The sequence below is a fragment of the Peromyscus californicus genome, unplaced genomic scaffold (assembly GCF_007827085.1).
Source record: "Peromyscus californicus insignis strain IS unplaced genomic scaffold, ASM782708v3 Scaffold_19__1_contigs__length_69161282, whole genome shotgun sequence".
Classification (NCBI taxonomy): domain Eukaryota; kingdom Metazoa; phylum Chordata; class Mammalia; order Rodentia; family Cricetidae; genus Peromyscus; species Peromyscus californicus.
In genome coordinates this window covers 37,747,834-37,819,439 of record NW_026294491.1, presented here as the reverse complement: position 1 = coordinate 37,819,439, position 71,606 = coordinate 37,747,834, and the positions used below count along the sequence as shown (strand labels likewise).

The window sequence follows — 71,606 nt, the reverse complement described above, 5'->3', positions numbered from 1 at the left end:
ACTTTCATAGCGCTGCTGGAGAAAATTATGGTCCAAAGTTCTGCTTGGTGGCAGACCTGGCATGCTATATTATGGAAGTGCCAGGCAAGATGTGCCAGTTAGTGCAATAATAGCATGAGCCGTTATGGATACAACCAACTTTATGATTAGCTTAAGGCCTGCTCAGGAGACAGGAATTTACATCTGGTACTGTGAGCTCAGACAGAAATGCACCACAGTTGGGGAAAGTCACAGGCCCTAACAACTGCAATGTTTGTCACATGAATGTGATATGCCTTCCGAATATCTGTCTTTGCACTTAGGGTCTTACGGCTGTCCGCTTCCCTTGGATGTCTTCCTGTTTCCCTTTTCCCTTTTTTTTTTACTTGTGTTTTGCAGAAGGAATACCACCAAGACTATAGACACGGAGAGAGGGTCAAGACGATATGAGGGCTTGGTGCTCCGCTGAAGTTCGAGAATCGCCAGTTATCTGTCACCCCTCCAAGGCTCAGGGAACACTGCTGAAGGGAGTGTGTGCATGTGTGTGGAAAGACTCTAAGAGCTGAAGGAAGAGGTAGTGTTACAGAACACAATAAATAAATACTCCAAGCAAGAGAGGAGCCATTTTTATCAGGTCAGCTGTACCTGCTTGCAAGAAACCTTTGGAGCAGGCCTGCTGAGGTTCCCTCAGAGGAGGCGGTGGGAGGGTCACGGGACCCTCACCTGAGAGTTCTTCCTCCCGTACCTCCCAGCCATTCACAGGCAGTTCTGCCCTAACTGAACATGGTCTCAGGGCCTTGAGAGGTGCTGGCGTATCCAGGCTGGGGAAGGCTCACGGCAGAGCGAAGATTGCTGTGAGTTTCCCTTGCTCCCACTCTAGCCTCTCACTCATACCCATCAATAAAGTCTCTGGTTCCCCAGGGTGAATGAACTTCAGTAGACTCCTTGTCTGGGTTCTCACTGGGGCCTTCTAAAGACGCACTGTTTACGTCTACCCAAGGAAAGAATTCTGGAAACGTGCCCCATCCCACAGCCCGTCATCCTCTTACTCCATGAATGTGCTTCCTCACTCACTGCCTAAACTGTCTACAGTGTCTCCTCACGCCCTCATCAGCATCCATCTGCAGCAGTCCATCAACATCCAGCCAGTGTTCCTGTCAGCATGGTCCCTCCTAGGCCACCTGGGCCCATCATTCTTCCAGAGTACAGCTGGGACTCTGGCCTCCTGGCCCAGCTCTCCAATCAGCCCTTATCTATCTTCTATAGGATGTACCACCTCTACCTGGCCACAGCTACCCCTCTAGTGGACACAAGCTTCTCTTACAACAGTGGCTGGTACTCACCTCCCAGGAGCCGCGCATCTGCCCTTCTATTCAGGCCTCCCCATCTCAGGCCCAGGACTGCTCCTTTATTCCCCAGGGGCCTACCTGACTCCTGCCCATGTAGGGCTGGCTCTCCCCTCACGCCCTATATCAGCTCCCTCAGAGTCTGATTTGGCTGTGGAGTCCCCAGGCATGCCAGCCTAGCATGAATAAGAAATGGCCCCAGCTCTCCTCAGAGCAGGGATCAGGTCCATCCAATCTAGGTGATTCTAATTCTTCAGTCACCTTCGGGGGTAGCTGAAGATGACTTTGAACTTCTGATCCTCCTGCCTCCACCCCTCCCAAGTGCTGTGATCACATGCTTGTGATCTTAATCATTTCTTTCTCCTATAATGTCTAAACAGCTGCTGAATGAGGACGGGAGGCTTACGAGGGACATTTTGTTGGCATCTCACAGAAGGGGGGTTGTCTTGCCACACACACAGCACTAAACAACCGAAATGGGGGTGGGGGGCAAAAAGGTACAGAAACCCTCAAAGAGGCTGCTCTGACCAGCAACCAGCTCTCCTGTGACCGAGGAATTCACGGAGGGGGACCAGTTACCTCTGCTTTCGGTCCGATGAAAAGGTCCCCCTCCAGGGCTCCGGCCATGACCCGCATGTGCTTGGGCCGTCCGACACTGCAAGGACACAGAAGATCAGTGAGCTGGGCAGGGGCATGGCTGAACCTGCTGCGCCCAGGAAAACTGTAGCCCAACCGCGAAGCTCTAGACGGTGTGGCCAGTCTAAGTACTGCAAAGTGGCTCAGGGCAAAGGTCAGACCCTAGGCTTTTGGGGAGGGGACCAGCAGCATTGGTTTTAGAAGCACAAGCCGTTTGGGGCCTGAAGGAATGGGTCTCTCTCCAGGGAGGGCTGAGTGTGAACGACAGGACCCCTGCATGGCCTGGCTCTATCGAGCAAGGGATGAGCCTTCTGTAGCCACCCTCTCGTCTGCTAATAGGTGGAGGACAACCCTAGAACCGTGAAATGGCCACTGTCCTTCCCCACTGCCATGGCTTCCAGAACAGAGATTCAGTTCTTGGCAAGCATGTATCGGATGAGCCGCCATTCCAAATCGTGACCCACATTCCCCACGTACCACCAACAGCCTTCCCTGACACCCACCCAGAGTTCTAGATGGAAAGCTGAAGCCCTTCCATGCACCCTCAGCACGCCCAGGCTGGCCTTGTCCCTAGACAGGCCTGTAGTTCTTAGAGCCACTCCAGGGGACTTCAGGGTCCACCTCTGATCTGTAGGCCATCGACACATCCTTCAAGCTCTGAGAGGCTCCTGAGAGAAACTTCCCAGTGGGCAGGCAGGGCCCAGGCACTCCAGGGTCTCTAGGACAGTACCACTCTGGTATTCCTGCCACCCCCAGCACCACCTGGGGTGTGTGGAGAGGGCTAGGCAGAACATTTCCTACATGCTAAACATAAATAAGCCCTGATGAAAACATTTTTAGGGGCTGCGGGGGTATAGCTGAGAATGTATGCTTAGCTTTCGGGAGGCTAGGGGTTCAAGCCGCTGCACCCAAACCCGTAATAACCAGAAAAACCTTTCCAGGGAGGCAGGGGTGGCTGTGTATCCTCCCCCCCCCCCCCCCCCCCCGACTCTCTGTGGGAGTTTAGCTCTTTCCCTGGAGAGAGGTCCCTTTTATTCCTGCCATAGCCTTCACCACACCCCATCCCCAGGGCAATGCCGGCTGCTTCTCCTCCTCTCTGGCTCAGCCAGAAACAAAGGTAAGAGGCTCTGAAGAGGAAACCGAGCACTGAACTCTCCCAGAGCTCAGGTTAACCCCACCAATCTGGTGTTTCCTCTTACAGGTGGAGGGGAGCCGCCCTCAAAGAGAGCTGTGACCACAGGGCCCATGTTCTTCCCAAAAGCAAGTAAGGGCGGTCAGGGGAGGCGGCTGCCCCAGCAACACTTACTAGTTTGGGAAACAGTACTTAGGAATCTGGTCTCCTGCAAAACCAGCCTTGATCACCCCGGAACCCTGCAAGGAAAAGCAATGTTTAGCTCCTGCCATCGGCTCCAGATGCCGTCAGTGTCCCCAAGTGGAGAGAGCGGGCAGCCCCACCAAAGCTGGGCAGGGAGGAAACCAGAGACCCCACTTAGAGGACGAGATCGTTCACAGGCACTAGTAGCTCAAAACTGGGAGTGATGCTGCATTTCCTGCCCTGGAGATTTGTATTTGGCTGGGTCTGGAAACTCAAAGGGGAAATGAGAGGGGCTGTTAGGGGCATCTAGCAGGTGGAAGTCAGGGTTGCTGCTCAATATTCTACAGTGCACAGGTTAACCCCGTTACCAACAATCACCCGCACCAGAAGGGGATCAGTGAGGAGAGAGAGACCCTTACATACAGCCTCCTCTGTGCATGCTATGGCTAGTTCCTGTGGGAGGGACACAGCTCCACTCCAAAGATAGCTAGAAGCTACCCCTCAGTGTCATCCAGGAGTCCCTTTTTTCACCAGCAGAAACACACCACATATTGGGCCCACCGGGGAGACCACTTGGTGGGTGGAAAGATTGGTGCCTTTCTCAAGTACCTTTCCTGGGGAGTAAGAGAGACTGGCCCTGTCCCTGCTCCAGCCTGGATGCCGGACCTAGGATTTCAACAAGAACCCGGCAAGCCTTCCACTCAGTAAAAGAATCACTTTCTCATACATACCCTTTGCCCACCAATCTCCATCACAACCCTCTAGGCATGCAGAGCAGAAACAAACACGTCCAAGTTATAGGAAAGGGTCTCCAAGGCCCACAGGAGCCAAGTGGGTGTCTCTAAGCACATAAGATTGCTGGCCACCAAGAAGGGAAGTAGCCTGATGTACACTGCAGCTTGCCAGAGCACTGTTCAGACAAGCACATTCCCAAACCCAGAACTAGCCTCCACGATAAACATCTTGTTATGATCTAAGGGAGTCCACATGGGTGCTCCAAAAAAAGGCAGCCACAAAGGGACTCCATCAGGGGGTCACGTGGGAAGGAGTCAGCTCCCAGAAAGAGCAGAAGTGTGTCACTGTCAAAAACTCCAAGGCCTACACACCAGAGGTATCATCTAGGCACAGCCACAGAGAACCCCAGCTATGGCAAGGGTTCTGAGGCTAGGCATCTCCCAGGGCAGCTGAAGGCAAGCAGAACCCAGGCGCTGAAAGACAAAGCCTCGGGAAGCGGGACCTCTTTCCTTTCAGGCTTGCAAACAACTACCCCAAACTGCTGCACTTTTTCCTGGGAAAAGTGGTCCTGCACTCTCCATTTACAGAGAGGGGGCGTCAAAGCCGCAAAGAGGCTGCCAAGTGGTGGTGGGTACTTGGCTGGTAGAAATTAACGTGCAGTGTTTGCCTCCAGGTGCAGCCCCTTGGGAAGTGTTGTAAAGACCACCAGGCCCTCCAAAAGATGAGGCCAGCAGTGTGCAAAGGTCAAATGTCAGCCGACCTACTTCAGGCGTCCAGAGCTGACCATAATAAGCAAAGGACCGGGGGGTCGAAACTTGCCCAGCGCTTCCACCCAAGACAGACGCGTCCACCGGCCTAGGGCATCAAGGACCGCCTGGCTATGTCCAACTGTCCGGCACATCCCGGGCTCCGAGGGAAGTGGTCCCGAGGCCCACACCTGGCCCCCGAGGGTGCAGCGAGTGGGCACTGGCCCCACCAGCGCCGGCCACTGCGCGGAGCCGCGTGCGACCCCTGGGCGGGACACAGCCCTCCCCCAACCCCGCGGTCCCGACTCACATTGTCGATGACCACGGGCTGGTTGGTGATGATGTCGTAGGACTCCATGGCCGGGCCGAGCCGGCCCTGCCCAGCAGGCGGGCTGCAGGAGGACCGGCGGGCTACAGGGCGCGCGGGAGGACCCGGACGGCCGCGACTCGAGATGGGGCGCCGCGCCCCTCCCCCAGTGCGCTGCCTACGCGAACCCGACCCCGCGGCCAATCACAGCTGCGGACTGGCCTGATTGACGGTGAGCGCCGGGGCGGACTGCTGACGGGAGGGGGCGGGGCCTCTTGGCGCGGGCTAGCCAATTGAGGCTGCCCGGAAGGACAGACGGGCGTTGCCAAGGTAGGCTGCGCGGCGTCCGTGCGATGATGTCATGGCTGGGTTCTTAAAGGGGACGCAGGAATTGGAAAGAAGGTGGTGGGTCCGTTGCAGTTGGAAAGTCTCACCTACGGGAAATACGTCTTTAATGCGACATCCGTGAGCACTCCTTCTCGTAGGGAGACAGATCTGAATATTTCAACGGAAGAGTCAAATTAGATTTATTCATTTTTTGATTTTTAGAGATGATAGGGTCTCTGTGAAGCCCAGGCTGGCCTCGCACTTGGGATCCTCCTGCCTCACAAGGGCTGGAATTACAGGCACGCGCTGCCATACGTAGCAACAGATAGTTTTGAAGTTAATAAAATTTAAACCTTAGGTGAATGGTTTCTCTTGTATTTTATTCTGGAAGTATTATACATTTAACTTACATTGGGCCTGTGCTTAATTTTGAGTTTTTGTACATGTATCAGGAAAGCGTTGGAACTCCTATTTTTGCACCAGCCATCAAATTATTCCAGTATTATTGTTGAAAATAATATGCTTTCTGGTGATGAGATGAGATGGCTCAGCAGGTAAAGGTATTTAGCACTAAGGCTGATGACCTGAGGTTTGATCCCGGAGACCCAAATGGTAGAAGAGAACCAGCTTTTCTTCCACAACTTGACCTCTGATTGCTACAGGTGCATCTTGGAATATGCATGTACAACCACAGGCACATACTCGAAAACAAAATAAATGTTAAAAAAGAATAGGGCGAGAGAAGCTGGGTGTGGTGGCGCATGTCTTTAATTCTAACAATAGAAAGGCAGAAGCAGGCCAGTCTCTTGAGTTCCAGAGGTCAGCAGAAGCTACATAGTGAGATCCTGTTTCCAAAAACTTATGTATAATTTATATGTTAATATATTTATATTATGTATAATATTTTATAATATATATAAAATCTTCATTGAATTGCCTTGGTGCTTTTGTCAATAAGTGGTATTTTCTGTGGACCTTCTGTTTCATTGATCCATCAGTCCATAGCACATAGTCTTGTGGTGACAGTGTTTTGTTACTGGGACAACATCTGAGAAAATCATCTTAGGAGAGGCCCTATCTCTTGTGTTGGTAGAGTTCACTGATGAAGTTACCTCGATTTTGAGTTCTCTTTGTGGGAAGATTATAAGCCACACATTAAATTTCTTTAAAAGAGATACAGACTAGTTCCAGTGGTGGAGGCTTCCTCCTCCCATTCTCCTCTTCCTTCTTCTCTTTCCGTTTGGGGTGCTGCACATGGAACCTGTAACGAGGCGAGTTCTCTACCACTGAGCAACACTTACAGTCTTGCTATATCTTCTTGATTTGAGCTTTGTTACTTTCTATCTGTCGTAGAATCTGTCCACTTTCAGTAAATTTAACTGGCAAAAAATTGTCCATAATGTACCCATGTTTTTTGTTTTTTTTTCAGGGTCTGTAGAGATGTTTCCTCTCTTGTTCTTGACACCCATAATGCATCCCTTTGTCTTTTCCCCTGATCAGGCTGGCTAGAGCAGTGGTTTTCAAGCGACCCCTTGGGGGTCAATGACCTTTTCACAGGGGTCACCTAAGACCATTGGAAAACACAGATATTTACGTTATGGTTCATAACAATAGCAAAATTATAGTTATGAAGTAGCAATGAAAATAATTTTATGGTTGGAGGTCACCACGACATGAGGAACTGTATTAAAGGGTCGAAGCATTAGGAAGTCTGAGAATCACTGGGCCAGAGGCTTTACTATTGTAATGATTTTTTCCCTCAAAACAACAGCTTTGGATTTCATTGACTTTTTTTTCTCGAGTGTTTGCATTTTTAATGGACAGTAGCATTGACTACAAAGAAGAACATGCTGTAAAAGGTTTGCCGACTCCCACTCTATGCCCAGGTGACTTGTGTAAACACAGTTGGTTTTGGTTTCTTTAACCTAGGTACAATGGTGTTTGCCTGCAGTCGTCTCAGCTGTGGAGGGGGCTGAGGCAACAGGATCACTTTGAGCCCAGGAATTTGTGGTCAAACTAAACCAAGCCAAACACACACATCCCAAAGAAAAAGTAGACGCTTCCTCCTGGTGCCTGGATCCCAGGCAAGTCTGCCTGGAAATGAGAGAAATCCGTTTGAGAAGACAAAGGTAACTGGAAAGATACACGAACACTCATGTCCAGCAGCACAACAGTCCTCAAGCTCCTCCTTGGGTGATACAAGGAGCTAAGAGAGAAGCAGGTGAAGAGGGAGAGGTGGGGAAGGTTTGGGGGATAGGACTGGCTGGGACTCCATAATGGCCAAGCATAATGGACTTCAGCGGTTCCACATGCCACCAGCAGAAAGATGAAGTTATGCAGGCCTGGCTTGCACCTGGGGAGGTTGGGGAAGATGTCAGATTTCAGGATGTGTGTGAAAACATAACCGAGAAGATTTTCTTAGAGCTTGGCTTGGGGTAGGGATGGAGTGAGATAGGAAGTGAGGCATGTAGGATGAAATCTTGGATGTTGGCCAGAGCAATGGGGGAAGGTGTTGTTTTTAACTGAGGCTCTTTTGTTCTAGTTTATCATTAAAGACTCGGGAGCCAGATGCTGGGGTGAAAACCTGCTAGCTCAGAGAGGCAGAGAAAGCACCCAGCTGCTTCCTCCTTCATTGTTATCCCAGAAAGAACAGTTTTTCCTACACCATCTCAAACAAAAACTCCTCCAACTGGATGTTGTCCCGTGTCTTCTCTCCCCCCCTTCTACTTCCTGTGCACCTATCTCTCTGTCCTCCTTCCTGACTACCTCCACTGTCTATGACTTTTTCCTGTCAACTGGTTGCTTGCTCTGCCTCGTGGCCCATGGTTGATTTTATTAAATCCTGTTTACAATATTCAAGCAGAAAGCTCTTGGATTAAAGGTGTGTACTAGAGCTGAGCCATATCACAGCTAGAAGCAGGTTCCTCCAGTAAACAATGCAGTCTTGGGGTTCACAGCATGATCAACAGGAAGGGTAGATTTGCTTCGGATAGGGAAAATAGGAAGTTGCAGAAATGATGATCAAAGGCTGCAGCTGTGGGGCAGGGAGCTATGTATCTAGACTTTTCAGCCAGTCCACCTCCTCTTGTTTTGGTTCTAACAGGCCACAGAATTGGGCCAACAAGATGTTTTGGTGGTGTAATGGTGCTTGCTGCCAAGCCTGATGGCCAGAGTTCAGGCCAATAAAACCCTGGGCTCTCTACATGGGGGAGTGTAAGAAATGACTCCTGCAAGTTGACCTCTGGCCTCTGTAGCCAGAAGTTTCTCTGGTCCTGAGTTCATCTGGTCCTGCCTGGCCCTGCAGTCCCTCTGCCACTTATAAAATAATCACTCAGAGGCTTAATATTATTTACAAACTGTATGGCCTCTGGTAGGCCTCTTGCTAGCTAGCTCTTATATCTAAAATAACCCATTTTGATTAATCTATGTTTTGCCACATATTCCACGGCTTTACTGGTCTGCTGGCATGTTGTTCTTTGGATGGCAGGCTGGCGTCTCTCCCGCCTCTGCCTTTCTTCTTCCTGTCCCTCTCTTGGATTTCCTGCTTGGCTATAACCTAACTCACCATAGGCCAGAGCAGCTTCTTTATTAACCAATCATAGCAACACATATTCACAGCATACAGAAAGGCCATCCCACAACAGGCTTCCACATATGTACTGTGACATGCAACACACACACACACACACACACACACACACACACACACACACACACACCAAATAAACAAATACATGTAAACAAAACAAAGCACAGGATTGTGTAAAATCTTAAGGCAAATGACAGTCTCAGCCATGCTCAGCCCCTGCCTGCGCTGCAGTCCCACCCAAATTCATTCCCAGGTCTTTCTCACCCAGAAGTGTTTGTTCTGTCTACCTGGACCCATTTTCAACATTTCTAATATAGGGTAAAGAATTATTTTTTGTAACTTACCCAAACTGGGGGGGATGGCTCAGAGGGTGAATAGTTTGCTACACAAGCTTGAAGATCAGAGTTCTGATCCCTTAGGATTCATGTAAAAGCCCAACAGGCATGCTGCAGGCCCAGCATGTAATTAGGAGGCAGAGTAGGAGATCCCTTAAGGCAAGCTGGCTAGCAAGATTAGCCAGAATCCACCAACTCTAGGTTCAGTAAGAGACCTTGTCTCTATAAATAAAATGGAGAATGGTCAAAGAAGACATCCAGCATCAACTTTGGGCTTCCACACTCATGATGTTCACAAATTCACCCACACATGTGAGCATGCCCACAAATATGCACACACACACACACACACACACACACACACACACACACACACACACACACATTTATAATAATCTTTAATTTAAAATCTCCAATATATAATTGAATTATTTTTAAATAATCACTGAAACTATTCAAACAGAAACAATGAAACAGGACATATATTACTTACTATGAAGAATCAGTCAGCTATGCATGGGGACGCACACCTTTAAGCCCAGCATTTAGGAGGCAGAGGCAGATGGATCTCTGAAGTAGAGGCCAGCCTGGTCTACAGAGTAAGATCCATGACAGCCAGGGCTACACAGAGAAACCCTGTCCACACATGGTCCCAGGATGGAGTCATGCAATGGGAATTCTGAGTGCTTGTGAGAAAACTCCAAGAAAATAAGACAAGAGTCTTGTGACCTCGGTTTCTTTAAAAACACAGAATTGTTGTTGGGATGTGCTTTCATGCCCCTCCCAGGTGTAGCAGTTAGGAGTGAGTTTGCTTCAGGTTATTCGTTACCACTGGCTATTGTTATTTGTTTAAATACCTCTATGGAGAAACATGTTTTTGCCATCTGTGGCTTGCCCTTGTGATTGGACACTTGACTCATGTGACTCTTCTTGACCCTCAGAGTATAAATTGTCTGATGCTCTGAATAAAGTTGGCTACTGCATGAGACTTTAGTCTGCCTCATTTTTAGGTTCCACTCTCCCAAGTCCTACCGCCAATTAGAGCAATTAGAGTGGTAAACAAAACCCTGTCTTGAAAAACAAAACAAAACAAAAGATCAAGGTAGTCTGTATTTTATAAAAATTTACTTCAGGGGCTGGAGAGATGGCTCAATGGTTAAGAGCACTGGCTACTCTTCCAGAGGACCTGGGTTCAATTCCCAGCACCCACATGGCAGCTCACAACTGTCTGTAACTCCAATTCCAGGGTATCCAATACTCTCACACAGACATACATGTGGAAAAAACACCAATGTACATCAAATACAAATAAATAAATTTTAAAAATTTGATTCATATGAAGTCTGGAGGTATGATGAGCACTTGCTGCATAACCACTTGTAACTCCAGCTTCAAGGGATCCCACATCTTCAGGGTCTCCAAGGGCATCCAGACATACTTCGCTTTCACTCACATAGATACACATTAAAAAATTACTTCCAGGAAGTGTCAGCCCACTCTGCCACTGCCTGGACGGCCAAGACCCAGAGTCTGGGTAGCCCAGAGACCTAGGATAGAACCAGCATGACTGGCAAATAAATAAATAGTAAATAAATAAGTGAATGGAATGACTCCTAATGATATTCTGCTGTTCTCATAGACCAGAGCCTAGCCCAGATGTCATCAGAGAGGCTTCATCCAGCAACTAACAGGAGCAAATGCAGAGATCCACAGCCAAACATTAGGCAGAGCTCAGGGAACTCCACGGAAAAGGGGGAGGAAGGATTGTAGGAGCCAGAGGGCATGAGAGCACAGCCCACAGAATCAACTAAACGGGGCTCATGGGGCCTCACAGAGACTGAACCAACAATCAGGGAGCCTGTGTACGTCTGACCCAGGTCTTCTGCATATATGTTATGGTTGTGCAGTTCAGTCTTCTTGTGGGACTCCTAACTGTGGGAGCGGAGCCTATCTTTGACTCCTTTGCCTTCTCTTGGGACCCTTTCCTCTTACTGAGATGATTCATCCAGATGTGACATGAGGGTTTATGCCATGTTTGGTTGATATCCCTGGGAGGCCTGCCCTTTTCTGAAGGTAAATGAAGGAGTGAATTTGGCAGAGACGAGAGGTGGGGGGAGGGGCTGGGAGGAGTGAAGGGAGGGGAAACTTCAGTCAGGATGTAATATTTGATCGAAGAATAAATTTTAAAAAACTTCATATGATAAAAGAAAAACTTTTAGAGAAAAACTAGCAAATGCTTGTGGAATGTAGTATTTAATATGTATATATTAAAATTATTTAACATGCATATTATTTAAAATAAGCATTTTTGCATTAAAATTTTTATTTATACTTAAATGTTGAGTATTTAAAAACTGCATACACATATATATTAGAAATAGATATTTTTTCCTTTTTTTTTTTTGAGTCAGGGTTTCCCTGGCTGCCCTGGAACTCATTTTGTAGACCAGGCTGGCCTTGAACTCACGGAGATCCACCTGCCTCTGCCTCCCAAGTGCTGGGATTAAAGGTGTGCTTCCCCATGCCTGGCTTGGAAATAGATTTTTAAACAGTAATTTCTTTTAAACTATTTATTTTTTGAGCATTTCGTATGTATTTCGTATTTACACCATTCCCTTCCCTCTCCTCCTCAAACCCTGCCACTTTCCTCCCACTCCGGAAATTCATGGCCTCTTATTCTTTCACTATCGTTGGCGTGTGTGTGTGTGTGTGTGTGTGTGTGTGTGTGTGTGTGTGCGCGCGTGTGTGTGTGTGCAAATTTGTGAGTACAACCTGCTGAGATCATTTAGTGTTGCTCATACATGTTTAGGGCTGACCTCTTTGGATTGGGTAACCTACCAGGGCTTGACCCTGGAGAAGACTGGTTCTCTTTCTTTCAGTTACCATTGATTGCTTGTAGCTTTTCTAGAGTAGGTCTTGTTAAACACTAATTTCTAATTTAAATTCAAACTATTATTCTGTAATTATGCCTCATATTGACAAAGATTGCTCTATTATTGTAAACATTGCTTGTATTCAAAATTATTCTCTGTGTGTATCTTTGTGTGTGTCCTTGTGTGTGTATTTTTGTGTGGGTGTGCATGCATGCCATGTTGTACATGTGAAGGTCAGAGGTCAACCTGAGGTAGTAGGTCCTCTTATCCACCATGCAGGTCCTGTGGATTAAACTCAGGTCATCAGGCTTGGTGGCAGGTGCTCTCACCTGAGGAACCATTTGCTGTCCCCTAGACTGCTTTTTTTCTTTTCTTTTTTTTGAGACAGGGTTTATGTAGTCCTGGAACTTGCTATGTAGACCAGGCTGGCCTCAAACTCACAGAAATTTGCCTGCCTCTACCTCCCAAGTACCCTAAACTTCTTTTTTTGAGGTGAGAGTTCATACAAATAATGATATTCTAGCTATAGACTACAACAAAATATGCTGTGTTTTTACTATGATATTTCACATATTGTGAGATGTTAAGTATGAAGTAAAACACAAGCCAATGGGGTAGACATTTAGACCATCTTGGGCTGCTGTGTTTTTCCTTGTAGAGGCCAGCATTAGAAGTAAAAGAGATGTTGCCCAAGTTAGCAGTTATTTTTCCTTTTACTCATTTGAAGTTGGATATTTTCTGTCTTCTATCTTTGCTAAGGGTGTGAGGTGTGTGTGTGTGTTTGTGTATATGTGTTTGTTGTGTGTGTGTTTGTGTGTATGTGTGTGTGTTTGTGTGTGTATGTGTGTTTGTGTGTGTATTTGTGTGTGTGTATGTATGTTTGTGTGTGTGTTCTAGTTCTTGTTTTCTTGAAGCTATTTTAGAGAAATAAGCTCTCTCTGATGTGATGGGTTGAATTGTGTCCACATTTAGATGCTGAAATCCTAACCTTGGGGCCTTAGAATATGAGTGTATTTGGATTTAGAGTCTTTACAGAGGTAAGAAGTCAAAACGAGGCTACAAGGGTGGACTGTAGTCCAGTGTGGCAGAAGATGTCCTACTAAGAGGCCACTGGACCCAGATGTGTATGGAGGGAAAATGATGTTGCAGACACGGGGAGCAGATGGCTGCCTTCAGGCCAAGTCCTGGAAGAGATCTTCTCCCCTTGTCCTGCAGAAAGACCCAGTGTTGTCAACACCTTGATCTCAGACTCTGGTCTCCAGAGCAGGGAATACATTTGTTGTTTACATCACTCATTTTGTGGTACTTTGCTATAGTGGCTGTAGCAAGCTAATACATCAAGGTTAGCAAGAGTTCTGTGTCTATTATATGTCATGTATGCATGTGGTGTATGCACATGTGTCTCTGACTCTCCTTCTTGTTCCTTTGAGGCAGGGTCTCTCACTGAACCTGGAGCTCTCATTTTCAGTTAGGTTTGGCTACAAGCCCCAGCAACCCTGTCTCTGTCTGTCTTAGTGCTATGGTTACAGGTATGCTCAGGACCATGTTTAGCTTTTATGTGGGTGCTGGGATCTGAACTCCAATCCAAATGGATACATAAGCTTGCACAAGTTCTCTTAACTGCTAAGCCATGTCTCCAGCTCTCCCCACCTCTCTCTCTCTCTCTCTCTCTCTCTCTCTCTCTCTCTCTCTCTCTCTCTCGTCTTCAGAAGATCTCCTCCATCCTAGCCATTTCACACTGTTTATCCCCTGGCCATAGTCACTGCACATACAGGGATGGCTACATAATTTGTGAGACTAGCACTAAAGGAAAAAAATACTAGAAAATAGCCCAGCGCTTCTAAAACTTAATAGAGGACATAGTGGCCTATGAGAAATGGAATAACTGCATCAAAACATTTATGCTCTTCTTTTCTTTTCTTTCTTTCTCTTTTTCTTTTTTTTTTTGAGGCAGGGTTTCTCTATGTGGCCCTAGCTGTCCTGGAACGCACTCTGTAGACCAGGCTGGCCTCGAACTCACAGAGATTCACCTGTCTCTGCCTCCTGAGTACTGGGGTTAAAGGTGTGCGCCACCATGCCTGGCACATTTATGTGCTATTTTTAAATTATGTGCTTTATTATCTTTTGGGTGCTATACTTTTATTGTACAGGGTAGGCCAGTTACCACTGTGACAAAATACTGTATGCAGCCAACTTAAGAAGAGATGTTTACTGTGACTCCTAGTTTTGCAGACTCCAGTCCATGGACCCAGTGCTTTTAGGCATGTGGTAAAACAGAACATCATGGTGGGCAGTAAGAGTACTTGATAGTACAAGCTGCTCCCCTTATGATGGCCAAGAAGCAGAATGGGTCAGGGTCCCAATATCCCCTTGTCTTAGTCACTATTCTGTTGTTGTGAAGAGACACCATGACTATGGCAATTCTTATAAAAGAAAACATTTAATTAGGGCTGGCTTACAGTTTCAGAGGTTCAGCCCATTATCATCATGGGGTGGAGCATGGTGGCACACAGGCAGACATGGTGCTGGGGAAGTAGCTGAGAGTTCTTTATCCAGATCCACAGGCAGCAGGAAGAGAGAGACACTGGGCCTGGCATGGGCTTTGAAACCTCAAAGCTGCAATGACATACTTCCTTCAACAAGGCCACACCCATTCCAACAAGGCCACACCTCCTAATCCTTCTCAAGTCATGCCATCCCCGATGACTAAGCATTCAAATGTATGTGAACCCCATCCCTGTTTATCCCACCTCTGGTGATTTTTCAGCTAAGTCTCGTCTTCTAAAAGTTTGACCATCTCCAACAGTACCATGGACTGGTGACCAGATCTTTAACATGTGGCCCTTCCAGGTTCAACCTTTAGTGAATGTGATACCTTTGTGTTTTCTTGATGCTGAGGATCCAACTCAGGGCCTCATATATGCCAAGCAAGCTCGTTACCACCAAGGTACATCCTGCCTGTTAATGTGATGTATTATCAGTACAGTATTCCTGGTGGCTCTAGCTGCTTTCTGTTGGCTTTAGAGGCCACAGTGGAGTTTGTCCTGTGTATCCTGAGTCCTGTTGATACATTCCCATCTTCAGGTCACAGGGCATGCAGGACTGAGGAAGGCCTCAGAGAACCAAGCAAAGAACAGAGAGACTATCTGAGGGCCACTAGCATCCCACTTGGTCCCTGACTACAGACACACTCCTTTCCCTGTGTTCTGTATGACCTCACAGAACACAGATTCCACACCATGCTGGAACTCAAGGCTGTTGGGTCTTCGAGAAATCTAGGAGAATGGTTCTTCCCTGATGGTGTGCTGGCTGTGGCAAAGATGAGCGACACTGTGTTCTTCTCCTTTGTTCTCTACCTGGGCAGCCAGTGGGGCGGAGAGCCTCACTCTATCCCTGTGACTGAAGGTATCATCACAAGTATATTGTCATGGCAACTGGAGGGATGGAAGACTCACAGGGAGCCTCAGCTAGGCCAGCTGGTGGGCCCCTCCTGCTGGGATGGCGAGCCCTCCTCCTGTCCTGCTTTCTCTCCTTTCCTCAGTTCACCATGAGGCTGGATTCCTTGGGAGAAGGGCATAGCATAAGGGAAGTTGTTCTTTTTGGTTTATCTACCTGTTGATGTATCCTCGAATTCTAGCGCTTCATAAGAGGGTTTCATAATTAGAAATGTCAACTCTTTATTATAAAATATTTTCCAACATCTCAGAAGTAGAAAGACCAATAGAAAGAACAGTTATGCACAAATCATCTCAATCTTATCCACACATACATATTTTAAAAATTAGTATATACTGAGCTGGATGTGGTGGCACATGCCTTTAATTCCAGCACTCTAGAGGCGAAGGCGAGAAGATCTCTGTGAGTCTGAGGCCACCCTGTTCTATATAGTGAGCTCCAGGACAGCCAGTACTACATAGAGAAACGGTGTCTCAAAAAAACCAACCCAACAAATAAATTAGTATATATGAATTATGCAAACAGGTTCATTATATTTTCATACTTGTGTTTGTTTATATTCACCTGTTACCTTCTCTTGTTCCCATCCCACTCTCACCAATTCCCTTCCTCATCCCAATTAGTCCCTCTTGTAATTTCATCTCTTTAAAACAATAGCCCAGCGGATTTCACTAGGGTGCTTACAGAGGGTGGGCGAGGAGTTGTCTGGAGAAGTGCCTTACTAGTGGCTACACCACTGAAGAAAATGTCCACCCCTACCCCATAATCATTAACTGCGGATAAATCCTCAGGGAGTGGGTGAGACATTGTGAGCTCGTTCCCCCTCCATGACAGGATGTTGGCTGGCCTAATGTGGAGATTTTATGCCGATAATTATGGCCGTTGTGAGGGCAAGAGAGTGAGGCCACGTCATACCTGGAAGTCAGTGTTCCACACATTCGACACCTTCCTCCAGCTCTTACATTCTTTTCTCCCCTTCTGCAAAGTTCCCCGAGGCTTGGAAGGGATGATGTAGATGCCCCATGTATGGGTGAGAATTCAAAACTCACTATTCTCATCACGTTGACCGACTATGAGTCTCTGCAGTTACCCCTGCTCACTGCAGAAAGAAGCTTCTCTGATGCCGACAGCAGTGTTGTTCTATAGACATTAACACAGTTACCTGACAGGCCCATCCGGACTGTTGAGCAGAGCTATAGCAGTAGATTCTACACTGGAGCCCATGACCTCCCCAGCCGTGGGCTTTTGACCAGGCTTAAGGTACCAGACATGAATTCTCTTCCCTAGAGCGGGCCTCAGATCTGATTAGAATCTGCTTGGTTGCCCGCATAGCAGACCTGCCACTGTTGTGCCAGTGAGTATAATTCTGAGTGGCTAATTGGTAGTGTAGCACGCAGCATCCTCATCTGAGCAAGACTTGATGACAGGAGCTGTGGAGCTGGCTCACCGATGAAGAGGACCCCAGTTTGATTCCCAGCACCCACATGGTAGCTCGTAAGAAAATCCGTATCTTCAGTTCCAGGGGCTCTGACACTCGCACATGGTATACTTGCATACACGCAGGCAAAACATTCATACACACAAAAGAAATAAATAGAAAACAACAAGGACAGTTTCTCCCCAGCTACACTTGGAGGGCTACTGGCAGAGGGCACACTTCTGGTCTAGCCCAGCTTGATGTCTCTAGGTCTTGCTACCAGAACATGTGCTGTCTTCAGTAATAGGATCTTACCATTAATGGTGAGCAACCAGCAGTAATGACAGTTTTCTATAATGTTATGGCAGCCCACTCTTGGCACTGAGACTTTCCATGAAGAGCCCATGCCTTCCGGAATAGCTTTATACATCCATACAAGGTACCTCCAAACTGTTTGAAATTTTTTATTTTCAAAAGTAGCTTACCAAAGGCCAGCAAGATGGCTCAGTGGGTAAGGGTGTTTGCTAACAAGCTTGATGATGTAAGTTTGATCCCCAGGACCCAGGTGGTGGACAGAGAGAAAGGACTCCTGCAAATTGTCCTCCTACCTCCATGTGTACATCATAACATACATATACACAAAAAAATTAAAATTAAAAAAAATTAAAAAAACTAAGCTTAGCAAATGTCATTTTTTTTTTCCGAGACAGGTTTTCTCTGTGTAATTTTGGTGCCTGTCCTGGATCTCACTAGATCCGCCTGGCTCTGCCTCCCGAGTGCTGGGATTAAAGGCGTGCGCCACCACCGCCCAGCTCCTTCTTGACTTTTTGAGACAGAGTCTCCCTATATAACCCTGGCTATCCTAGAACTTGCTGTGTTGATCAGGTAGGCCTCAGACTCAGAGACTTGCTTACTACTGCCTGTCCAGTGCTGGACCTAAGGGTATGTGCCACCATGCCCAGCCAACATAGCCAATTTTTTGATGGGGTTATTCCTTCTCTTGTTTAGGTTTTTTTTTTTTTGTTTCTTTGTATATTCTATACATTAATCCTGTACCACATGCATAGCAGGCAAAGAACTTCTTCCATCTACAGACTGTCTTTTTCTCTCAACTCTTTCCTTTGCTATACAGAAGGTTTTTGATTTCTTGAGGTCTCATTTGTTGACTGGTGGCTTTATCCTGTGAGGGACTGGAGTCCTGGTCAGAAAGTCCTTCCCTGGGCCTCATCTTGCAGTTCCTCCAGCAGCTTCAGATCTTTAAGATTTTCGATTCACTTGGAATTGATTTTTGTTGAGAGTGGGATTTACAAATGTAGTTTAATTTTTCATTCTACACGTGGCTATCTGGTTTCCTAGCAGCATTTGTCTAGGAGGCTGTCTTTTCTCTAACATATATTTTTGGCACCTTTGTCAAAAATTATGTGGTGGTGCTTGTGTGGTCCTTTACCTGGTCCTTCTGTCCACTGGTTAAGTGAGCACTTGTGCAGCACTGCCATGCTGTTTTTATTACCGTAGCTCTGTAAGATAACTTGAAATCAGTTGTGGTGATGCCTCCCGTACTTTTGTTTTGTTCAGGTTTGCTTTGGGTGTCTGGGGGCTTTTGTGTTTCCATAAGATATTTTAGATTTTTTTTCTAGTTCTCTGAAGAACGACGTTGGAATTTCGATTGAGATTTCATCAGACCCTTAGATGGCTTTTGGTTAAGACGGCCATTTTTACAATATTAATCCTCCTGATCCATGAGAATGGGAAACCTTTCCATCTTTTAGTATCGTCCTCAGCTTCCTCGATGTTTTCACGTCTTCATTACAGAAGTCTTTGGCTTCCTTGGTTAGGTTTTGTCCGTGGTAATTTTTTTTAGCCTATTATAAATGGTGTTGCCCTGTATTTCTCAGTATGTTTGTCATCAACAGATGCGAAGACTACCGGGTTTTGTTTGTTAATTATGTACCCTGGCACTTCTGAAAGTGTTTATCAGTTGTAAGAGTATCTTGATGAAGTCTTTAGGGTCTCTTATGTATCATAGCATCCGCAAATAAAGATAACTGAACTTCTTCCTTTCCTATTTGCATTCAATTTTTTCTTCTGAAAGTACTTCTTTAACCTGTTTCTCTCGTCTTATGGCTCTAGCTAAGATGTCTAGTACTCTACGGAGTGAGAGTGAAGAAAAGTGGCACTCTTGTCTTGTTCCTGATCTTCATGAAAATGCTTTGAGTCTTTCTCCATTTAATGTGATGCTGGCTATGGCTAGAGGTTTGTCATGTGTAGACTTGATTGTGTGAGGACATCTTTCATTCTTAGTCTCGTCAGGGTTTTATGAAAAGAAGTTGGATCTTGTCAAAGATCTTTTCTGCATCTATTGATATAGTCATGTGATCTTTGTCCTCAAGTCCATTTATGTTATTGGAGAAGGATATGTGGTTAGTTCTTTCTTAAAGGTCCTGTAGAATTATACAACAAATTCATTCAGGCCTAGATTTTTTTTTTTTTTCGTTTTTCGAGACAGGGTCTCTCTGTGTAGCTTTGCGCCTTTCCTGGGACTCGCTTGGTAGCCCAGGCTGGCCTCGAACTCACAGAGATCCACCTGGCTCTGCCTCCCGAGTGCTGGGATTAAAGGCGTGCACCACCACCGCCCGGCTAGATTTTTTTTTTTTAAATGAAGGCTTCAGTCCAGTTGCTTGTTGTTGATCTCTTTAAAAGCATTTGCCCCATTTGTTTTAATTTATTAACTTTTGTAGGTCATATGCCTCTAGAACAGTTCTTCTTAACCTTCCTAATGCTGTGACCCTTTAATACAGTTCTTCATATTGTGGTGACCCCCAACCATAAAGTTATTTTCATTGCTACTTTATAACTGTAATTTTGCTACTGTTATGAATTGTAATGTAAATATCTGTGTTTTCCAACAGTCATAGAGGACACTTGTAAAAGGGTCACCACCCCCCCCCCCCCCATTGAGAATTGCTTTTCTAGAAAGCTAGTCCTTCCTTTTAGATTTTCCAGTTTAGCAGAATACAAGTTTTTAAACATGTCCTCATGATTTTCTGAACTTCATTGTTATCTTTTGTAATGTCTCCCTTTTCACTTTCATTGTATTACTTTAGGTTCGTTTTTCTTTCATTTAGTTTCACAAAGGGTTTGTCAATCATGTTTATCTTTTCAGAAAAAGAAAGTCTTGGTTTCATTGATTCTTCGTATTTTTTTTTTCATTTCTTCTTCATCAGCTTTTGTCCTGATTTTAATTATTTCTTCAGATCTACTGATTTGAGGGTTGACTCGTTCTTATTTCTCCAAGGCCGAAGGTTTATTTGAGATCTTTCTGATTGACGTAGCCACTTATTCCTGTGAACCTCACTCTTGGGACTGCTTTCACTGTCTCTCATAGGTGTTGGTGTTGCGGTGGTTTGAATGAGATTGGCCCCCACAGGTTCATAAATCTGAATGCTTGATTCCCAGCTGGTAGACTGTTGGGAAGGATTAGAGGGTGTGACCTGACTGGAGTAGGTGTACCCTTGTTGGAGGAGGTATGTTCCTGGGGGTATGTTTTGAGGTTTCAAAAGCCCACACCAGGTGCAGTCTCTCTGTCTCTCTCTGCCTGATGTCTGCAGATCAGGATGTAGTTCTCAGCTACTATTCCAGCACCATTCCTGCCTGTGTGCCACCATGCTTCTCACTGCGATGATAATGGTCTAACCCTCTAAAAGTATAAGCAAGCCCCCAATTAAGTGCTTCCTTTTTTATAAGAGTTGTCTTGGTCATGCTGTCTCTTCATAGCAATAGATCAGTGACTAAGACAGGTGTCTTGTGTTTTCATTTTCATTTAGTTATAGGATTAAAAGATTCTTGATTTATTCAGTGCTCTATCATTCAGTGACTATTATTCAACAGTGTGTTGTTTAATCTCCACACATTTGTAAGTTTTCTGTACTCTTTCTAGTTACTTTTTAATCTTTATTCCACTGAGATCTTATTTACTACAAGAAATTATTTAAATTTTCCTTTATTAAGAGTTGCTTTGTGTCCTAAAATATCATCTGTTTTAAAGTTCCATGGGCTCCTGAGAACATGTATTCTGCAGTGTTTGGATTGAATGCTCTGTAGGTATTTGCTAGGTCCATTTGACTATAAAGTTATTTAACTCCAGTGTTTCTCTATGTTTTTGTCAGTATGACCTGTTTATTGGTCTTGGTAGGGTATTGAGGTCAACCACTATTGCCATGATGTTGTTAATATATGACTTTATATCTTATAATTTATAGTAAGAGTTTTATAATTTTTTAAAAATTCTTTGTCTGGTGTTTCATTTAAGTCCCTCTCAGTGGTATTACTCTAGGCCTGGTAGTTTTTAGGTTTTTCATATTGTATTTTTGCATTGAGACTTACCCAGCAGGAGTTAGGTCACTGGTTGAATTTATTTATTTTATTTAGGTCTCTTTTCTTCTCTCTCTTTTTTTTTTTTTTGGTTTTTCGAGACAGGGTTTCTCTGTGTAGCTTTGCTCCTGTCCTGGAACTCACTCTGTAGCCCAGGCTGGCCTCAAACTCACAGAGATTCGCCTGGCTTCTCCCGAGTGCTGGGATTAAAGGCGTGCGCCACCACCGCCCGGCTCTTTTCTTCTCTCAATGGAAGTGTTTTCAGTGTTCTGGAAGGACTAGGTTGTAGGAGGATTGAAGTATCATTTTCCTCTCTTAGACCAATATTCAGGGCTCCAGGCTTTGTCCTCAGTTCTCCTGCTTCATTATCCAGTGATAGATCCACTATAAAAATAGAGTAATAATGGACTAGAAAACATTACCCCTATATGTCAATCATTTTAGGGAGTCAAGAGACACTAATAGTACTGTGTGTACTAATATTCATTATTGTGGGTGTGAGTTGATGAAAAGGAAAAAATAGTGTAAGACTAGTGATTAATAGTGGGATGATAAAAAGAGAATAAGAAAATAAATATGAAGGATAATGGCAGGGGAAAAGTGAGTGTAGATAGGAGAGTTTTGTATTTACTTATTTTTAATTGTGTGTGTGTCTGAGTGCATGCGCTTGAGTACAATGTCCATGGAGGCGTCAGATCCCTTGAAGCTGGACTTAGAGGCAGTTGTCAGCTGCCTGACGTGGGTACTGGGATTTGAACTCAAATCTTCTGGAAGAGCAGCACACGCTCTTAACCACGAAGCATCTCTCCAACCCGGATGAGGGAGTTTGGGCTAAAGGTGGACTGAAAAGAGAGGTATAGATGTACCATCACATAGCATAGAACAGGACGGTCTCTCTGGAGGCTGATCGGAGACTATACACACCAGACTATAGATGGTCTTTGGAAGGAAACAGGAAAAGTAAGGGAGAGAGGGGGGCAGGAAGAAGGAACACTAGAACAGAGCAGGATCAAGCTGGCCTGTTCCACTCACACTGGGTATTAAGTAAAGAACAGACACAGAGGGAGAGAGAGATAAAAAGGATATGACCTGATTGCTGGACTCCATCTAGTGACTCTTTTGTTTCCCTGACATTTAGAAGCTGCTGGGAACTTCTCCATGATGGCCATCCTATTCTGCCTGTGATGGCCAATCTTGGTTGTCAGTTTGACACATCTGGGAAGAGGGAACGTGTTGACTGAGGAATTACCTTCATCAGACAGGCCTGTGGGCCTGTGGAAGAGGGAATGTGTCGACTGAGGAATTACCTTCATCAGACAGGCCTGTGGGCATGTCTGTGGGGTACTTTCTTGGTTAGTAATTATCGAAAGAGTGCCCAGGACACTGGGCTGTGTCACCCCTGAGCTGGTAGTCCTGGGTTTTAAAAATCTAGGTGAGGAACACAGGGGAGGCAAACCAGGAAGCAGCTTGCCTCCGTGGCTTCGGTTCCTGACTTCAGGTTCCTGCCCCAAATTCCCTTAAGGATGGACAGTAAACTGTAAGATGAAATAAGCCCTGTCTCTCCCCAAGCTGCGTTTCTTCGTTGCATTTATCAGCAACAGAAAGCCAGCTAGGAGGTGCCTCCACTTTTGAGGGTTTTTGGAGTGAGCTGCTGGCATGCCATACTGTGTGAGCAGTGAGGTGGGTCCCTGGTGTTCTTTGAGGTGATTTGGTCTTGGCCCCACTGGGTGCTGTGTGAGAGACGTTGAACGTTCCTGGTGCAGGCATGTGGGGAGTGGAGGTGTGACGTTGCCTGGTGGCTCCCTTCCATCTTAGCTGGCTTGCTACTCTGCCTCAGCTTCTACTGACCTTGCAAGACTGATGTGTGTGTGTGAAAAGCGCTTCTCTACAATGTTCTCTCTGCTTCTCGGGCAGCGTGTGTCCACTCACTTCATTGTTCGTTCTTGTGTTCTGAGACAGGGTGGCATGGGCTGACCTTGAACTTGTGATCCTCCTTCCTTGGCCTCTTAAATGCTAGGATTACAAGTGTGTGTGCCACCCCACCCACTCACACACACACAGAAGTTTTCAAATGACAACCTAAGGGGGATATCATCAACAATAAGAGTTACCTGTTGACTCGGATCACTTGAGCAACATAGTAATACCTTATCTCAAAAAAAAAAAAAAAAAAAGAAAGAAAGAAAAAAACGAAAGAGAGAAAGAAAGAAAGAAAGAAAACTACCCCTTAAAAGCAGTATAGTCCTGTGGTGTTTAGTGTATAAACAGAGTAGTAAATGACAATTACCTATTTTTACAACATTTTTATTACCCCTAAAAATGACTTTGTGGTCATTAGTAATTATGATACTTCCTGTAAGTAGAGTTACATGACATGTGGGCTTTGTGCCTGCCATCTTTCCCTTAACACATTTCCAGGTCCCTTCATGTACCATGTGCTTCTCTGCTATTTCTCTTCTTTTCTTTTTTTAAAAAATTTTTTTTTTTTTAGTGTATATGAGTGACCTGTCTTCAGGGACACCAGAAGAGGGCATCAGATCCCATTATAGGTGGTTGATGAGCCACCATGTGGTTGCTGGGAATTGAACTCAGGACCTCTGGAAGAGCAGTCAGTGCTTTTCCCTGCTGAGCCATCTCTCCAGCCCTCTGCTCTTTCTTATGATTGAAGGATATTCTGCTGCCTTTGTTTATCTGTTTGTCAGCTGGTGGACATTTGGGCTGCTCTCATCTTTTGACTTGCATGAATAACATTGTTATGGACACAGATTTTCAAAACCAATGTCCTTCCTTGGTTTTCGTGGTCTTGCATCATTTGGAAACAACCTTGCTGTTTGCTAGACCAATTGGCTGACCACATCCCATGGGCTCCTCTCAGGATGAAGCTATTGGGTCTGTGAGAACATAGACAATCGAGCTTTGGTGGACGAAGCTCTGGTCTTGGTCCCCAACAGCTAAGTACACCAGTTACCAGAAGAGTATCACCTGCCAAGGGAGACAAATGCAGCATTGTTTACACAGCTCAGGGGAGGCATTGGTCTCTTTCGTTTATTTATTTGTGTGTGTGTGTGTCCATGGGACATGTGTACCCTGGACATGTGGAGGTCAGAGGACAGGTTGCAGGAGTAGGTTCTCTCATCTTACTCTGCGGAGTCTGGAGATTGAACTCGGGTTGTTAAGCTCGACAGCGGCACCATTGTCTGGTCAGCTGCCTTGCTGACACCCTCGGAGGCATTGTTTTAAGCGGTCCGACTTTCAGCCACAATGACAGCCGGGAAAGAGGACAAAGGACATACTCTTTTCGGGATATGCAAAAGTCCAATGGGTGAGATGGTCCAGCGGGTAAAGCGCTTGCCCTGCAAGCCTGCTGATGTGAGTTCGATCCCCGGAACCCACAGGAAGATGGGAGGAGAGAACCGACTTCACAGGGTTGTCTTCTGACCTCTGCATGCACACGCCACGGCACACGTGCCCACACGTCATCCACAGACACAATCGTGAAGTGTTTAAAAAAAAGTGTAAAGATATCCACAAGGCTCCTGTGATCAGTTCCTGATTGGCCTTGCGCAAGCGCTTCATGATTCTCCTGCCTCTCGGAGAAACAAAAGCCCTGGTTCTCTTACTTTCTAGAAAGCCATCACACCTAGAAAGCCGCCATACCTAGAAAGAGTTTCCGTGTGAAGACCTGGCCACCATCCAGGCGGAGTGGGATGTGTCTGTAGCCTAGTTTCTTGGGAGACTGGAGTAAGAGAACGGCTTGAATTCAGGAATTAGGTCAGCCAACAAAACAAAACAAAACCAAGAAAAAACCCCAAAACAAAAACAACAACCCATTGACCATTTTCCCAGTTGGAAGCCTCGTGTGTGCAAACACACTTGCTTCGTCTACAGACCCAGGTCTGTTGGCACACCATGCTCAAGGGGTCCTGTCACTAGCTTTGTGCTGGAGCTTCAGATTCTTAGGGACATTTCATGAAGGCTCTGTGACAGAATCGCTGGTGCTGTGTTCTGCTGACCGCTTGCTTTGAAAGGGGATGGGTTTCCTGCTGGGTTTGCACACTCCGAAAGAAAAAGTTAGCCTTGACCTTGAATCAAGGAAATCCATCCAGACACTGCTCTATCACACACTCCATGAGGGAAACCCTTAGCTCAGTGCTGGAGCACGAGGAGCATAAGGCCCCGAGTGTGCACCTCAGCAACCCCTTTCAAAAAAAAGAGCCTGAAGCCGGGCAGTGGTGGCGCACGCCTTTAATCCCAGCACTCACGAGGCAGAGACAGGTGGATCTCTGTAAGTTTGAGGCCAGCCTGGTCTACAAAGTGAGTTCAAGGACAGCTAGGGCTGTTTGTTACACAGAGAAACCCCCATCTCAAAAAAAAAAAAAAAAAAAAAAAAAAAAAAAAAAAAAAAAAAAGAGCCTGATGGGCTTGGGAAGTCGCTCAGCTGTTTGCCTAGCATGGCCAAAGCCATGACTCTGGGTTTAACCCTCAGCACTGTGCAAGCCAGGCATGGTGGCTCACATATGAGGTCCCAACATTTGGGAGGTGGAGATGGGAAGATCAGAATGTTGTACGTTTAAGGCCAGCCCGGGATACATGACACCAACCCCACCTCAAAACCCAGAACCCAAGCAACCAACCCTGTGGTGGCTTAGATCTCCACAGGTTGCTGAACTCCTCTGGCAGTTCATTCTCCTCCCCGAGGCAGCCCCAAGTGCCAGGGGGGAGTCTAAATCTCAGCCCACAGAGGTTTGCAGGAGATGGTTGACCCGAGCTCCTTGCATTTACATCTTTAACTTTCTCAGTTGTTCAGGACAACGTTAGAAACAGCGCACGGCTGTAATCTAAGCACTTGAGAGAGACAGACAGGAGGATCTGGACTTCAAGGCCAACCTGGGCTGTAGAGGGAATCTGCTGGGCAAACTCTGTCTTAAAAAAATAGAAAGATGAATAAAGGAAGAGACTAGGAAATTTTATCAGCCAAGACTACATAGTGAGACCCTGACTTAAAACCAAAACAGCCCACCCCTACATCCTCCCACTCCTGTGTCACAGCGAACACACACACACACACACACACACACACACACATACACACACACACACACACACACACCAACTTGTGCTTAATAAAAGGGCTTCGAAGGGTTAGCCTTGGCACCCTGAGCATCCTCCCATGAAGACGAGGGCACAGGGAAATAACGTTTTTGCCTACTTCTCCCAAACTGACCAAAGTGATTTGATTCCTTATCCACATCGTTTTAGCTGGGAAACTTTTATTTGAAAACCCTTCCGGTTAAAACAACCCAACAAACAGAAAAACCAAAATAACAAACACTCTGAAATGTGCTCTCCTGCTTCAGCTTCCCTCGGAGCTGAGCCCTGGGCATAAGCACTGTTAAGAGCCATTGGTGATAGCTGCACAGAAGAGAGTAACACTGAGTGAGCCGGACGCTGATGGTGATTCATACAAGATAACACTGACCCTCTCTGCAGCGGAGAGTTGTGCATTGTGGGAACTTCTTCCTTTCTACCCACTCCCCAGCCATCTTGGTAGCTGCTCTTGGTTTGGGGTTCCTAGGTGGGAGGATGGAGGCCACAAAGAAGATGAAGTCTCTGGATCGGGTCCAAGGATAGGGTACATGCAGGCTCTGAAGATGCTCAGACAGGGTGAAGGAAAATGCTGAATTGGGAAATCCTTTAGTGTGCACACTGGCTGTCGTTGATCCCAGTGATTCTGGTATTATTATAATAGTGGCATGCTAGAATAGACACAAGACCCAGGAAGAGGAAACCATGTGACAGTTTGCTTTAATAAATTGACCAGAGCCTGCTGAAAAAGCAAAACCAAATAAAAAGCTAATGGTGAGGGGTGCAGAGGGTAGGACACACTGGCAAACTTTACCCATCACCCTCTTCTCAGCCTCCTGTGGGTGACACCTATCCCAGCAGCCCTCAGGTAAGAACATCACCCTTTAGAGCAGTGATTCTCAACCTTCCTAGTGCTGTGACCCTTTGATACAGTTCCTTAGGTTGTGATGACCCACAACCATAAAATTATTTTCATTGCTATTTTGTAACTGTAACTTTGCTACTGCTCTGAATCATAATGTAAATATCTGTGTTTTCTGATGGTCTGAGGTGACCCCTGTGAAAGGGTCATTTGACACCCCCAAAGAGGTCTCGACTCAGGTTGAGAATGGCTGCGTTGGAGCCTACTGCCCAGTCAACAGAGCTTAGTCCACGCACTTTCCTGCAAAATACTTCTCTCAGGATGTGTAAGGGCTGCGGCATGGCATGCATAGGGCTCCAGGTCCAATCCTCAGCATCCCCAAAACAAACCTTGCAAAGGAGTATTGACTTAAAGACAATGTAGTGGTCCCCTATGGACTTGTGGTTTTGCTTTCCATGATTTCTGTTACATGTCTGAAAATACGAAATGGAAAATTCCAGAAACAGTTCATAATTGGCCCACTTGGGCCATCTTGGTGGGGGGGGCTGCTTGTTCTCTTAATAGTGGCCCCAAAGCCCATGTAGTGTTGCAGTCGATTTAAATTCACCAGAGAAAAGAAATGAAGCACTTCTTTTAAGCGATAAGACAAGTATTTTTGAGTATAGGAAGAAAGGAATTGAATGTTGCCGTTGATAAGATGTACAGTTGGGATGAACTGAACTCGGGCCAGGTGCTCTACCACTGGACTTTAGTCTCAGCCCCCGAGTGACTCTTCTCTCCATGCAGTCGTGAAGGAGGCAAACCAAATCAGTGCCTGTTTGGTATTACACCACAGACGGCAAGAGTTATGGCTACCATACATGATAAGTAACAGTCAAAATGGAAAAGACAGTATAAGTACATATAAGAGAAAACATACATGGGCTTTGGTACTGTCCACAGCTTCAGGTAGCCACTGGAGCCTTGGAATGTATCCTGCATGGTGGTGGTGGTGGTGGTGGTGGTGGTGGTGGTGGTGGTGGTGGTGGTGGTGTGATACATATAGATGGAAGTGATTTATTCACAGAGATCCAACTGCCTCTGCCTCCCAAGTGTTGGGATTAAAGGCGTGCGCCACCACCGTCCGGCTTATTTATTTATTTTTGAGACAAGTGTCGTATCATTCAAGCTGGCCTTGAGCTTCTCTGTAGGCAAGGTTGGCCAAGAACTCCTGGTCTCCCCCGATTCACCCCTAAGTACTAGGATCACAGGTGTGCGCCCTCATGCCTGCCTGACCGGGGAAAGATTTAATCACAGCCCATCTTTTTTTTCCCCCGCAGGTGTGAAGAATTTCTCCTCAAGTTCAAAGCATCTTGATGAAGATTTGGCTAAACTATTTGGTAAGTTGTCCTGTGGCTCCCAGGGCTGGATTTGAAGAAGTCACGTGCTGGTCCCTGGTTACTGTTCCTGGTGGTTTGGGCAGGAGAGAAGGCGAGCATTCTTCCACGTGGCTAAGAATCAGTTCCTCTAAGTGTCCAGGGGCCAAAAACGAAAGCAAATGGGGTGATCAACCAAACCTTGGGAACGTCTCTGCTTTTCGGATGGGGGCAGGGGGTGGAATCAGGCCCGCCATCTGGAAGTTCACTGAGGCGTGACCCACCTTAGCCCTCGGCATCGCGCCTGTCAGGATGATTTCTGCTTAGCAGAGAGTATGAGACCCCAGGCTGAGCTGGGAACCACCAGAGGGACGTTAAAGGGCACTTCTCCATGCCATCAGTATCAGATTCAGTGGAGGGGTATTTTTACAGCGCTAGGAGCCAAATCCAGAGCCTCATGCTTGTAGGCAGGTGCCTTACCACCGAGCCCCAGTCCTGTACAGTGTAGGTATCTGTTGTTTTTGTTTGGAGACAGGGTCTCATCATTGTTTAGCCCTGACCTGCCTCCCAGAGATCCATCTGTCCCTGCCCCCCAGTTGCTGGGACTAAAGGTATGGACCACCAGACCCAGCCAGTCGAGTTTTAAAGCCTTCTAGGAGACTCCAGGCTGAGAATTGCTGATGTACTACCAGCCCAGGGAGCAGAGGCTCAGGAGACTGTTCTGAACCACCGTGGTCTGCTGAGGGAGCAGAGGGGTGACAGAGACAGCCACCTTCTGCAGAGCAGAGAGTCTTGGTATGTTCTGTGGGTAGCCCTTCCTGGCAGGGCTCACTTCTTCCTCCTGAGGTCTGCCCAGCCTTGGCCTGGTGGTCTGCCTGCTTGCGCCCAGGTTTTTATTTTTGTTTTCCCTCCTCAGCTCAACTCTGGTTTTGCTGCTCTTTGTGAACATATCAGTATGTCTGGTCGTGTCTGGTCTACCCTCATACATGTCTAGGCGGCCCAGTGACACCATCCAAGAGTGCTTTCTTTCTCCTCTGTCTAAGTAGCTCAGTTTAGAGCCGGTTGCGTTGAGATCATCGGGACCTTCCCTGGCGATCGTGTCTCTTGGCCACAGGATGACTTCTGCAATTCTAGACATCACATCCAGACATCCTCCTTTCCAGGCAGGGGGAAGAAGAGATAGGGAAGTGCAAGCTCAGCATTTTTAAATTTTCTGTCCAAGCTGGGCAATGGAGGCACACCCCTTTAAACTCAGTACTCAGGAAGCAGAGATAGGCTGATCTCTGTGAGTTTGAGGCCAACCTGGTCTCCATAAGTGAGTTCTAGGACAACCAAGGGTGTATAGTGAGACCCTTTCTCAACCACCCTCCAAAATAAACAAACAAATAAATAAATAAAATATAAATAAATAAAATTTTCTATCTAGAGAAGCAATACTCTTCCTGGGTCAGTTGTCTTTTGGGGACCTCTGTGTGTTGTGCGGCCTTGACCTATCTGCCAGGGAGGGTGGGAAGGGAAGTTTCTTTGGGGGTGTTGCCTTTGAGGCTTCAACCACAGACTAGATGCAGGAGGAGGTGAGGGCATCTTGAGATGGAAAAGCATCGAGGCTATGACAGAGAACCCGGTCTTCCATCCTGTGTGAATGACACCTTTGTTTCCTGCGTGTCTCACCTTTTTTTCCCATTCTTACTCACATATTCCACAGAGCAGAGCACCGACCATGTCTCCAGCTGCTCTGGGGTTGATGCTAAATGAGCTGGTGGTGAGGTATTTGGCCCTGGGCACAAGCTTCACAATGACCCTGTGTTCAGTGCCCTACAGATACCCATTTCCATAAAAGCTCTCTGAGTTAGATCCTCCCACCCTACTGCCGAGGGCACCAAAGATCTAAGAGCTAGAGTTATTTGCCCAAGATCATGTTCTGGCAGGCATCAAACTGGGAATCGGGTCTGTGCCTGTTGGCCCCCACATTACAGCAGGCGTCCTAGCGTTAAATAAAGGAACAGGAGAATGGTATAATTGTTGGTTCATGGAGTCAGCTGGCATGTGTTTGCCCTCAGGAATGAGGCTCATTAGGAGAAAGGGGTTCCAGACATGAGAGAGTCTCGCCACAAGAGAGCGTCAGGAAGGAACCGTACAGCAGGTTAAAACCAGCACTTTAGGAGAAACTCCGCCTTACAACCTCCAGGGGCTTTAGGAAGAAGGTTCCTTAGTTATTTTTTAGTTGCTGTGATAAAAAACGGTGACCAAAAACTACTTAGGGAAAAAAAGGGTTTCTTTTGGCTTTTGGCTTCTGAGGAATCGAGTCGCTATAGGCAGAGAGGGCATAGGAGCAGGAAGCTGGCTGACCGCACTTGCGTCCACAAACAGGAAGGAGGGCATACACAGGCACACACACACACACACACACACACACACACACACACACACACACACACACACAGACAGACACACACAGACACGATTGACCAAAAAGTGGGGTGAGGCAATAAACTCTCAAAACCTGTCCCTAGTCATGTACTTCCTTTAGCAAGGCTCTACCTCCTAAAGCAGTGTTTCTCAACCTGCGACCCCTTTGGTAACTCTATCTCCAAAGATATTTACGTTATGATTCATGATGTAGCAAAAGTACGGTTATGAAATAGCAGTGAAAATAATTTTACAGTTGGGGGTCACCAGAACATGAGGAACTGTATTAAAGGGTTGCAGCATTAGGAAGGCTGAGAACCACTGTTTCTACAATCTTCCCAAAAAGGACCAAACTGAGGACCAAATGTTCAGACACACAAACCTATAGGAGGCGATGCTCACTTAAACCACAGCAGAGGGATAGCTTAAGAGAAAAAATGTCACCATGACAGGATGGTGGGGAGGCCCAGAGAAGAGAGTCTTTAGAGAAATCCCTTCAATAAAGAAATCTTGTTTTTATATCATTTCAGTGTGTGTGCGCATGTGTGGTAGGAAGTTCTAGCCATGTGATTTAGTCTTGGTAGAGCCTACATAACAGGAAATATGGAGGAGCCAGGTACTGAGTTGAACCATTCATTAGGAGCTGTAGAAACTATAGCACATCATGAGACAGGATAGCTTATTAACTTTTCATCCCAGGGTAGATCTGAGGAAGGTGGGGCTTGAGGGGATCGGCAGGGGGTGGCCTCTTTCTTCAGGTTGTGGGATCTGGCCCCTCAGAGTCACTAGCATCTTAAATGAGCTTGACCTAACACCAGGAGAGGCAATAAGGTCTCAAATGAAGAAATGATGTGTGTCTTGTGGAGATAAGAAACAGTTTTTGCTTGTACATGGTGTAGAATATTATTTTAAGATGTGTTACATTTGTTTATGCTGTGGAACAATTGTTTCATGATGCAAAGATGTGTTTCATTCTTTTATGTTGCATTTGTTTAACTCTGTGAAGCTGTGTTACTGTGCCTGTCTAAAACACCTGATGACCTAATAAAGCGCTGAACAGCCATTAGTGAGGCAGGAGAAAGGGTAGGTGGGGCTGGCAGGCAGAGAGGATAAATGGGAGGAGAAGAAGAAAGAGCAAGAGAACAAGGAGAGGAGGATGTTAGGGGCCAGCCACTCAGGCACACAGTCAGCCATGGAGTAAGATATACAGAAGAAAAGAAAACAACCCAGAGGCAAAAGGTAGGTGGGATAATTTAAGAAAAGCTGGCAAGAAACAAGCTGTAGATGTATCCAACCTTCCCATCAAACAATAAACACAGAACCAATGCAAAGAAGAAAGCCAAGAGGTCAGAGCCAAGAGCCAAAACCTTACCCTTCCTCCTGCAGTGGTCCTACCTCTCCGAACCAGAGCTACCCCTCTGTTAAAGTCTTTATATAGAGTTCCTGTCCTGCCTTCTCATTGGTTGTAAACCCAACCACATGACCGCCTCCTCACAGCCTGTCTGTATAGGCCTCCAGGTTTTCCATGATTGGTATTAAGATTAAAGGCATGTGTATCCAATAATGGCTGTATCCCTGAACACACAGAGACTTACCCAGCTCTGCCTACTAAGTGCTGGAATTACAAGCGTACGCTACCACTGCCCTGCTTTCCTATGGCTTGCTAATAGCTCTGACCCCCGGGCAACTTTATTTATTAACATACAAATAACATTTTAATACAAATAAAATATCACCATATTTCCCCTTTTCTATTTTAATAAAAAGGAAAAAAAAGAAAAAGCTTATAACTAATATAAGAAAAACTATATACAAAAGGACAATAACTATATACAATATATACAAGTAATAAATACCTAAACAATGTCTAGTCCATTTGTATTTGACAAATTCAGAGAAAATAATTTCATTATCTATCCTATTTTTGTAAGTCCAAAATGTATCCTAATTAATCTTCAACTATAACTAACTAACCTTCAACTATAACTAACTAATCTTCAACTCCCTCAGAGACCCAAGAAGGAAATAATATTAGCTAACAAAAATAAAAACAGGAAGTGCACATAAGCAACCTCCAAAAAATTTGTGAGTTGACAGAAACAGCCAGCTGTCTGGACAGTCACTTGAGGTTTCTCCGAAGTGCTGGGGCATCATCTTCAGCCTATAGGCCCAGCATATCCGACAGACTCATTTGTGAAGCAGGATGTACACAAGGTCAACAGTTCAACCTCACATTGAGTGAGAGTAGTCCATGTACCAGAAACACCTGAATTCCACCAGTGTCATGTCATGATTCAGGATTTCAAATTCTGGAAATTGATGATGGTTTTCCAACTCAGCTGTCCATTCTTCCTGGCTGTGTATATATATGGCTTCATCTCAGCATCCCATTCTTCTCCATATCCCTCCATCAAATGCCAGTCTACTATTGAGAGGCGTGAGCTTAGTTACTCTTCAAGAATAACTGTTTCAGCTGCTGTTCCATTGCACATCAGAGGCCATCGGCCCACTGCCTGTTCAGCTGCCTTCGAAGAAAAGGGCACTGTACCTTTTTCGAATTGTGAAGGCCACTTCAGGGATGGTGCCATATTGTCCTGGCCTCTGAAGATGCCTTTTGATAAAGCCATAACCACACTTGTTTTGGCAAGAATCAGTAATCCTTTGTTTTATGTCCTGTTTGTCCATTTTGTCCTGTTGATTCGAGGATACTTTGTTGTCCAGTGGCTAACTTTTGCCACAATGAAAGTTAACTCCATATGCAGGTTCTTCAATGCCCATATTTTCTCTGAAGTAGATTGGTACTGCCAGGAGCCGACATGTCTCATAGTCATAACAAAAAAGAAAAATTTTCTAAGTTATTAAAACATTTTAAATGCCATATTCTGTAGATCTCTGAAGGGTTTGAAGATAACCTGTCTATCTAAAATATATCTACTCAATCTTGAAAACATACCTATTATAATATCTAACTACTATACCTATTATAATATCTAACTACTAACTTTCATTTCTTTATATCCTAATAGTTGGTAATAACATTCAAGGATCAGAAAATTGCATTACATTGTTAGATGAATGGTACAATTAGAAAAATATATATAACATTTTCTAACAATATCAATTTCAATATATATAATTTGTATACAATATAAAACAATCCAATCCAATGTAAAGTATTTACATTTTTCTTTTCTTTCTTTCTTTTTTTTTTTTAATAAGAACCTTAAATCTAATCTCCTTTGCTTAGCCTTTTTCCTAACCCTTGACAACAACTTGTAACCAACCCCCCTAATCAATGAAAATTATCCCAGACCCAAAACCCATTAAAAGACCAAAAAAACCAACCGCCCCACACCACCTCTTTGGGAATGTGGGCGTCGTATTCTTGAAATTGCTTCCTGCTGGGTATGGGCGAAGGTATCTTTATCCTGAAAGAAAAATTTTAGGTTAATTGTCAAATTCTAGGAAAGGAAAATATATCCTTCGTTATCCAGTCTGTGTATAATGCCAAAATTCAGGGTTTATCTCAAATCCTTATTCAAGTAGTCTTTGAGACTGGATCATCTCAGCTAGCTCTTCTCAAAATTGCTCTGAGCACTTTGTAGTTCAAAGCTGATCTGTAGATGATGTTTGTCAGCTTAGTGATGTTATTATTGTCCACGTGGAATTGTTGTTGTTGTGGGGCCCCATCTTCTTCCTGGAGACTTCAGTTGATGTTAGGCCTAACCGTGATTTCCTGCAAAAAACTGATAAGAGACTCGAACACAAAGACTATATATGCGACTTTTTAGAATTAGTTAGTACTCTATATGACCATTTATATCTTAACAAAGTTTAAAATGTATATATATCTATATATATTGATCTTGTAAATTTTGATATAAAATTCATACTTTAAGAAAAGTTTAAAGAATCAGAATAGAATCAAAGAGTTGAGATTCGTAATAGAATAGTCCCTTAATTAATTTGGCTTTTCTCCTGTCCCATAGCAGAAGATGGCTCTTTTCCTCTGGCATGATACAGGGAGTTTGCATTTTCCTTTTAACAACATGCTTGAGTTTAAAGAAGGAGAGAGCCATTCTCCAACTCCAAAGTCAGCTTTAAATTTTAATTGAACTGGGACTATTAGAAGTTAAATAGTGTTAAATCTTTAAAGAAAAGCAGAAACAAACATTTAGGAAGACATAAAATTTTTTTAGATAACATACCCATACGCCATTTCACTCTGTTTCTTAGGATAGATGATTTGTTCCTTTTCTTCAGTTGTCTCATTTGTCCAGTGTTCTTCAAATTCGTTAACCTTCATTCTCCTAAAAGACAAAACAAAAACCTTTCCCCAAGGTTTTTTGGGGATGTTCCTTTTTGACAAGTTATCTGATTAAATGAAAAGGCATGTGTTACTGGTGTAAGTTAGTTTAAATTGGATGTTTACGATAGTTGATGAACTATCACCTCCTCTAATTAAGAGGTCTCTCTTGTTCAAATCGAACCTTTATCAATTTTGATGGTACCCACAGCTTATCTTCTCCTGTAGAAATAAAAGCAAAACCTCGTCCCCAATGTAACACATACCCTGGTTTCCATTCTGAGGTCAGCACATCCTTAAAGTATATAGGTTGATTTAATTCTGTAGTTTTTTCTATTATCCAATGTCTCTCTGCAGCTGTTGTTCCTTTCTCATTGGCATTGAGAAAATTCAAAGTTAATAGAGCATTATGTAGTCTATTTCTGGGGGTTTTTGTTACTCCTTTTTGTTTATTTAGCATATCCTTTAGAGTTCTGTTTGATCTTTCTATAACTGCTTGACCTGTAGGATTATGTGGTATACCTGTAACATGGTTTATATTATAATAAGCAAAAAACTGTTTCATTTTAACAGAGACATATGATGGAGCATTATCAGTTTTGATTTGTGCAGGTATACCCATAATGGCCATAACTTCTAGCAAATGAGTGATTACAGAATCAGCTTTTTCAGAACTCAAAGCAGTTGCCCATTGAAATCCTGAATAAGTATCGATAGTGTGGTGTACATATTTCAGTTTTCCAAATTCTGCAAAGTGAAACACGTCCATCTGCCAGATTTCATTCCTCTGAGTACCCTTTGGGTTACATCCTGCTGGTAATGGTGTTTGATTGTAGAAGGAACAAGTAGGACATTTCTTTACTATTTCTTTGGCTTGTTGCCAGGTTATGGAAAAATCCTTTTTTAAACCTTTACTATTTACATGATGTTTTTTATGAAATTCTGAGGCCTCCAGCACATTTCCTATCAATAATTTATCAATCTCATCATTGCCTTGTGCTAGAGGGCCTGGCAGACCAGTATGGGATCGGATGTGAGTTATATATAAAGGATGACTCCGTTTTCTGATTGTATCTTGTAATTGAATAAATAATGAAGTTAATTCTGAAGCATCGTGGATAAATTCTGCAGTCTCAATATGTAATACTACTCTTTCAGCATACTGAGAGTCAATTACTATATTGAGAGGTTCTGAAAAATCCATTAATACCAACAGAATAGCATACAATTCTGATTTTTGAACTGAATTATAAGGACTTTGAACCACTTTACTTAAATTTTCTGATTTATAACCTGCCTTTCCTTGTTTGTTGGCATCTGTATAAAATGTACGAACTCCAGATATGGGTTTTTTCCTCACAATTTGAGGCAAGATCCAATCAGCTCTCTTTATAAGATCAATTCTATTGCTTTTGGGATATTTGCTGTTAATTTCTCCCAAAAAATTACTACAAGCTTTTTGCCAAGCTTCATTTTCTATCCATAATTTTTCAATGTCCTCCTTAGTTAAAGGTACGACAATTTCTGCTGGGTCTATTCCTGCTAATTGACGAAGTCTCAATTTTCCTTTCCAAATCAAGTCAGAGATTTTTTCCACATAAGTTTTTAATTTTTTATTTGGTTTATTTGGTAAAAATATCCATTCCAATATAATATCTTCCCTTTGCATTAATATTCCTGTTGGGGAATGCCTAGAAGGTAAAATAACCAAAATGCAATCCAGCTTTGGATCAATACGATCTACGTGCCCTTCATGTACTTTCTTTTCTACCAAGGCCAATTCTTTCTCAGCTTCAGGTGATAATTCTCTTGGACTATTTAAGTCCTTATCACCTTCTAAGGTTTTAAACAAATTATTCAGTTCATCATTTTTTACCCCAACAATAGTTCTTAGATGAGAAATGTCTCCAAATAATCTTTGAAAGTCATTAAGAGTCTGTAGTCGATCTCTCCTAATTTGCACTTTTTGAGGTCTAATTTTTTGAAGTTCTATTTTATATCCTAAATAATTAATAGAATCTCCTCTTTGTACCTTTTCTAAAGCAATTTGTAATCCCCAGCAAGGCAAAATTTTCTTTACTTTTTCAAACATTCTTTCTAAAGTATCTGCATTTGAATCAGCTAATAAAATGTCATCCATATAATGATAAATTATAGATTTAGGAAATTTTTTACGTACCACTTCTAATGGCTGTTTTACAAAATATTGGCACAAAGTTGGGCTATTCAACATTCCCTGTGGGAGAACCCTCCATTGAAATCTTTTAACCGGTTGAGAATTATTATAAGTAGGCACTGTGAAAGCAAATCTTTCTGTCTTTTTCTTGTAAGGGTATTGAAAAGAAACAGTCTTTTAAATCAATAACTATGAGAGGCCAGCCTTTTGGTAACAGAGTAGGTAAAGGAATTCCAGATTGTAAAGAGCCCATTGGCTGAATTACTTTGTTAATTGCTCTAAGGTCTGTTACCATTCTCCATTTACCAGATTTTTTTTTTATAACAAATACAGGAGAATTCCAAGGGCTGGTTGATTCTTCAATATGATGAGCATTTAACTGTTCTTCCACCAGCTCTTGTAAAGCCTGGAGTTTCTCTGTTGTTAAAGGCCATTGCTGAACCCATACAGGCTTGTCTGTTGACCATTTTAAAGGTAGAGCTGTTAATGTTTTTGGAAGATTATCAGTTGTTGTGCCCTGTTCTTGTATGACATGGATGGCTGGTGAGCACTCATTAGAATAATATCTTTTAATATTTCTCTCAGAAACATGTACTAATTTATGATTTGTTTCTGAGATTGGAGGGATATTAATCTGAGTATTCCACTGTTGTAACAAGTCTCGACCCCACAGGTTCATAGCTATGTTAGCCATATATGGTTTTAATTTTCCTTTCTGTCCTTCTGGACCTATACATTCAAGCCATCTTACACTTTGTTTCACTCTAGATAATGTCCCAATTCCTAAGAGTTGAATGTTTACCTCCTGAAGAGGCCAAGTTGGATGCCAAAATTCTGGTGCAATTATGGTAATGTCAGCACCTGTGTCTACCAGACCAGACAACAAAACACCATTTATTTTTATTGTTAGTTTTGGTCTTTGTTCATTAATAGAAGTTTGCCAAAAAATTTTCTTTATGTTTTTTCCTGTATTTCCTATTTTCTCTGTTTCATCATCTCGACTAACATGATTTATTCCAATAGACATTTGGTTATTTAGTTGCTTTGAGTAGGGGTTTCCTCTACAACTGCAGGAAAGGTTTGAACTGGATTTACTGTGGGGGCCTGCCTGAGGCCCCTCTGGGAGTTTCCCGAAGCTCGAGGCAGAGGGTTACCCTGTCTGTCCCTTGTTGATCTACATTCGTTGGTCCAGTGTTTTCCCTTACCACACCTTCTGCATACTCCAGAAGGAAGGGGCATTCTGTTGCCAGTATTCCTTGAAGAAACATTATTTCTAGGAATGACCTGTTTACAATCCCTTTTCAAATGTCCTTGCTTTCCACATCCAAAACATCTAACATTGCTCAAACCTTTTGAAATTGCTTTTCCTACCCACATATCATCATGGTCATAAGCCTCGACATTAACTGTATCTCTAATCCAATCTTCCAAAGGTGCAGATCTTGCCTTTAACGGCCTAATTATTCTTTTGCACGCTGCATTTGCATTCTCAAAGGCTAAAGATTCAATTATTATCTGACTAGCCTGTGAATTCGGGACCATTTTTTGTACTGCTGAAGTCAATCTTTGTAAGAAGTCTGTGAAAGATTCTTTGGGGCCCTGTATAACCTTTGTAAATGACTCAGTTTTTTTTCCTGGTTCTTCAACTCTGTCCCATGCATTCAAAGCTGCCGTTTTACATAGAAGTAGGGTTTGGACATCATATGAACATTGTGTTTGTACTGAAGCATATTGGCCTTCGCCAATAAGCTGATCCTGGCAGACTTGTATTCCGCTATCCCTCCATTGTCTTTCTATATTTTTAGCCTCATTACTGAACCACATTTTCCACTGGAGATTTTGTCCGGGTTCAAGAACAGCCTGTGCCAATTCCCGCCAGTCCTTTGGTATAATCCTATTACAAGTTGACCAGGTGTTTAACATTTGCTTTACATATGGGGAGTGCATGCCATAAGATGCTATTGCCTCCTTAAATCTTCGTAAGTCTAACATTTCAACTGGAACCCAAGTATTTTGTTCATTCTCTTCATCAGGTAGCTGCTGTACGGCTACTGGATAAATTAAGGGTGATTGTGTGAAAACTGGCTTTCTTTCTGTAACCTTACGATCCAATTTTGAAACAACTTCACTATTTATTTCTTCTGTCTGAATTTGAATTTCTCTATAATTCATTTTTACCGGTTTAACAAGTTTTTCTAAGACTGTTATCCTGGCACTTAAGTTGACGATCTTTTTAAATAGTAAAATGAGGATAAGAAAAGTAATAAACTGAATAATTCGATCAATATTAATCTTTTCATATAGTTGTTCCATTGTCAGAGTGCCTAAAATTTCAAACAAAGCCCAATTTTCTTCCAATGTACACATAAAGCCCATTTTTTTTTTTTAATGTAGAAAAAAATTCTCTTTTAAATAGATATGTTAATTGACTTACCAAGTCTGGGTAGAACAGTAGAATCCCAGGGAATTTCACAGCCACCTGGTGTTCGAGGTGTGAATCCAGCGAGAGAGAGAGAGAGAGAGAGAGAGAGAGAGAGAGAGAGAGAGAAAGAGAAAGTGTAGCCGCTTGAGCCGAGTCAAGCCTTGGCTTTACAGGCAGGGGCCCTGTTCAGCGGGGCAGGTCTGAGTTGTTTGTAGCAGTTCCAGCTGCGGGTCAGTCAGGCCTGGGCCCAAGCTAGGCAGCCGGGCCGCCCAGGCTGGAAACCGGACCTGCCGCCAAGCCAAGCCAATCGGTTTTTAATGAATTCTTGTCACGTTGGGCGCCAAATGTAGATGTATCCAACCTTCCCATCAAACAATAAACACAGAACCAATGCAAAGAAGAAAGCCAAGAGGTCAGAGCCAAGAGCCAAAACCTTACCCTTCCTCCTGCAGTGGTCCTACCTCTCCGAACCAGAGCTACCCCTCTGTTAAAGTCTTTATATAGAGTTCCTGTCCTGCCTTCTCATTGGTTGTAAACCCAACCACATGACCGCCTCCTCACAGCCTGTCTGTATAGGCCTCCAGGTTTTCCATGATTGGTATTAAGATTAAAGGCATGTGTATCCAATAATGGCTGTATCCCTGAACACACAGAGACTTACCCAGCTCTGCCTACTAAGTGCTGGAATTACAAGCGTACGCTACCACTGCCCTGCTTTCCTATGGCTTGCTAATAGCTCTGACCCCCGGGCAACTTTATTTATTAACATACAAATAACATTTTAATACAAATAAAATATCACCATAACAAGCCAAGCTAAGGCTGGGCATTTATAAGTAAGAATAAGCCTCTGTGCACATTTATTTGGGAACTGGGTGGTGGACCCCCCCAAAGACCAAAGAGCAAAACAACCACCAACAACATGGGGCTACTTAGGAACAGTCTCAGAGGTAGGTCAGAATGACACCAGGAACTAGAAGGAAAACAGACGTGGGGCAGAGCGGTGGGTGGCGCTCTCTGCCTGGGATATCTGGTGTGATCATGATTTTGTGTTGTGATGGCATCTTAGAGTTGAGCATCCTGCGTCCACTGAGCTTGAGTCATTCGCTCACACATCCATGGCTTGCTTCTCCTCAGATGACATCATGCTGCAGGTGTTCACCAGCAATCTAGATGATGTATCAAAAGAGGCGAGAACAGCTGGGAGACTGATCACCTGGAGAGACGTGAATGAAAGCAAGTACCTCTCAATGGACTCAAACTGTTGTGTTTTCATAGGCTGTGTTTTATTGGGTGTGCTGTGACTTGAGCATCCTAGGACCCAGCTGTCGGTGGGGGCACTACCAAGCTGAGATGTGAAGAAAGAAAAATCAGAAGCCCTTACTGTGGTTTTCATTATCTATGGGGGTCTGTGCTTTAAAGTGTGCCTGTGCCTGCTTATCATCATCATCATCATCATCATCATCATCATCATCATCATGATCCCTGTTGTGTAGGGTCAGGCAGGTCCTATCTCTGTAGATACTGTGCCAAGGATGGGAATCCAATTTTCAGTGGGATTCACTGTCCCTGGTAACACAAGCTAGGCGTAATGTTGTAATTTCTTTTCCTCCACACTTTATAGCTTACTGCCCAGGAGTGCCCAAGTTACTGATCTGGAGTGCCAAGCCTTCTCACATTCCCTCATCACCGCATTCCTGCCTCAGCCTTTGTGAACTATTTGCCCAGAGCAGCACAGCTCTCAAATGCTAAAGCTAAGCGAAAACAGCTGGCCACATACACAGAAGAAAGCAATATAAAAACTCCATGCCCATCAGCCCTAAATCATGTGGCTAACAGAGAAGGCCCTCTCCATTAAGAGGGAGATTGGAAATGGGTCATTACTTATCAAAATAAAGCCAGAAACGTGTGCTGTGTTGAAATCGCACTATAAGGAAAGCAGTTTTGTAACTAACGACCCTGCCAATGGCATTTCTCAATGGCCACTCAATAAAAGCACCAATGTGAATACTTGGGCTGCATAATCCTGCTAGCTTGCTCTGCAGCAGGTTTTATTATGTTCCCTTAGTTGATACAATGTGACATGTTTTCAGCAAAGTGCTTAAGGATTAGATGTATTTGGTCCTAACGATTCTCCCGGGTCTCATTAATAGAGAACGGTGCCTTTTTCATTCATTGGCTCAAAGCGGCCCCGCTTGATGTCATTTGGCACCCACCACCCAGGCCCTTCTACCAATTTTCTTCTACGGTTAGAGCCGGCATGTACACACAAATCACTCAGTGGCTGTGCATATGGTCTGTCAGGAAACTGTGGGGAATGACCTCTGCTGGGCTCTCTGGTGGAACTTCAGACTCCTCTGTTGAAAATGTTTCTACACACATTTGTTTGTTTTGTGTGTGTGTGTGCATGAATTGGCTATGGCCTGCCTGTGGAATTCAGGGGACAACTTTCAGGAGCTGGAGCTCTCCTCCTTCCGTGTAGGTCCCGGAGATCGAACTCATCCGACTTGCCCAAAAGTGCTTTGATCTGCTGAGCCGCCTTGTAGGCTCAGACTTTACATACTCATAGATACTTCATAGATGCCCTGTGCCACTTAGACAAAGAGAGCACAGGTTGACTGTGATGGTTACTTCTCAACTTTGCAGAATCTAGAATCAGCTAAGAGATGGGCCTCTGGGCATCCCTGGGAGGGATTATCTTGAATGTATTCATTGATGGTGGGTGGGACCATTCCCTGGGCTGAGGATGCTGGACTGTAGAAGGTGGAGAGAGTGAGCAACACCAAGCATGCATTCATCTCTGTTTGCTTGCTAAGTATGAATGTGATGTCACCAGCCAGCATTCTGCTCCTGCCTCTGTGTCTTCTGCATCATAATAGACTGCATCCTTTGGGAGGCACAAGCCAGTGTAAATATCACTTCTCCCTTAAGTTGCCTTTGCCGATGTAAATTTTCCACAGCAACAAGAAAGTGACTAAGACACCAGGAACACAACTGTTCCTCTCGAAGCACCTTGCAGAGGAGTGGGGCTGTAGAGAGACTAGGTGTAGATTTGAGGGAAGATTTCAGTGCAGCTAAAGTTTGTTTTCCTGCAGCTCACCTCCACCTGAACGGCTTCAACAATTCTGAGTTTGCGTCAAGTTCACATACGCAAGAGGACCATTTGGCTAAGATATTTGGTAAGTCACCTCCTCCTGTGAAAACTTTAGGTTGTATTTGAAGAGGTCTCCTGCTTGCCCTTGGCTGTCTCTTAGGTAACTCGTTCCGGCTGCTTCAAAGGGAAGGGAAGCATGTTGGTTGCCTTGTGGTAGAATCGGTTCCTCTGTCAGAGTCCCAGGAAAACCAATGGAAAGCGGGATGCAAACATTGGGAAAGGACTCTGCTTCTCAGAGAGGGTGCCAGCCTGGGCTACAGAGCGAGCTCCAGGACAGGCTGCAAAGCTAACAGAGAAACCCTGTCTCCTAGTGATACATTGCTATAAACATAGACCAACGAATCACTCAACCTTCACCAGAGAAGCTTGCTTCTATTTTTTAATTTTTTTATTTTGTTTTTTTTTTCGAGACAGGGTTTCATTTTAAAAAAGTGGTTAGTTACTCTCATAACATTTGTGCCAATATTACATCAGAGGTCTGTCTTGCAGGCAGGTCCTTGTTGTAGCTTGCAGGCTTCATAGATAGATGAGATTGATGATTACTTTTCTGCTCTGGCAGGGTCTATAGTACCTTCCAACACCGTGAATGTTAGCCAGTAGGGGTGAAGCTTCTAGTTGACCAATAGCTGGATTTCTCTGTGTCCAATGACATAAGTATGTGGTGTCTAAAGCAATAGGGTCTTACCACCAGGTTGAGGAGGGTAACCAACAGCATCGCCAATAGCCTGTAATGTGTAGTTGGAGTATTGTTACCCTTACTATACGGTATGGACTTAGCATATAATGGAGAGATGTCTTAAGCAGTTGTTTGGGAAGGGACTTGTCAAATTCCTATAGTGCTTGAAGAAGCAGGTAGGTTTTGGGGTTATGTTTAATCTGATTGCTGCTTTAGATTACTGAAGGGCTGGGACAACCTGAGTGTACTGTACTGTAATGCTCTACGGCTGTAGAGGCTTCCTAACTACTCTGCTGAGGGATTAAAGAGGTGGGCTTGGAGAGATGTCTGGCTTAGCATGAGAAGTAGGTACTGCTCTTTCAGAGGACCTGAGTTTGATTCCCAGCATCCATATCAGGCAGCTCATGACCATCTGTAACTCCAGCTCCATGAGGATCCACATCTTCTGGCCTCTGTGGGCACCTGCACTCATGCATGCATATGCGTGTGTGCACACACTTGTATACACATACACACACACACACACACACACACACACACACACACACACACACACCCCAAATCTTTAATCCCAGCACTCGGGAGGTAGAGCCAGGCGGATCTCTCTGAGTTTGAGGCCAGCCTGGGCTACAGAGTGAGATCCAGGACAGGCACCAAACCTACATAGAGAAACCCTGTCTCGGAAGAGACAGAGACAGAGAGAGAGAGAGAGAGAGAGAGAGAGAGAGAGAGACTATATAGCTGTATAGGGTGGGCAAAATGGCTCAGCAGTTCAAAGTGCATGCAACGTGGGTGTGGTGACCTGTTTTCAGTCCTGGAACCCGTGTAAAAGTAGGAGATCTGACTCCACAGAGCTAACCTCTGACCTCCACACTTGTGCTGTCTACAGGTGTGCCTGCAGTCACACACACACACACACACCCTACACATAAATAATAAATAAGACCTTTTTCTTCTCTGGGAAGATAGGAACTTAAGGACATCTTGCTCAGGCACTGGCTGACCTCAGAGATTGTAAAACAGGCACAGGACCCATCACCCACACTTAGGAACACACGTTACGATAGTTTGCAAATGGACGGTCTTAGCCCTTGTAAGCAGGCAGGGACCAGCAGTCCCTGGGAAGTGGGGGAGATTGCGTTTCAAGAGTTACAGCTCCTCAAATGTTCACTTTCAACATCAAATTACAAAGCACACGAAGAAACAGGCAGGCGTGGTCCATTCATAGGAAAAGGGAATTGGATGCAAGCACTCCCTGAGGAGGCCTGCACACGGAAAGAGTTGTTAGCCTGGAGCTGGCTGCAATAGGCTGAATGAATGAGGGAAACCACCCAGAAAGGAGAAAACTAGAAAAGCGGTGTATGAATGGAGTGAGAATATCCATAAGGAGGAAATGGAAACTGCTACTTCATGTCTGTAACCCCATCTTGGGGGGCTGAAACAGAGGTTGGTGGATGGAGGGGGGCACAGGGTGTGCCTGTGTTAAAGTTCCAGCACTAGGCCGTTAAAATAAGGCCCTGTCTCAAAACACCAGAGGTGAGGGTGGGGTGGGGAGGAGAGAGAAAGAGAGAGGGCCTGAGGGAAATTGTGAAGTTAAAAAATATCAGAAGAGAAAACTCTTTAGAAGGGTTCACCAGCAGTTCTGAATAGACAGAAATTGGGTCAACGAACTTGAAGATAAGATACTGAGATAAGATCCAGTCTGGAGAGTAGAAAGACAAACAGTGATAAGAAAATGCAACGTAAGGACATGACGGGATACCATCAAGCATGTCGAGTTACAAAGCAGATCTCAGAAAGAGATAGAGGGCAGCTGGGCCAACTGGGTACGGCGGTACGTGCCTTTAATCCTAGCGCTCAGGAGGCAGGGGCAGGTGCATCTTACTGAACTGCCCAAATCTGATGAAAGACCTGAAGAATGGCACATAAGCAGCTGAGCAGGTGCCAACCAGGATAACATGAAGGTGATCCGTGTTGAAATGCATTGGGGTCCATTTGCCAATCCAAAGATGCCCTTGGTGTAGAGAAAGTGCCCAGGAGCTGGAGAAATGGGGTTCAGGTCCCAGCACCCACATGACCACGCACAACTGTCTGCAACTGCAGCTCCAAGGGCTCTGGTGCCCTCTTCTGGTCTTTGAGGGTTCCTGCACATATGTGACGCACATCATTTCAGTCAGGTACAACATATAGTAGCAACAACAACAATAATAAAATCAACTTCAAAAAACAGCTCCTGGGAGAGCAAGCTGGGAAGTGTCCCTCTGCTGAGGGCTGCTAGTCAGACACATTCTAATTCTAGACAGTGCCTGCTTGTAAGGGCCAGGGTTTCTTGCAACATATGATAACCCTTTATTTCGGGAGCTGTCCAATGTCAGGGTCTGTGAGCTGACTTCCCTTGTACACGTGATATCAGAACCTTCAGTTAGTTCATATACACCAAGTCCCCCGACTGAATTCGAGGCCTGACTGGCCGGTGGCTGTGACCAGGTGAGTGCGTAGGTATAGCTAGCCCTGGAGTTTCCGCAGCACTGTCTTGGAACCCAAAAATCTTTCCTCTTCCAGTGTCCCTGCAGCAAGCCCCCCCTGTGTGTAAGAGCCTAGTGCGGACATGTGAAGATGAGCCCCTGCCTCCAGGCAGGGAAGATGCCATCCCCCCCAGACAGCTGCTGACTGATCAAGCATTGTGCCACACTGGCCTTGACAGTGGTGGGCAACCCTCGGCTTGTTGGTTTCTCTATGAGCAATATGTATTTGTTGCTGTTTGTTTGTTTTTGGTTTTGAGACGGGGTCTCACTATGGAGCCCTGACTGGCCTGGAGCTCACTGTGTAGACCAGGATGACCTCAGATTTCCGGACATGCGCCTATGTCTGATTTCTAAGTGCTGGGATTAAAGACACTGCTACACCCGGCATTCTGAATAATATTTAGGGGACTCATGGGGCACTGGATGCTTCTGAAAGGACATGGTGAGGACTTGCTGGTGTCATGGTGAATCTGATGGCTCATCCCTGGTGTTCACCCTGTGCCATCAAGAGATGACACCAGGGCAAGTACTGCATGTTTTCTCTCGTATGTGAATGTTTTAAGCTTTAAAAATGTGTGTTTCAGTTCAAATAACCACAGAGGTTATGGACCTAGTAAGGAGTCAGGGGGAGGAGGGGATCTTCCAAGGAAGGGAAAGTGTAGTATTATAGAGAGAAAGGAGAAACTAGAGGAGGAGAATTAAATGGGGAGGGGGGTGGGAGGGCAGGGTAAAGGGGGGAAAAGGAGGAGGAGAATTAATGCTAAAGCCTTTTTAAAAGCCATGTGGAAACCCTCTACTGTAGAAGCTTTTAAAAATATATACATATGATGTTTGAATATTTTGTGTTCTGACAAATAAAGCTTGCCTGGAGATCAGAGGGCAGAGCTAGTTACTAGTTAACCATAGAGGCCAGGCAGTGGTGGTGCATGCCTTTAATCCCAGCACTTTGGGGGAGGAAGCAGGAAGATCAGGAGTTCAAGGCCACCCTTGGGCTATACAAGATTGAACCAGTCTAAAAGAGAAACAGAGCTGGGCAGTGGTGGTGCATGCCTTTAATCTCAGCACATGGGAGGCTCATGCCTTTGGGAGGCTCATGCCTTTGGGAGGCTCGTGCCTTTAATCCCAGCATCGAGAGGTGGAGACAAGAATGTAAGATGGATGGAGACAGGATCTCGGCCCCATTCAGTTTGAGGATTCAGAGACAGGCTCCCCCATTCGATCTAAGGATTTGTAGAGGTAAGAACTCTCTGGTGGCTGCTGCTCTGCTCTGCTCTGCTCTTTCAGCTTTCACCCTCGATATCTGACACCAGGTTTTTATTGTTAAGACTAATTAGGATATATATATATATATATATATATATATATATATATATATATATATGTAATTTAAATGGAATTACCATATAAAGGGGGAGACAGTGCTTCAACTAGACATGTCCTCAAGTAAAAACTCCAGTGTCAGGAATGGGTTACATATTTTTGAGTTGTTGGCTAAAGAGGTCCCATAGATAACCCCTCAAACATTGCAGGCCATTTCCAAGGCTATTGGTTACTCTCTATAGCATGTTGGTAAGGCCCTTTTCTGAAGATACAGCTTACTGATGTCATCAAACATGGAGAAACTGCCCAACTAGAAGTTGTACCCCCACAGACTAGTGTTCGTGGTGCTTTTCATGCCACCGGAGGAGAAAATAAATCATCAGTTTCACTCCGATACGAGCTCTGCGGCCTACAACAGAGACTTGCCTGCAAGATATAGTGTGTAACAGTGGCACAAATGTTATGGGGTATCCAACCACTCTTTGGTTGGATTTAAGGCCCACTCTATGAGATGGAACCCATACTTGACACTGTTAAAGTGGCCAAGAATCTGAGACTAGGTAGGTCATGGGCCTAGGAAAAAAAACCTCCTACTATTCTGATAAAGGAACATTGCCATAAAATGATTCCTAATGACATTGCTGTACCCATGAGCATCACTTAAACCTCATCGGAGAAGCTGCTTCTTGCAATAGATGGTAATTGACGGAGACTTAGATGGTAATTGACGGAGACTTAGATGGTAATTGACGGAGACTTAGATGGTAATTGATGGAGACTCACAACTGGACAACATGCAGAGTGAGAGACTTCGGAGCACTCAGCCCTAAATGGGGTGTCTTTATCAAACCCCTCCCCTCAAGATTCAGGGGTCTATGCAGAAGAGGAGGCAGAGAGATTGTAAGAGTCAGCTGGTGGAGGACTCTGAGGAAATGGTGTTCTCCAGACACAGCAGGTCTGATGTACATGTGAACTCACAGAGACCGTGACAGCACACACGAGGCCTGCACGAGTTCAAACCAGACAAAACCCCAGCACAGACAAGGGGGGGGGGTAGACATCCTATCCCTAACCAAGAAGCTATTTGCAATTGATACCTGCTCGGAAAGGGAAAATCAATTTTCTCCAATAAAGTGTCACTGAGTATATCAGCCATGTTTCAGGGCAGGTCCCATGCCCAGGAGCAATCGACCAACACAAAATGGACCTCATTTTTGTTACCCTTTTTATTTTGTTTTGGTATTTTTTCTTATTGATTTCTTTTTTAAATGATTTTTTTTTAATTTATATAACTTCATTTTATGTGCATTGGTGTGAAGGTGTCAGATCCCCTGGAAGTTGAGTTACAGACAGTTGTGAGCTGCCATGTGGGTGCTGGAAATTGAACCCAGGTCCTCTGGAAGAATAGCCACTGCTCTTAACCATTGAGCCATCTCTCCAGCCCCATGATTTCTTTTTTTAAAGTTTGTTTTGACTTTCATTTTTTTGGGTTGTTTTCATTTTTTTTCTTTTTTGAAAGAGAAGGAACATGAAGTTGAGTGGGTAGGGAGGTAGGGGGAATCTGGGAGGGGTTGGGGAGAGGAAAGAGTATATTCAAAATATATGAAAAAAAATTTAAATAAAAATTTTAAAAATCCAAACTTTGAAAATCTTTAAGGATTAATAAAAAAGGAAGAAAGTAAATACACACACACACGCACACGTGCACAATATCCCTTGGGAATGGTCTCAGAGCATGTGGGGAGTGAATGGGATTTTTGATGGTTGTTTTCTGTGATTTAGTGAATAAAGCCTAGGAAAGGGGTAAGATGGCCACATTCCAGGGAAAGACACCTTCAAGTGTTAAAAGGAGACACTAAATATTAAAGAAATCTCACTAAGCCCAAAACATTAATACCAGTTTTTAAAAAAGATGTGTTTTTATTTCATGTTATGTGTTTGCTTACATGTTTGTCTGCGGACCACATGCATGCAGTACCCAAGGAGGCCAGAAGAGGGCACTAGGTGTTACAAGTTGTGAGCCAATACATGAGTGCTGGGAATCTAACCGAGCTCCTCCAGGAGAGCAGCCAGTGAACTCAACCACTGAGGCATCTCGCCATCCCTATTAGTAAGAGTTTTGTAAATAAGCTCTTCGTGACTTTTTAACATGTTTTGCCTTATTTCTGACTTGTAGCCTTCACCCTATTTTTATGTGTCATTCTGTGGGGGGAGTCTAATGGGAGGGTACAAATGATACCAGGAATGAGAAGGGAAGCTGTATCTCCACATATGAGGCCTGGGACAGAATTTCTAGACATCCCTGCCCGGGATGCATATCTGGTGCAATCATCTTAGAGCTGAGCATCCTGCATCCGCCGAGTCTGAGTCATTCATTCACTCATCCGTGGACACGCTGCGTACGTATAGAGCAAGATTTACCCGTGCATTGCTGGTGTTAACATGCTTACACTTGCTTCTCTTCAGATGAGATCCTGCTGCAGGTCTTTTCTAACGATCCAAAATATTTATCAAAAGAAGATGCCAGAGCAGCTGATAAGCTGGTTATGTGGAGAGATGTGGTGAATGAAGGTAAGTACATGCCCATGGATTAGAAGTTTATATGTTGGCTGTGCTGTGCTGTGATCTGAACATTCTGGAAAACAGCTACTGATAGGGCATGGCCAAACTGAGAACTGAAGGGAGAGAGTGTCTGAAACCCTTGCTGTAATTTCCATGGGCTACGGAGTCTGGGGTACCCAGCGTCAGGCATGTTCTGCCCTTCTGGATGCCGTTCAGAGAAAATCAACTAATTTGCAAGTAGAGTTCACTGTTCCTGGTAGCATGAACCCTGAGTAGCATTAATAACATCCACTCAATGTACTTTGTAATTTCAGGTACATGAATAATTTGAGAGAGAAAATATGGTATCTCTTCCATCCTTGACTACATAGTGAGTTTGAGGCCAGCCTAGGCTGTGTGAGCTCTTGTCTCAAAAAAGAAGAGAAAGGGCTGGAGAGATGGTTTGTGGGTAAGAGCACTTGCTACTTTTCCACAAGACCTGAGTTCAGTTCCCAGCTCTAGCTCCTGGAGATCTGACACCCTCTTCTGGCCTTCATGGGCACTGCACACACAGCATACATTTATACACTTGCACACACACACATGCACATACACACACACACACACACACACACACACACAAATAATCTATTAAAAAGCCCAAATCAACCAACAATAATAAACAAAAAATCCCTGTCTTAATTAGTATTCTGTTGCTGTGAAGAGACACCATGACCATAGCAACTCTTATAAAGAGAGCATTTAATTGAGGCTGGCTTATAGTTTCAGAGTCTTAGTCCATCATTATCATGGTGGGAAGGACGGCGGCATGCAGGCAGACATGGTGCTTAAGAAGTAGCTGATGACCGAGGATTCATCTATGTGAGCCTATGGGCACCAATCTTATTCAAACCACCAAAACCCCCAACCAACCAACCAACCAACCAACCAACCAACGAACAAGCCCCTCCTCTTGTGGTGAAAAAGATCTTGCTCAAGGCATACCTTCAAAAAGGATAAAAGGAACATGCCTTTCCCCAAAGCAGCTTCACATTGCTGGAAAACAGTAACATGTTGGGAATCAACCCAATTTATAAGGAGAGAATCACGAGTGAGAAATCTGCCAGCAGTGACCTTATGACCTTGGTGGCAGGGGAGTGAGCGTGTTGATGTGTTGCATATAGTTGTGTATTCCAGTTCATGAGGGTCATTTCCTGTGTCTGCCTGGGCTCCTTTGTTGTCAGTGGTCAGATGAAGTCCGCATGTCCACATAGGACCTTTCAGCTGCACATCTTCATACACATTAAATTCTATGTTAGTGTCTGGACTTTTGAAAATGTGAAACAAGATATCTCAGTGGGCAAAGATTTTTTTTTTTTTTTTTGCCAAGTCTGAAACCTTGAGTTTGAGGCCCAGGACCTGTATGGCAGTAGGAAAGATCTGGCATCTACTGGTTGCCCTCTGACCCCCACATGCGTGCTGTGGCATGTGCACACCCCACTTTGGCCACCCACCCACAAAATGAAAAATGCAATAAAAATAGTAAACATGAAACATCTAGGTCCATGAAACAAAACATGGACCTAGATGCTCAAGAGGAGCACTGAAAAAATTTTCCCTTTCTTTTTTCATGTGCTTCATTAAAAGAAGCCATGTTTCCTGGAATTCTCTCGGATCAGAATATTTTATTAGCACTATGGTAATTCCCAACAGCTGTAAATGAAAATGGCGTTGGTCCGAATTGAGATAAATATGTAATAATTCGTTTTGCTCCTGCTCATGTTTAGAACTGAGTGAGGGTGAAACAGGGCTTTGCAGGTCACTCTCCTGCAGAGAATGCGTGGCTGCAGGCTGGATTAGGTCAAGTGTTCAATCCCTGGCTAGACTGAAGATTCCAGGACACCAGGAGGGTGAAGGAAAGAGCTGCCATTGGCAGCTGACTTCCTCCTCAGCCATAAACCAGCGAGGTCCCTCCCTCCCCACAGGGTGGTGGGGGCTTTTGAGGGGCTGCACACATTCCCGAGGTGCCACTCAAGAAGACCCTCTGTCCTCCTGAGGGCTGTGGGAAAGTGCTCCCGCCAGCCAGCGAGCAAAGGCTCATCCTTTCTCTGTGATTAGGGCAGGGGAGACCTGCCTTGAAGACAGGTTGAACAACTGTGGCAGGAAACCCAGGGAGCATTCTTTCCTGAGAATCTGAGAGAAGCCCCCTGATCTGGGCTGATTAATAAGTGTTTTTTTTTCCCCCCTAGGTCAGAGTGTAGGGATGAGCACAGTGGTTCCCACACCCAACAGTGTGTCAGCCCTGGGGAACAGGTTGGAGGATGGGAGACACTTACTAAAAGTCCTCGAGACCAAGAACCTCTAAAAGGGGAGCCCAGGTTTCTACATGTTTCTGTGCATTTTCAGAGTGCAGCACCCAGGGACCACTTCCTGGCAAGTGGAACCACTGAGTTAGATCTTTGGGGTAATTACTTCACCAACAAACACCCTTTAAAATGAGGATTTCTAATACCCTTGATTTTTGTTTCCTGTAAGCATCGTGTTAGTGATACGTTAAATACAATTGGGTACCTTTTTGATAACTGGACATCCCTTGAGAAAGGCAAGGAGACGATGGCCCGCTAAGGACTGGGCTAGAATGTCAACTCTGTATCTTCAATGCCACATCCAAGAAAAGATGATCAAATCTGGCACATACAGTTCTTCATTAAAAATTTTTAGGCCGGGCGGTGGTGGCGCACGCCTTTAATCCCAGCACTCGGGAGGCAGAGCCAGGCGGATCTCTGTGAGTTCGAGGCCAGCCTGGTCTACAAAGCGAGTTCCAGGAGAGGCGCAAAACTACACAGAGAAACCCTGTCTCAAAAAACCAAAAAAAAAAAATTTTAGAAGTAATCAGTCCATTTTTCCACAATGTGGCTACCGATTGTCTCAGCACCATTTACTAGGAAGTCCATCTTAGCCGTGGTGGTCTGAGATGTCTCCTTTATCATGGAGTAATTCCCCCTGCCACACACCTTGGGGCTCTGCCTGGGCTTCCTGCTCATCTCCTTGTACAACATCAGCATGCTGTTTTAATGAGAGGCTGAAACAGTTTGTGTTTGGATGTCCTGCAGGACCAGCCCCTTTGCAATTTCTGTCCGCCCCCTGCCCAGTGATTTTCTGGCCATTTTAAACAATAGTTTTTCCATTTGAGCTTTACTGTCAGCCTGTCTAACTTTATTAAAAGCCCGTTTGTGCTTTTCTCAGTCATTTTGGAAAAACTGATGAGCCACCCTAGGCTAGAAAGGGGGATAGCTTGACAATTTTTAAGCTTGTCTTTGGCTTTTTCAGTGTGTTCCATATCTGTATTTACGTGTGTGTGTGCATAACTTGCTAAATTATTACTTTTCTATGTTGCTGTAAGTGGAGATTTCTCTATTATTCTACACACTACTGAGGTAAGGTTTTGGTAGGAAAGTAAACTGATCTGTGCACCATCCTGTAAAGGCCTTAGTACTTGTGCTGGGTGGGTTTCATCAATTTGACACAAACTTGAGTCACCTGGGAAGAGGGAACTTCAACGGAGGAATTGCCTCCACCAGATTGCCTCATGGGCATGTCTGGTGGAGGGGCGTCTTCTTGATTATAACCGATGGACATGGTCAGCCCTGGGCAGGTGGTTCTGGGTTGTATAAAAAGGCAAGCCAGTAAGCAGTGTGCCTCTGGGGTCTCTGCTTCAGTTCCTGCCTTCAGGTTCCTGCCTCGGCTTCCCTTGATGAACTAGGACCTGTGAGCCACATAAACAATTTTGTTCTCCAAGCTGTTCTTGATCACGAGGTTTATCACAGCAATAGAGAAGCAGACTAAGAGAGGACCTTCCTCCATTCCAGTATACCTAAATATATATAATATATTTATAACATAAATATATGTGTGTATATATACCACAACATCTGCAGAGAGAGAGAGAGTTTTACTTCTTTACAAACTGCTGAGTCTCTCATCCACATATGGGTCCTATCTAATTACATTGCTACTATCTCCAAGACAGTCTTTATGAGTAGTGGAAATATAGTTGTACTCTGTCTTGTGCCCCTCTTAGGGGGAGATGCTTCTAATGTTTCTCCATGAAGATAGTGGTTATGGGACTAAGAAAGAGAGTATCTATCTATCTATCTATCTATCTATCTATCTATCTATCTATCTATCATCTATCTATCTACCATCTATCTATCTATCTATCTATCTATCTATCTATCTATCTATCTATCTATCTATCTAATCTATCTATCTATCTAATCTATCTAATCTATCTTATCTATCTATCTATCTATCTATCTACCTACCTACCTACCTACCTACCTACCTATCATCAATCTACCTATCTCCCTCTCTATCCAAACACACATATATTTACATACTGAGAATGCATTCCTTAATTTCTATTTGCTGTGGTAGGTTTGTTTTTTGGGGATTTATGTATTTTATGTGTATATTAAGTACCTGTTATGTACCATCTCTCCAATCCTATTGGTCATTATTCTTGTAGTCCACACTTTGAAATGACAGTAAGACAGATCACACTCTTCAGTGCAGACTAGACTCTTCGTCCCACGGAGGCATTAGTGGCATACAAGAGTGGTGGTTTGTAATGCGATCTTATAAATGGATGTGGGGGTGACTGGTACAACAATAATCACTACTGTGACAACACTGTCCGTCAGCTGCTGGAGTTTTCTTCTGCATTTACCCATTTCATCTCCACGGCAGTCCGGTTTTCCGTCTGGGGGATGCAAAGGTTAAGTAACCTGCTGCAGGTCCAGCATCCAGCAGGGGGCAGTGTTGGTTCACAAACCGAAGTCACAGGAGCTGCTGGTTCCGTCTACAGTTTGTGCTTTATTTTGCAGGCATCTTCCAGAGCAAAGATCCCCACACGCTATCTTTAGACAGGCACCCTACTGTCCCCGGGGTGGGAAGCTCTGTCTCCAGGTATCCTGCCTTTGGCTGAATGGGTCAACAATGTACTCAAAATAATTGTCACTGAACAGCAACAAAGACAGTGTTTCCCCCTCTAAAGCGTTCGTGGCATGAGATAATTTTTAAATACGGGAGTTTGCTTTTTGCCCCTTATTGTTACACTAGAGGGGACTAGGTGCCTGTTGGGCTCAGCTCCCCTGGAACAAACTTCATATCACACCTCAAACCTTAAGGTAGGCCCTAACCTGCCATCTTGGTAGATTTTTTTTTCCCCTAGAATATTTGCATAGTAGCAAAGAAGGCATCACCTCTGTAAAAGCTATAGGAAGCTTTATTGATATTTTTCTCCCTTATAGACTCTTAACTCAGTAAATGACAATGTTCTAAGTACAAATGAGCCCCCACCCCCCCATTTTGCCCAAACTGAAGGTATGCAGCGGGCTACCCACACTAGGTTTGAAGTCAATTCCGTGTTGCTTGTCTTTGTGAGGAAGGAATCCCACTATAAACTGATTGTCACCAAACTGGTTATCACATTATAAACTGATTATTTGTGGGACTGGTGAGATGGCTGAGTTGGTCATGTGCTTGCTCCACAAGAGAAGGATCTGAGTTTGGATCCCCAGTAGCCGTGGAAGAACCTGGGTACTGTGACACACATCTTCAATCCAGTGCTAGGGAGGCCAAGATGAGGATCCTTGAGGTCTACTGGCCAGCCAGTCTAGCCAATGGGTGAACTCCAGTGAGAGACCCTGTCTCAAAAAATAAGGTGGAGACCCAGAAAGATGGGTTAGCAATTGAGAGTACATACTGCTCTTGCAGAGACCCTGAGTTTGATTCCCTGCACACACACTGGGCAGCTCATAAGTGTCAGTCACTCCAGCTCCAAGGGCCTCGAGACTCCATGGCACCTGTACTCACATGTGTGTACCCACATACAGATATGCACAACTAATGTGTATGTGTGCATATGTATGTATACATGTATGTATGTATGTATTGGTCTTTCGAGACAGTGTTTTTCTATGTAGCCATGGCTGTCCTGGAACTCACCCTGTGGACCAGGCTGGCCTTGAATTCAGAGATCCACCTGTCTCCGTCTCCTGAGTGCTTGGGATTAAAGTCATGTGCCACCACTGCCTGGCTTAAAAATAAATCTTAAAAAAATAAGGTAGGGAGAGATTAAGAAGGCATCTGCTATTGGTCCCTGACCTCTATACAGATGCGCGCGCGCGCGCGCGCGCGCGCACACACACACACACACACACACACACACAACACAACACACACACACGTCAGTGCACCTGCTTACACATACATGAATAAGAACACACAAATTGATTTTTTTTTTAAATTGGCAATGTTGGATTTCTAGGAACCCCCACGTTAGAAATATTTCAACCAGAAAACCTCCCTTGGGACTGTATCGTAAAGTTAAATCATTTGAACTTATGGCTTTTGTAGGTCAGAAATATCAGCAATTTCATATGGGTTAATTCAGTATTACAGAAGCCATTCCGAGATCTCTGATTTACAGGCCACATATCTGTGCTCAAGCTTCTTCCAGAGTGGAATCCCTAGAAAGAATGCCACTTCCCCTCATAATTCCTGCAGAGAGCCTGAAATACCGGGTTAAAAATACTTGGTTCATATGAGCAGATGCAAATGTTTCCTTCACTCAGCTGTGTTCCTTGGAATTCTATTCCTGCATGGTTTTAAAATATGTCCACAAATGCTTTGCTACCTCTCCCTCCAGAAGATGGAGCTCTGTGAGTGTGGGCTGGATTTCGTGACTTGCTTCTAATGAGTGGCGGAAGTAATGGCGAGCCACTCTCTAAAACAGGTCACCAAAGGTGTCGTGTTTCTACCTGGCTGTCTCTTGGTTCCTCCACTCTGCTGAAAGTCGCCTGTCATGCCGTGAGGATGTTCAAACGGTCCCAAGGAGAGTGGCTCTGGTGGGGAACGGAACTCTCTTGTCTATAGCCAATAAGGATGTTCAAGATGGTTTCCTTGGGTGGTTTTGGATCAGAGTTCCTCATAAGTTGTAGTCAAAATCCTTCAAGATTCATCCTTTTATTTAAAACCTAACAACTGATTTTTTTTTTCCTGCTTGGTCATGGGCTCTGTGCTCGAGGCTAAAGAGCTAAGCGAGATATTCTTGTTCTCCAAGATCTTGCTCACAACTAATAAGATAGTCAATGGATCACTCACTCTGCTCAAAGGTATCTGCCATATTGTTTATTTTTTTAATTTAATTTAATTTTATTTTTTTGGTTTTTCAAGACAGGGTTTCTCTGTGTAGCTTTGCGCCTCTCCTGGAACTCACTTGGTAGCCCAGGCTGGCCTCGAACTCACAGAGATCCGCCTGGCTCTGCCTCCCGAGTGCTGGGATCAAAGGCGTGCGCCACCACCGCCCGGCTGGTATCTGCCATATTGTAAGGATGCTCAAACAGTCCAAAAGAACATGGCTCTGGTTGTGGGAGTTAGAGAGATGGCTCAGCAGCTAAGAGCACTGGCTGACCCAGGTTTGGTTCCCAGCACCCACATGGTGGCTCACAACCATCTAAAACTAACTCCAGTTCCAGGGGATCCAATGCTCTCTTCTGGCCTCTGCAGGCACCAGGCACTTATGTGGTGCACAGACATGCACGTAGGCAAAACACCCATATACATAAAATAAATGACTGAAAAAGGAGCGTCAATCTAGTTAGTGAATTAGAGGGACTGGATGGCTCAGTGGTAAGAACACTGGCTGCTCTCCCAGAGGACTTGGATTCCAGTACCCACACAGAGGCTTACAAGTGCCTTTAAGTCCAATTTCAGGGAATCGGATGCCCTTTTCTGTCCTCTGTAGGTACCAGGTAATATGTAGATACAGACATACATGCAGGCTAGATACTCACAAACATTAAAAAAAAGGAAAAAAAAAAACCAGAAAACTCCACAACCTTTGATATTCTCCAAAGACAGTTAAATGAAAACTCCTGGCCATATTGATGATAAATGTGGATAGTAGTGCTTTTTCTGTTGACAGTGTGACCCCTTTGTGGCACAGAGAAATGAAAGTGTGTGTTCAGGTGTGATGTCTACTTTATGTGTGTGAGCTCATGTGTGTGTACATATTTGCATGCATGCACACACACATTTGTGCATGCCTATGGAGGTCAGAGGTGAACTCTCAGGAGTCTGTTCTTTCCTTCATCATGAGGATCCTGGAGTTTGAACCGAGGTCATTGGGCTTGGCTGCAGACACCTTTATCCACTGAACCATCCCACTGGCCTCAACCTTGGTTTATTGTTTTATTTTTTTATTTTTATTTTTTTTTATCAGTCTTTCACTAGTCACCTGGAACTCAGCAGGTAGGCTAGGCTGGCTGGCTGGCAAGCCCCAGGGATCCACCTGTCTCTGTCTCCCCAGAACATCAGGAGGACAAACATACACCATCTTTTTCTCATGGGTCCTTGGGGACCAAACTCAGGTCCTCATGCTTCTATGCCAAGCACATCACTGACCTAGCTGTCTCCCTAGCGGAAGTATCTTCTTTATACAACCCTCTGAAAGATCAGGCAATGCAGCCCTCATGACGGAGCCCACGTTAGCCATATTCTGTGTCTCGTTGCTGACCCCTTAATGAGTTGCCATTTTCAAAGCCAACGGATGGCTGGGTATATTAAATTAAACATTTTCTCACTTTTCGAAGCCAACTTGCATAATGAAACTATCATGGATCTCTTGCCACACAACAACCTTTGTCCCATGGCAATGAGTTTTGTTTCCTTTGTGAACACCTCCAAAGGTTCTGCAAGCTCACCCTGCACCTCCTCTCCAGGTCTCAGGGTTCCCTCTTCCGGGGCTGGGGCCCGGCTCGGCTTGAGGTTGTCCGGGGTGTGGGAGTCACTGTTTCTCCCCCTGCCCATTCACTTTTGTGTAGCTTTTCTTTCCAACTCATGCAGACCATGCAGGTCTCCTCAGGGCTCCTACCCATGGGTTCCAGCTTGTTCCACGGAGCAGCTCAGATTATCTATTACACGGTCTCCAGGACCTTTCCATGCCTGCCAGAGACAACTCTCTTGGCCTCCCATTTCTCTGGACCGAACGCTCCCCAGGGGTTTCGCCAGCCCTCTTATTCAAATGAGTCACAGACTGCCAATGGCCCAGCTGGAGTGGAAGAATTTCTCATTCCCAACCCTGTCTTCTTTCTTCTAAGACCGTAATGATGCAGTTTGGCGGCACCAGTACATATCTCAGTGGGGTTCATTTTCCTGTTGTGTGTAGCTCTTTGTGGTTCACACATGACTTTCACACATGGTCTGCCATCTGTCGGGCAAGTAACAGCATCTATATTTCATACAAATGGAGATGGAGACTCAATTCCAGGCTCGACACCTGAAGGGTGGTTCCCCACAGGCAGGAGCCATATCTGCTCGCACATTCTCAGTTCTACTTAGACCTATAGAGTCAGAAACTCACAAGTGGGGCCCACCAGTCTGTGTTTGATAAGCCTTCCCCGTGAGAACCATTGCCTTAGCCATGAGCGAGTGAATTTGTTAGGTTATAAATAAAACCAAAACACTGAAGAACTTTAGAAACCTTAGCCCCTATCCCCAACACCCCTTTACTTTGGTTCTGGAAGAAGCTCCCAAAGGTTTGGGGAGATGCTTTAGTGGATAAAGCACTTGCCACACAATGTAAGGACCGGGTTAGAATCCCCGGAACTCATGTAAAGCTGTATGTGGTAGCATGCATGTATAATCTTAGGGCCGGGTGAGTGTTATCTGTTTTTTTTATTATCTTCAATGGCTGTCCCTTAAGCAACAGCTTCGGCACCAAGGACCGCAGCCTGAGGGGATTTTGTTCCCTCAGGCACCGACTCTTTCAAAGCTACTAAGGGAATTTATGATTCAATAGTTTAGGTGGAATCTTGCTCGCTCAGAGAGGCTGAATAGCAAGAAGCTCACCTTCTCCCCTTGCTGGCGTCTTCCAAAAAACCCCCGGGTCCTTCTCTCTCTCAGCCCCCACTTAAAAACCCTTGTTACACATGGTTTCCTCCTTACCACTTCCTGTCAGCTACTTGCTGACTCAGCCTCCTGCTCATAGGTTAGTTTTATTTAATGCAACACACTTTAAAATAATAATATTCCCCAACAGTGAGGTCGGGAAAATCTGAAAGTTTCAGGGTCAGCTAGCCTGGTATACACCATGACTGACAACAAAGAGACCCCGTCTCAAACAATGTGAAAGGTGAAGACTTGTCCTCTGATTTCCACACTTGTGCTGTGACATGCACACACCCAATTGTGCACATGCTACACACACACACACACACACACACACACACACACACACACACAAGCTTCTTTATCATAGAAACAGAATTAAGCTCAGGCCAATGACTGTAGGTAAAACTGTTAATGTGAGCTTCCTATCTCTGTAACGAAATACCTGAGATGATCGACTTAATAAGATGTTGGCTCACACCTTTAGAAATTCTACTCCATGGCTGCCCATGTTGTTTGGGGGCCTGTGCAGAGGTAGAGAAACATGGTAGGAGTGTGTGAGAGCTCTGCTCATTCCATGTCCAAGAAATGAGAGAGAGAGAGAGAGAGAGAGAGAGAGAGAGAGAGAGAGAGAGAGAGAGAGAGAGGAAGGGAGAGGGGAGAAGAGAGAGGGTAGCTAGGATCCTAGAATCATCTCTGAGGGCACAGCCCCAGTGAGCTAAAAGCCTCCCATAGGCCCCACCCCCTAAAGGTTCCAGGGCTTTCTAAGAGTGCTGCTGCCTGCAGACCGAGCCTTCAATACATAGATTTGGGGGGGGGGCATTCAGGATCTAGACTTCTCTTTTTTGTCTTTTGTAGCTCATGTTGCTGAGAAGATGAATAAGGAATCGTCTTTATTCAACAGGGATGTAAGCCATCAGTTAACTACTGCCGCCAAAGAAACACTCCAAAGATTAGTTATTCGAGGTAAATCCTCCTTAAAGCATGGCCTAAGTAAGAGCGTCGAATATGGAAGGTTCTAGAACATGTCTTTTGATTTCATGGTATTTTAGCTGAATAGAGTCAATGTACCTTTAGTTCACCTGCAGAAGTTTACGGTAAGCTAGTGCAGCATCACATACCTGTAATCCCAACACTCAGCAGGCTGAGGCAGGAGGATTGTGAGTTTGAGGCCAGCCTGGGCTATGTGGTGAGACAGTTTAAAAAACAAAACAAGACACAAAAACCAGGCAATGCATATGAGTCTAACACTTTATGAATTAAGTGAATTTTAAAAATTTGACCACATTTTCAAGAGGATTCTCATGTTTTTTTCTAAATCGTTAGGGTTCGTTAGAACATGGTATCCTCTTCTGAGCCCCTGCCACCGCTGGGCACTGAGGCTATTTAACACACAAGAGGGGTTCAATGTCAAAGGTCAACCTAGTCTCCTATGCTTCTGGCTTCTTCCTTCTTGTTGGGTTAACTGAGCTCAGGCTTGTTGAGAGTGGGTAGAGACTGACCCCATGCTGGCACCCCCTCCACACAGCCACTCTATCAAAATAACACCATGCTGTGTCCTCACTTTCAGAAATCGAACACCAGGCCTGACAGCTGGAGTCCAGCCCTCTACACCCACCTGGTAGAAAGAGAGAACTGACTCCCATAAATTGGCCGCATGTATGCATTGGCATGTGTGTGCACATATACATACACACATGACATAAAATGTTAATATTAAACTGTCTAGTGATGAATTATTTTAGCAGAGCCCTTGGAGAGAGTTACTTTTTTTTTTTTTTGGTTTTCCGAGACAGGGTTTCTGTATGTAGCTTTGGTGCCTGTCCTGCAACTCACTCTGTAGACCAGGCTGGCCTCGAACTCACAGAGATCCACCTGTCTCTGCCTCCCGAGTGCTGGGATTAAAGGCATGTGCCACCACCGCCTGGCTTGGAGAGAGTTACCTGATGCTCTTGATATAGTTGGGATGAAGGGTTGGGCTCCAACTGCCCCCCCCCCCCCCGCCCCACTGAACTGACTCATTCCTGTCACTGTATTCTTCCCCCACCCCCCAGTTCCTCCTCTTTCTTTGGCTAGATTACAGATGAAATCACAGATGCTCCCGAGTCCCCAAATGTCTACACCCACTAGTCAGGGGCTGGAAGCTCCTTCCTTTGAGATTGAACCATGAGTTTTTGTACTTCAAACCCATGCTCAGTGGCATTCCAAAGCCACCCTCATGATTTCTCAAAGTCCCCTGAGGGCTGCCAGAAGCCAGGGTCATCTCTGGCAGCATCTCCTGCAGGATGACAGTCACAAATCTCTCAAACTACAATCTTGGTCAGTTTTTCATCACTGTGGCAAATGCCCGAGAGGAACAAATTCAAGGAGAAAGGGTTTCTTTCAGCTCTAGACTTTGGAGGTGCCGGTCCCTGGTCCACTGGCCCCCTTGTTTTGAAGATCTGATGAGGCAAGAACACTGTGGCAGGAAAGAACGGTGGTGAAAAGCCACTGACTGTGTTAGGGTCCTGGAGAAGTCCCACAAAAGACCATCATCCACGTATGCAATCAGCAAGAGTGTTTATTACTCCAGCATGCTGGGGCTGGCCATCCTCCACAAAGGCAAAATGGCAGCGACCCCGAGAGAAGCCTGTGGGTTCCTTTTAAGCACAGCTAAGGGGAGTTCCTAGGGGGAGTTCAGTCATCTCAGATAGGATTGACCTACGTGAGTGGCAATCATGTTAGTATGCTCTAATTGGCTAGGGCTAGTCAGGGGCTGGTTAAGGCTACAGCTTTTCCATTTGGGGGCAGGTCTGGACAAGTCCCAGATTTTGTCCTTATTTGGTTATTACCTTGAGCTGCTGACTGTGGGGGCTGGCTCAGTGGCCCAGTCTTGGTACATCTTAATTTCCTTGTTCTTGCTCTCAGGGGTGTTGAAGATTAACTGTCCTTTGTTTGTGGCTTCCTTAGAAAACTGTGTCTGCCCAGTTTCAAGAAGCAGGGACTGAGGCCTAGTTCTTAACTGAGTTATTAGGATAGGCTGTCACGGATATTTGCCTGGCCCTCTCAGAGGAAGTGGGAGGAAAATACCTCCCCTCATGGGCGGGCTTCCTCTTTTCCCCATCTTTATTCCGTCTAGGCCCTCAGCCTATCGGATGGTACTACCCAAATTCAGGATGGAGCTCCCCACCTCCGTCACTGTCTCATATGTCAGCCATTTCTGAAAACACCCTCCCAGACACACACACACACACACACACACACACACACACACACACACACACACACTTAATCTAATCTCTTACGTGTCTCTTAGTCAAATCAAGATCACGGTCAAGACCTACAATCATACACCTATAAGGGAGGCTGAATCTTTATTAGAGTTTCTAGAAGCTGGTGGGGCAGGGAGGAGGGGGCAGCAGAGAAATGTTTTTGTCACTGCCCAGTGAAAAGCTTTGACACCTCCTTGTCCAGTTCCTCACGCTGGAGATTTAACCCAGGGCCTCCTGCATGTGAAACATGCGTGCCACCATTGAACTACACCCTCAGCCCTACCTCCATTATTCTCAAAGCCTTTGAAGTAGGACGTCCCTGCCTCCATGGACATCACCACTCCCATGCCCTGCCTCCCTGTGGACCTCACCTCTGGTCCTCTTGCTTCCGACACACTCTGCTTTATTGAGCCTTCTCCAGGGATGTGTTGCTGCTTGCTCGGCATCTCAACTTGTCACTGGTGATAAGGCCGGCCGCCTCCTCCCCTGGGGAGCTGGACTGCTGGAGAACATGGCTGACATGCTCGTGTATTTACTTCTGCTCTGGGCAAGGCCACCGGGCTGTCCTTGTTTAGGGGCCTGGTTGTGGGTCACCTGGCAGGGATGGGTGCGGGCTGCCTCTAGCCGCTCTCCTTGTGTCTTCCCGTTTAGATGCTCACAGTGAGGGTCTACCTTGCAGACATCTGCTGAGCTTCCTGCAGAAGAATATCATCACCGCCTCCATCGCTGTGGCCGCAATCCTCCTGGTCACCATGTTCGTGGTGCTTCTACTGGTCACGTATATAAAGCGGAAACAGCCAAGGTGGGTGGCTCTCGGCATCCCTCCTCCTTTGAAGAACTCGGGAAGGGTAGTGGTGGTGGAGGGATGGCTCAGATTCTATTCCCAGCCATTTTCTGTAAAAAAACAAAACAAAACAAAACAAAACAAAACAAAAAAACCTGATCCATCCCAAACAGATGAGCTGGGGCTGTGGATGAAAAGCTGTGGATGGAGTTTCCCAGAGGCAACTTGCGGTCCCGAGTCAGAGGGAATGTCATTCAGGACAGACCTTCCCCGAGGAAACAGAATTCAGACCCCTCAGAAACTGCAGCCTCCCTCTCCATCCAACGGGCAGGCAGTGGGGCTTCCTGGGTGTTTAGTAAGCGGTGTAGTTTTTCTTCTGCGTTTCAGGTATCCTCCAGCAAACATGACGTACAATATTTTCATAATGAACGGGAAGGCTTGGTGGCAAAAGTCTCAGGAAAAGCACCTCAAAAAATTCACAGGAAAGCAGAAACACCTGAAGTGTAATTCCTGCGTCTAAGCCGGTGGAAGAGCCAGCCAACTGTCACCAGGCCACTGTCGGAGGGTTCTTCTGTGCTACCTGGACAGAAATTGAGGGTAGGCAGGAAGCTCTCCCCTAGTGTAGGTGGGTGGGAGCAGTGGCAGGTGGCGCCCTCTAGCGGTGAGGTCTCATGCAGGCCTCAGGTGTTGGTTCTTTGCTGCTGCCGGAGCTACAGTTTCTCATCCTGGGGTTTGAGACCCTGGACGCTAAAGACTTTAAGGCATCACATTTATTTCCGAGTCCCATCTTCCTGCTGTGCCACTGGGGAATTCTTCATCCGTTCCCTTAGTTGCTGGTGCTGCCGCAGGATGGCTTGGGGTGGGAGGGGTTACCTGACTCTGTTGGGGAAGCCTTTGGGAGTTGAGGATGCAGGAGGACCATTCAGAAACTGGATGCTGGGAATGGCGGGCATCATTAAGCACAGGTATCCTTTCCCACTAAGGGCAGGATCCTGGTGGGCTGGTGGGATTCTTAGACTGGTGGGATTCTTGGCCGGTCCTGGGCAGCAGCATCATACTTGTAGAATTGGGTTGGCTCAGGCCTGTACTCACAGGCCTGCTGGCGAATGGGCCCGAGGCCTCAGTGGACAACTACTTTAGCTGTAGAATGGCACATCAAGGCTTCCACAATGCCACTTCTTTGTGGACCAGTGGTGGGTACCAGTCACAGGCAAGGTTATTTGAGGGTCAGACGGGTCTGGCACCAGGCACTCGGTCTGCTCTGAGATCTCTTCAACTGTTGACCAGTAGTTATAGGTACTTTGAGCTCTGAAACTGGAGCCCCCATCTTGGAAATGCATACTGCACATGGGCAGTACGGAAATCCACTCTGAGTGAGCAAAACAGCCTGCTTAAATAACCTAGAAGGGCTGTTGAGACCAATCATAGCAGTTTGTTTGGACCAATCCCAGTTTCCCGGGTTCTGGATCAATCACAGGTTTGCCAGAGGCCATAGTCATCCCCCGACCAGGGGAAGGGCTCTCTGGTTGGCCAAAGTGGAACTGGTTCACTGAGGCTGTGATTGCAGAAAGTATGGTACAAATCATTTCAAACAGCTCTGTCTAGGGCTGGGTCCTCAGCAAGCCTAGGCGACCAGCTGTGATGATCTGCATAGTTAGTTGTCTCCAGACATCAGCAGGGCATTTAAGATAGCTAATACTAGCAAAGTATAGTCCAACTGGCTCTTAAGATGGCAGTCCTGCTGGGCGGCAATGGCGCATGCCTTTAATTCCAGCACTCGGGAGGTAGAGCCAGGCGGATCTCTGTGAGGTAGGCCAACCTGGTCATAGTTCGAGATCTAGGACAGGCACCAAAACTACATGGAGGAAAAAAAAAAAAAAAGATTGACAGTCCTTTTGCTCACAGCAGCTTAGACAACAAAACAAGAGAAGATGCCAAAGATGCTAATTAGGGGGTCAAGTTGATCCCAGCGTCTGCTTGTTTACAGAAAAATGAACATCAGAAGGCATGCTTACAATAGAAACACAGAGAACTCACTGTTAACAGTGACAGTGAATTTTGCAGATTTTTTTTACTGTGCTTTCCACCCGCCCAGTGCCCAGGGACGGGTGGGCTCCTCTTCTCTGTCTCGACCAGGACTTGGAATCATGATGCAAGGAAAGTCATGGAGAGGCAATTGGAGTTAGGGCAGTGAGGTGTATTCTGCAAAAATGTTTCCTGTCACCCACCTCTGTTGACTGGGCCTCTGGATGCTTGTGGAGTATGGAGGACCAGGGTGGGTGGTAGTACCGTTTTGGAAGATTGTGGCACCTTTAAGAGGCGATGGCATAGTGGAAGGTGTGGATCACTGGGGGCAAGCTGTGAGGTTTCATTCATGTATGTATTTTTAATGATATATTTTGTAATTTTATGTGTGTGGAGGGGGATGTGCACATGAGTTTGGGTGCCCTGTGAGACTAGAGGCATTGGAGCCTCTGGAGCTGGAGTTGCAGGTCAACGTCAGCTGGATCCTCTACAAGAGCAGGAACCACTGTTAAGGGCTGAGCCATCTCAACTCCTCCAAACTGGGAGGTCGTGTAGCCCGATCCCACTTCTTTCTCCTGAGTCACCATGATCAATAATACCCCGAGAGAACCAGGTAAAGGAGCGACATGGTATTTTACCCATAGTTTTGGAAGGGTCCGTCACTGGTTGTTTGGTCCCGTGTGCTTGGTTAGAATATGGTCAGTGGTTCCTGTGCAGGAGGAGAGCTAGTCACTTCATGGCTAACAAGGAAGCAAAGAGAGGAAGAGCGTGCAGGCACTCAGCCTGCTTTCTGTCTCCTCCCCTCTTTCTCTTATTTGTCCCCTTGCCCATTGGAGGGCATCACCCACAGAGGGGGGGGTCTTTCCTCCTCAATTAATTCTCTCTGGAAACACCCACATGGAGATACCCAGAAGTGTCCGTTAGCAGTCTCCTAGGGGATTCTAAATCTAGTCAGGCTAACTGTGTTAGTTGCTTTTCGTGCTGTGATAAAACACCATGACCAAGACAATTTACAGAAGCAAGGGTTTATTTTGGCCTACAGTTCCAGAGGGAGAGTCCTTGATGGTGGGGATAGCATGGTATCAGGGGCAAGTATGGCAAAAACACCATGGCCAAGGTAACTTATATAAGGAAGAGTTTGTTTTAGCTTATTGTTCCAGAGGGCTAAGAGTCTGTTATGGAGGAGAAGCATGGAACAGGAACAGGAAGCTGAGAACTCACATCTTGAGCCACAAGCACGACACAGAGAGAATAAATTGGAAATGGCGCGAGTCTTTAGACTCTCAAAGCCAGCCTCCAGTGACATACTTCCTCTACCAAGGCCACACCTTCTAAGACTTCCCAGATAGTGCCACCAACTGGTGACCAAGTGTTCAAGAACATGAGCCTATAGAGGACATTCTCATTCAAACGCACACAGACAATGAAGATTAACCATCATACCGGCCATAAATCTTAATACCCATAGTGCCCCTTTCTCTGTCCTTTCCAAGTCCCTTGTCTGCTTGGTAGCTCAGGGGCCACTGTCCATAAATTAATATGGAATGGGGCTTCTCAATCTGGGGCAATGGGCAATGTCTGGAAATATTTCTGGCTGTCATGGTGTGTGTGTGTGTGCGTGTGTGTGTGTTCTGGCATCTAGTGGGTAGAGGCTAAGAATTACAATACACAGGAGAGCCCACGTATCCACCAAGGACTTATTCAGCTCAAAGTGTCAATAGTTCAGAGGCTAAGACTCTGGGATAGATCTGTACCTGGACAGCCTCACCAAGATGTCCCTTCTTCACGTCACTCAAGGTTTTCCCAAGTGAGACAGTGACGTCACTGCTCCTGCATCTAGGTGGGGCCTGCGTGTCTCCTAGATTCATTTGTCACCCAGAGCACTTATCTGCCCGGCCCCCACTAGCTGATGAGAGGCCACGGAGGTCAGTGCCGTAGAAACATTAGGAGCACACAGTCAGGGAGTCTGAACTACCTGCTTACATTGGATAGCTTGGCCCTTGGGGTCCATCTGCCTGTCCTTATATATAGTCATGTATATATGACTTAATGATGAGAATACAGTCTGAGAAATGTGTTAGGTAACACCGCTGCTGTTTGAATAGCGTAGAGTGTATGGACCCAAACTAAGTTGGATATGACTTTTCTAGGTGGGAAACCATTTATATGTTTTATGTGGTGCTGGGGAATTGAAGCTAAAAACTTACGCATTCTAGGCAAGTGATCTACCACTGAGCTGCACTCTCAGCCTCTAAATGATACCACTTTATGGGACTGCTGTCATATATAGCAATCCATTATCAACTGAAATGTCATCAGCAGTTCATGGACTCTGTCTTAGTTAGGGTGACTATTGCTGTGATGAAACATCATGACCAGAAGCAACTTGGTGAGGAAAGGGTTTGTTTTGCTCACAGTTCCATATAACATCAAAAACAGTGAGGGCTGGAACTCACACAGGGCAGGAACCTGGGGACAGGAACTGATGCAGAGGCCGTGGAGAGGTGCTACTTACTAGCTTGCTTCCCCTGGCTTGCTCAGCCTGCTTTCTTATTTATTGATTTATTGATTGATTGATTGATTGATTATGTATATAGTATTCTGCCTGCATGTTTTGCCTGCAGGCTAGAAGAGGGCACCAGATCCCATTACAGATGGTTGTGAGCCACCATGTGGTTGCTGGGAATTGAACTCAGGACCTTTGGAAGAACAGCTAGTGCTCTTAACCACTGAGCCATCTTTTCGGCCCTCAGCCTGCTTTCTTATAGAACCCAGGACCACCAGCCCAGGGAATGCACCACCCACAGTGGCCTGGACCCTCCCCATCAGTCACTAATTAAGAAAATGCCCTACAGCTGGATCTTATGGGGGCATTTTCTCAATTGAGGTCCCTCCTTTCAGATGACTCTAGCTTCTGTCGAGTGGACTCAGATAACTCTGTCAAGTGGATACAAAACTAGCCACCGTGGACTCTCATATGACTTACTGGGTAGGATATTACCATTTTGGGGCGCCCCCTGGTCTGGTTTAATGTCTCTACTAAGACTCCCTCACAAGCCAGGAGCTGCTTTCTGATGGAGACGTGTCAGCAGAGGACAGTACGGCCTCCTCTATCTCTAGGATCCATGCTGTCGCTGTTTCCCTGAGGCCTTCTGAGGGGGGGGGGGGTGTTCCTGTGCCTCTCTCTTCCATTAGTCCTTCCAGAATGCCTAGGTCTGCTGACGGAGATGGCTCAAGTAGCAGTAGCCTGCCTCCCAGTCTGCCTCCCAGTCTGCCTCCCAGCCTGCCTCCCAGCCTGAATCCCAGCCTGCCTCCCAGCCTGCCTCCCAGCCTGAATCCCAGCCTGCCTCCCAGCCTGAATCCCAGCCTGAATCCCAGTCTACCTCCCAGCCTGCATCCCAGCCTGAATCCCAGCCTGCATCCCAGCCTGAATCCCAGCCTGCATCCCAGCCTGCCTCCCAGCCTGAATCCCAGCTTACCTCCCAGCCTGAATCCCAGTCTGCATCCCAGTCTGCCTCCCAGCCTGCCTCCCAGCCTGCCTCCCAGTCTGCCTCCAGACTGCCTCCAGCCTGCCTCCAGCCTGCCTCCCAGTCTGCCTCCAGCCTGCCTCCCAGCCTGCCTCCCAGCCTGCCTCCCAGCCTGCATCCCAGCCTGAATCCCAGCTTACCTCCCAGTCTGAATCCCAGCCTGAATCCCAGCCTGCCTCCCAGTCTGCCTCCTAGCCTGCCTCCCAGCCTGAATCCCTGCCTGAATCCCAGTCTGCCTCCCAGTCTGTCTCCCAGCCTGCCTCCCAGCCTGCCTCCAGCCTGCCTCCAGCCTGCCTCCCAGTCTGCCTCCCAGTCTGCCTTCCAGTCTGCCTCCAGTCTGCCTCCCAGCCTGCCTCCAGCCTGCCTCCCAGCCTGCCTCCCAGCCTGCCTTCCAGTCTGCCTCCAGCCTGCCTCCCAGCCTGAATCCCAGCCTGCCTCCCAGTCTGCCTCCTAGCCTGCCTCCCAGCCTGCCTCCCAGCCTGAATCCCTGCCTGCCTCCCAGTCTGCCTCCTAGCCTGCCTCCCAGCCTGAATCCCTGCCTGAATCCCAGTCTGCCTCCCAGTCTGTCTCCCAGCCTGCCTCCCAGTCTGCTTCCAGCCTGCCTCCAGCCTGCCTCCCAGTCTGCCTCCAGCCTGCCTCCAGCCTGCCTCCCAGTCTGCCTCCAGCCTGCCTCCCAGTCTGCCTTCCAGTCTGCCTCCAGCCTGCCTCCCAGCCTGCCTCCAGCCTGCCTCCCAGCCTGCCTCCCAGCCTGCCTCCCAGCCTGCCTCCCAGCCTGCCTCCCAGTCTGCCTCCAGCCTGCCTCCCAGTCTGCCTTCCAGTCTGCCTCCAGCCTGCCTCCCAGCCTGCCTCCCAGCCTGCCTCCCAGCCTGCCTCCCAGCCTGCATCCCAGCCTGCATCCCAGTCTGAATCTGCTGCAGAGGTTCCCCTTGGTAGTCTAGTTGGTAGCCAGGCAAGGAGGTTGGAGAACGGAACCCAAATGTGGTCTAAATGGCCTTCCAAATGAGATGCCTGCTGAGCACTGGACCCTTTTCTCGTGGAGGTGCCACTCAATGGGCAGCCAAAGCAATTGCGTCAATATGGCAGGTCCCAGATTTTCTTTCTGCTCATCTTCTGTCCTCTGGAAGACTCTTGGCCTCCCACGGGTCCCATGGAACTTACTGATTCCTGCAGCTTAGCTGGCCAGATATGGTGAGCTAGCTTAGCTGTCCTGTAAAATAGCAAGTGCCCAGGTTTCTCTGCTTGGGAAGGGTCTGTTAGCGTTTGGAGAGTCTCTTCCGTTCCCAGCTGGGATTGGGTGAGATCCCTCTGGGGTATTACCTGTTGACTCTCTGCAAACTCCCGTTTCTTGCTCTGTTCTGCACTGCTCTGCAGGGCCAGTCAGTGGCTTGGTCAGTGTTCCATTGCTGTGAAGAGACACTATGACCACAATGACCACAGCAACTCTTTTTTTAATTTTTATTTTTTATTTTTGGTTTTTTGAGACAGGGTTTCTCCGTGTAGTTTTGGTTCCTGTCCTGGATCTCGCTCTCTAGACCAGGCTGGCCTCGAACTCACAGAGATCCGCCTGGCTCTGCCTCCCAGGTGCTGGAATTAAAGGCGTGTGCCACTGCCATCTGGCAGCAACTCTTATGAAAGAAAGTATTTAATTGGGAGCTTGCTTACAGTTTCAGAGGTTTAATGCACTATTCTCATGGCAGGAAGTATAGTGGCAGGCAAGCAGACGTGGTGCTGGAGAAGTACCTGAGAGTTCTATGTCTGGATCCAGAGGCAGAAGGAAGAGACTCTGGGCTTGGAATGGGCTT

General features: G+C 45.7%; 2 protein-coding genes across 2 annotated transcripts in view; one reads left to right on the top strand and one right to left on the bottom strand.

Annotated features, from left to right (window-relative positions):
* Nucleotides 1-5,237, bottom strand: part of Actr1b (actin related protein 1B) — a 13,797-nt gene extending 8,560 nt beyond the window's left edge. Inside the window, exons 1-3 of the mRNA XM_052745147.1 lie at nucleotides 5,068-5,237; nucleotides 3,268-3,332; nucleotides 1,905-1,980 (exon numbers count right to left, since the gene is read on the bottom strand). Coding sequence (XP_052601107.1) covers nucleotides 1,905-1,980; nucleotides 3,268-3,332; nucleotides 5,068-5,115 — 189 coding nt within the window. The 5' untranslated portion in view covers nucleotides 5,116-5,237. The remainder of the gene's footprint in view (nucleotides 1-1,904; nucleotides 1,981-3,267; nucleotides 3,333-5,067) is intronic.
* Nucleotides 5,238-15,427: 10,190 nt separating this feature from the next.
* On the top strand, nucleotides 15,428-64,832 carry CUNH2orf92 (chromosome unknown C2orf92 homolog). Its single transcript, XM_052743785.1, has 8 exons — nucleotides 15,428-15,593; nucleotides 28,570-28,758; nucleotides 41,185-41,283; nucleotides 43,143-43,226; nucleotides 50,189-50,293; nucleotides 61,076-61,183; nucleotides 64,120-64,270; nucleotides 64,640-64,832. The coding sequence occupies exons 1-8, from the start codon at nucleotides 15,428-15,430 to the stop codon at nucleotides 64,770-64,772; spliced, it is 1,035 nt and encodes a 344-aa protein (XP_052599745.1). The 3' UTR covers nucleotides 64,773-64,832.
* Nucleotides 64,833-71,606: the final 6,774 nt, after the last annotated feature.

What these genes read in the sequence shown, in the direction of transcription:
- CUNH2orf92 (XM_052743785.1), top strand. Translation starts at nt 15,428, where the DNA reads ATGCTGGAACTCAAGGCTGTTGGGTCTTCGAGAAATCTAGGAGAATGG. An exon ending in CTCTATCCCTGTGACTGAAG is followed by an intron (nt 15,594 to 28,569) that starts GTATCATCACAA and finishes GCTTCTCTGTAG; the next exon opens with GCAAGGTTGGCCAAGAACTC. An exon ending in GAGAGATGTGGTGAATGAAG is followed by an intron (nt 50,294 to 61,075) that starts GTAAGTACATGC and finishes TGTCTTTTGTAG; the next exon opens with CTCATGTTGCTGAGAAGATG.